This window comes from Sceloporus occidentalis, unplaced genomic scaffold (genome assembly GCF_023333645.1).
Source record: "Sceloporus occidentalis isolate IW3139 unplaced genomic scaffold, rSceOcc1.0.p SCAF_6, whole genome shotgun sequence".
Lineage (NCBI taxonomy): Eukaryota > Metazoa > Chordata > Lepidosauria > Squamata > Phrynosomatidae > Sceloporus > Sceloporus occidentalis.
Window position 1 is genome coordinate 88152306 of NW_028316986.1, and position 65697 is coordinate 88218002.

The 65697-nt window shown below is 40.9% G+C and overlaps 2 protein-coding genes across 2 annotated transcripts; both read left to right on the forward strand.

Moving 5' to 3' along the window:
- Positions 1-8781: 8781 nt before the first annotated feature.
- LOC149311057 (cbp/p300-interacting transactivator 2-like) lies at positions 8782-11809 on the forward strand. The gene is made up of 2 exons (XM_089530270.1): positions 8782-8991; positions 9745-11809. Exon 2 carries the CDS (start codon positions 9752-9754, stop codon positions 10469-10471), a length of 720 nt encoding a protein of 239 aa, XP_089386396.1. The 5' UTR covers positions 8782-8991; positions 9745-9751; the 3' UTR covers positions 10472-11809.
- An 11270-nt stretch (positions 11810-23079) lies between these two features.
- LOC149311058 (beta-taxilin-like) lies at positions 23080-59422 on the forward strand. Its single transcript, XM_089530271.1, has 10 exons — positions 23080-23187; positions 35942-36415; positions 37156-37247; positions 39730-39900; positions 44680-44874; positions 45816-45935; positions 51310-51384; positions 51911-52003; positions 53019-53114; positions 56227-59422. Exons 2-10 carry the CDS (start codon positions 35956-35958, stop codon positions 56818-56820), a joined length of 1896 nt encoding a protein of 631 aa, XP_089386397.1. The 5' UTR covers positions 23080-23187; positions 35942-35955; the 3' UTR covers positions 56821-59422.
- The last annotated feature ends 6275 nt before the right edge of the window (positions 59423-65697 follow it).

The window sequence follows — 65697 nt, forward strand, 5'->3', positions numbered from 1 at the left end:
AGCTCTGTGGTAAACTAGTGGGCTATAACTCTACTAGGATGAGAAAGGTGTCTGAAACTGATCGTGTTATCTATCCATTCCATCCTCAAATTCCCACTGCTGGAATGCGCATCCAAGATCCAAATTGGAACTTGGCCCCCAGGCCAAAAAAAACCCCTCTTTCTCACCTCTGCATTACTTCCAGATCACTACCGCCTACCTAGCACAAAATACCACATTATGGCTGTCCATGCCTGTGGAGCTTTGTATTATATATTTAGCTGTATGGTGAATTTAATCTCCTTGAGTCTCAATATTTGGACAAAGAAAGAAAGAATAACATCACCACTACCACTCTGCCTTTCTTCTAGAACTGGGATTCATAGCAGTTTACAAAAATTAAAGCAGATAAAGATTTTGAAAACCTAACCACACATGGTAAAACCATACATAAAGTTATTGTTGGAATACAATTAAACTATCTATAGAAGTAAGAATTTAAAATATGTCTGTTAAAAAATAAGAAACAAAATCAGAATATACAATACTAAAAATTCTTTTTTATAAACAATTCATAGAATCATAGAATCACAGAGTTGGAAAAGACTGCAAGGGCCATCCAGTCCAACCCCTCTGCCATGCAAGAAATCGAAATCAAAGCATCCCCGACAGATGGCCATCCAGCCTCTGTTTAAAGACCTCCAAGGAGGGAGATTCCACTACACTCTAAGGGAGTTTGTTCCACTGTCGAACAGCCCTTACTGTCAGGAAGTTCTTCCTAATGTTGAGGTGGAATTTCTTTTGCTGTAGCTTGCATCCATTGCTTTGGGTCCTGTTCTCTGGAGCAGCAAAAAACAAGCTTGCTCCATCCTTAATATGACATCCCTTCAAATATTTAAACAGGGCTATCATATCACCTCTTAATCTTCTTTTCTCCAGGCTAAATATCCCCAGCTCCCTAAGTCGTTCCTCATAGGACATGGTTTCCAGACCCTTCACCATTTTAGTCACCTCTTTTGGACACGCTCCAGTTTCTCAATGTCCTTTTTTAATTGTGGTGCCCAGAACGGGACACAATATTCCAGGTGAGGCCTGACCAAAGCAGAATACAGTGGCACATTACTTCTCTTGATCTAGACACTATACTTTTATTGATGCAGCCTAAAATTGCATTGGCCGTTTGAGCTGCCGCATTGCTCTGTTCACTCATGTTCAACTTGTGGTCTACTTGGACTCCAAGATCCCTTTCACATGTTGTCTCATTCAGCCAGGTGTCCCCCGTCCTATATCTGTTCATTTTATTTTTCTGCCATAAGTGCAGTACCTTACATTTCTCCATGTTGAATTTCATTTTGTTAGCTTTGGCCCAGCTTTCAAGTCTATTCAGGTCATTTTGAATTTTGATCTTGTCCTCTGGAGTATTAGCTGTTCCTCCTAATTTGGTGTCATCTGCAAATTTGATAAGTATGCTCCCAATTCTGTCATCCAGGTCATTAATAAAGATGTTGAATAACACTGGCCCCAGGACAGAGCCCTGTGGGACCCCACTGGTCACTTCTCTCCAGGCTGAAAAGGAGCCATTGTTGAGCACCCTTTGGGTTCGGCCGGTCAACCAATTACAAATCCATGTAACAGTTACTTTGTCTAGTCCACATTTTACAAGCTTGTTTGCAAGAATGTCATGAGAAACCTTGTCAAAGGCCTTACTGAAATCAAGATATATTATATCCACAGCATTCCCTTCATCTACCAAGCTGGTAATTTTATCAAAGAAAGAGATCAGATTTGTCTGGCATGTTGACTTTTTGTGATTATGGCATTGCTTTCTAGATGTTTACAGACTCTGTTTAATTATCTGCTCTAGAATCTTTCCTGGTATTGATGTCAGACTAACTGGACAATAATTGTTGGGATCCTCTTTTTTCCCCTTTTTGAAGATGGGGACGTTTGCCCTCCTCCAGTCTGCTGGGACTTCTCCTGTTCTCCAATTAGTTCACAAAGTCTCATGAACAAAACAAAAAGTCTACAGCTGCCAATAGAAGACCCACAGTGAGAGAGCCAGTCTAGCATCCTTTGGAAGATAATTCACTGTTTGGGAACAGCCCCTTAATATCAGGAATAAGCAAGACAGTGAGTTACTCTTTTAATAACAAGTAATGAGTTCATTTAAAAACAAACAAACCATGATTTACTTTTTGAAACCACCAGCAGGTGTAACTGGAAGAGAAAAACACACAATCATTTTACCATTTCTTTAAGATATGTGAGATATTGGCATCCAGATTAAATGACAGATGGCAGTTTTCCCCATTTATTAGCTAGCATAAGCAATCATACCACAAGCAAGATATCAATTAGCATTACTGACAATATCAATAACTATACACCTAATGCAAAGATAGGTGTAAATAAGGAACTCTTGCTTTCATTTACTGTCATGGTTGCTTCATATGTATCATTTTTCTCCTCATGGTGCATAAGAAAAAGTATACATCAGGTATCAGAGATGTCAGTAACTGTCTATAACTTTGATCCTGGGCAATTGCCCAAGTTAGATCAGTTAAACTTCAGTAATGATTTTAGCTAGCAGATGATAGCCTTGAGAGTATCAATGAGAGGAGATAAAATAACTCAATGGGAAGTAGGCAAGTCAATACTTGTGTGTTTTCTATGAATTCAGTGAGGCTAATTTAGTTGGGATTAACAGTTGGATTTTACCCACTGTCATTTCTGTTCTATTACTTACTAGGTGAGTGGAAAATAGTGGCCAGCTTCTTTATTTTAGCCAAGCAAGTGTTTCTTGTTATGAACATTGCTTAATGTCAACTGTCTTATTGCTTTTCAAGCTCACTTTAAGTGATATACAACAAATTACTTGCAATTACTTCACCTTTTCCATCATTAAAGCAGGTGTGAGAATTATGCAGTTCTCCAGATATTGTCAGACTGCAACTTCTAGCATTCACTTTTGGCTAAGTTTGTTAGAAGTTGCAGTCCAACACCAGGAGAGTCACTTATAATATATTATGATGTATGGACATAAGAGCCAAAAGATGAGGTGTGGTGCTGGAGAACAGTTCTACAGATACCATGGACTGGAAAAGAGAAAATCAAGCTTGAACTCTTCCCAGAAGTCAAAGTGACTAAATTGAGGCTGTTGTACTTTGGGTATATCATGAGAAGGAATGACTCATTAGAAAATACATTAATGTTAGGTAGAGTGCAGCAGAAAAAGAGCCCTGGTGGCACAGTGGTTAAATGCCTGTACTGCAACCATAAGGTTGCGAGTTCAATACCAACCAAGGGCACTCAAGCTCGACTCAGGCTTGTATTCTTCCAAGGTCGCTAAGTGAGGGAGTGCTTAAGTGCACTGATCAGCAGTATAGAAGTGTGCATGCTATTGCTACAAGAGAAAGGCCACATTACAGATTGATAGGCTCAATTAAGGAAGTCATGGCCATGGGTCTATAAGAACTGGACTTAGTTGTCAAGGACAGAGTGTCTGGGAAATGTCTTATTAATAGGATTACCATATATCAAGTTGGCTTGAAGGTAGCTAACAACAACAATAAGTATATTATGTTACAACTTTAACTTAATAAGGGACAACTTAAAATTGGGATATAACTACAGTGGACTCTTGCTATCCACTAGGTTTGGTTCCAGGACTTCCAATGGATAGCAAAATCTGTGGATGTTCAAATATCATTAAATACAACGGATACTAAAATGATATCAAATCACAAAATCACAGCTTGGTTTTTGGATTCAAACTGTGGATGCTTGAATTTATGGATAAAGAATCCCTGGACACAGAGAGCCAACTATATTTGTTATTTTTATCATTGTGTATCTTCAAAAGTTGAAGAAGGTTGAAGAATATTATTATATGGTTCAAGTACCAGCTTGTCCAGTGTCTTGAGATGTTAAATTGTGGTTTTTGAGGCAACAATGAGCTCTTTATCAATGACTTGGATGACAGAATTAAGATCATACTTATCAAATTTGCCGACGACACCAAATTGGGAGGAGTAGCTAACACCCAGAAGACAGGATCAAAATTCAAAATGACCTGAATAGATTAGAAAGCTGGGCCAAAGCTAACAAAATGAACTTCAACAGGGAGAAATGTAAGGTACTGCACTTAGGGCGGGAAAATGAAATGCACAGATATAGGATGGGGGACACCTGGCTGAACGAGTCTACTTGTGAAAGGATCTAGGAGTCCAAGGAGACCACAAGTTGAACATGAGTCAACAGTACGATGTGGCAACTAAAAAGGCCAATGTAATTTTAGGCTGCATCAATAAAAGTATAGTGTCTAGATCAAGAGAAGTAATTGTGCCACTGTATTCTGCTTTGGTCAGATCCCACCTGGAATATTGTGTCCAGTTCTGGGCACCACAATTCAAAAAGGATATTGAGAAACTGTCCAAAGGAGGGTGACTAAAATGGTGAAGGGTCTGGAAACCATGCCCTATGAGGAGAGACTCAGGGAGGTGGGGATGTTTAGTCTGGAGAAGAGAAGGTTAAGAGGTGATATGATAACTCTGTTTAAATACTTAAAGGGAGGCCATATTGAAGAGGGAGCAAGCTTGTTTTCTGCTGCTCCAAAGACTAGGACCCGTAACAATGGATGCAAGCTACAGCAAAAGAGATTCCACCTCAACATTAGGAGGAACCTCCTGATAGTAAGAGCTGTTTGACAGTGGAACACTTCCTCAGAGTGTAGGGGAGTCTCCTTCCTTGGAGGTCTTTAAGCAGAGGCTGGATGGCCATCTGTCGGGGATGCTTTGATTGTGATTTCCTGAATGGCAGAATGGGGTTGGACTGGATGGCCTTTGTGGTCTCTTCCAACTCTACGATTCTATGATTCATGAACAGTAACTAGTTAGTTTTAAAAGTAATTGCCCAGTACACTTGGCCCTCCATATCTACGTATATCCATGTATACATTCTTTATCCATGGATACAAGAATCCAAAGTCTGAAAAGCTTCCAAAAAATATAAATTACAAAAAGCAAATCTTGGTTTTACCATTTGATATAAGGGACACTATTTTACTATATATTATATTTAATGGGACTTGAACATCCACAGATTTGGTATCCACAGGGGAACCAACCCCTAGTGAATACCAAGGGTCCACTGTATCTGGTATTATAACACAGTTTTTTTCCAGCAGAATCTTCTAATTTTGCATTCCAGTAACAAAGTCAATGGCTGAGCTTGTACTCTTGACCTTGCTCATAAGATGCACAGTTTAATTGTGTCACATTCTAGATTTTTAACTTTTTAAGTTCCCAAAATAGCATAGATACTACACAAAGGTTTTAATAAGTTCCTTTTTTAAAATGAGGCACAAGAAAAGAAATCTTGGGAGAAAGGAGCCAAATGTTGTGCCAGCTGGGAGAACAGAAAGAACAAAAAGAGTTAAAGTACAATACAACCTCCTGTATTTACAGGGTTACCGTCCAATACTTCCCCACACACACACGGTAGATATCTGAAACAACGGATAATAGGGAATCCTATTATTTTCAATGATACAAAAGACTTCCAGCAGAAGTATACTATAGAATCACACTGGAGGATCTAGAAATGCCTAGAGAGAACAACTCTTTATGCATTTTGTCCTCCATCACGATTCTGTGGTATGCTTGTGCTGGATATTGACCACAGAATCTCTCTGGAGGACCTAGAAATGCTTAAATAGAACATATTTTTTTGAGACTCGGCAAGTGAAACCCAAGATGGGGATCATACTGTAAACAATCATTATTGTTAGAAGTTCAAAGTAATTTGACTAGCCTGAGAGACAGTGTGTGTAGTGGTTTGAGCACTGGACTATGACTCTGTCAATCAGAGTTCAACTTCCTGCTCAGCCATGGAAACCAAGTGGATGACCTTGAGTCAGTTACACACTCTCAGCCCCAGAAAACCCCATGATAAATCCACCTTAGAGTTTCCATAAGTCAGAAACAACTTGAAAGTGCACAACTACAAATTTGAGTAGAACAGAGCATGGAAACTGTCATGCAAGGGAGAAAAGATGAACTTTTGACACCTGAGGTATTAAGCCTTATGAACATATGGAGAAGGAGAGGAAGAACACCTAGAGAAGCCCTCCCCAAGGCCATGCTGAATAGGGATGGTGGGATTTGTGGTTCACCAGTGGCTAGTGAATTCCACATGGAGTGGGCAGACTCTGGTGTTTACTCAAAACTTTAAAGAAGTTACCTAGGGTGTCAAATTTATCACAAAAATAGATTCAGCAACATGGATATTCTTTCAAAGTTATGACTGAAACCCAGAGCAGATTCCCTTGCCACTCACATGGGAGCAACCTACTGTTGCTCAGCATATCTGGAGGACCTTAGTTTGGGAAACCTGGCCTATCAATGAATTGTTTGTTTAAATTATGTCTCAACTTTCTCCTAGCATGGGGCACAAGGTGGCCTACAGCCTATGACCCATGCTAAGCACCAAATTGGGAGAAAGTGCACCCACACCTTCTGCGGATGAGCTACAAGCAGAAGGACAGCCGAGGTGCACAAAGGACAAAGAGCAGTGCATTCAATTGTTTTCTAATAATGCTTATTGAAAAGACAACCAGTTCTGGCTTTTTCACACTATAGATATACCTCCGTTCATGAAGGAAAAGGGTCCCTTGGTATCCCTTCTTTAACTGAAAATGTGGTAGAAGTAACATGGAAAGAATAGGGATAAGTTCCTTTAAATGTTGTGGTTGTGTGCCTTCAAGTCATTTTTGACCTTTGGCAACCCTAAAGCAAACCTCTCATGGGGTTTTATTGGCAGGATTTGTTCAGAGGAGCCATTCACTGAGGCTGAGAGGGTGTGACTTGTCCATGGGTGTCCATGGCCCAGTCAGGACCTAAACCCTGGTCTCTAGTGTCACAGTCCAATACTCAAACCACACAGAGCAGCCCAACACGTTTCAAACTTTTTTTATATTCTAACGCTATGTGCATGTGAAATGAAAGAAGCCAGGTCTCTGGGGCTACAACCAACTACAATTCCCCAGAATGCCATAGTAGCATGGAGCAGTTAAAGCAGTGTCAAACCAGAGTATTTCTGCAGTGCGGGTGCACCCTCGAGAAACCAAGTAGGCTGAAGGAGATCAGGAGTTTATCCCGTGAAGATCCTGGAAAAATCACTTAAATATGTGTAACGATTTCACATAACATTGCACAAAAAACACCATTAAAGTGGACACAATGAAGCATTAACGTATCTTTTTACTTTGGAGATTTTAGTGACAATGCATTTTATGCAAATAAAATTGCACTTTATTTGTGCAATTGCATGTGATAATTATTCGTGCAATTACTCGCTATTTTCGCTTTATTCGTGGGATGCTTTATATGTGCTTTAATCTCTCTTTAATGCCGAAATCAGCCCCAGTGTGGTAAACTCCAGAGCAACGGCCCACCTTTTGCTTCGTCTTCCGTCTCTTCCTCTCTTTTTTACAGCCATGTATACCTGGCCATGGGTTGGGTGCAGCGGGTGCCTGGCTCTTTGCAAAACCTCCTCTTCCTCCTCCACTGCAGAAATATGAAAGCCCAGAGGCACACAGACACACAAAGAGGGTGCCTGGGTTTATGGGGGGGAATAAAAGTGTGTGAGGAGGAAGAGAAATGTCTCTCTGGAGAGAGGCTGCCTGAGTTTGTTTGCCAACTCGAGTCGAGAGGGAGGTGCCTCTGTGTGAATGCTCACAACAAGCTCAGCCTTGGAAGTCAATGCCAAATGTGCCACCTGGAAAGTGTGGATTGGATCTCCCGTGGGTCTCTTGTGCCCATGGGGGACAAAAATGGCCCAAGGTTTGGGACTAAGAAGCAGGAGTTTACATTTTGAGGAGTGTTTTGTGCTTTTTGTTGGCTCTGTCCTGTCCTCCACTGAAGGTCCTCCATTCTGAGCATGACTAAGAAGCATGAGTTTACATTTCGAGGAGTGTTTTGAGCTCAGGGTGACAGAGGTCCTCCTTTCTCCTTGACCTTCTGCCTAGGAAGAATTCCAAAACGCCCTCCATTTTGAAGTATGAATTTACCTTTCTAGCAAAGGAGTGTTTTTACCTCAGGGTGAGCAGAGGTGGTCTCCCCTTTCCCAGGGCCTGCCCTCCATTTTGACCTTCTGCCCAGGAGGAAGGCCCTCCCCTTGGAGCAGGACTGAGTTTCTGCTGGCTTCTGTCCTCCAGCCTTCCTTTGGGGGGCCTCCATTTTGGGGTGCCTTGTCCTCCTCCTCCTTCGTGGTGAGGACCTCTGGCCATTGTGGTGGTGATGATGATGATGATGATGATGGAGGAGGAGGAAGATCTGAGGCTGCTTTACAACCGTCCCTTCCCTCTCTTTTCTGCTTCTCTCAGAAGAAATGTAAATTCACGCTTCTTAGTCATGCTCAGAATGGAGGATATTCAGAGAAACAATGGAGGACATTGAGTTGGTATGTTTGTGCAGTGGACCCGTCCGCGCTGCAGAGTTAGCCCGGTTTGGGAGCGCTTCGAGGGGCAGGTCTCAGCTAACCACCATTCCCAGAATCCCATCCCATGGAGCCCTGCCCATTAAAGCGCTCCCAAACCGGGCTAACTCGGCAGCGCGGATGCAGCCTGACTCCTGAAACCTTGTCCCTTTGCCAAGCCAGCCCCTTCCTTCCAGTTCCTCCTGGGCTCGTTTTCCCTGCCTCCCTCCGTCCCTGGTTGGCTTACTCCAGGTTTTCCTTCTGCTTGCAAGTGCTGGCTTTCGCTCCTCCCTTTTGAAATCCTATATGAGCCGCGGCCAAAGGAGGCGAAGCAGCAGCAGCGGCGGCAGCTCATTGTTGGCGAAGGAGAGGAGGCTCTCCCGCAGGAGGAGCGGAGTGCTGCGCTGCAACCACCATCATCCCAGAGCAAGCCTTTCTCCTTCTGGCCCCAAGAGTTGTGCTCTATGCTGGGAGAGCGGCTGGGCTGACGGGTTGGGTCCCTTCTTTGGAGAGAAAGGAGAACAGAGAAGGCGTCAGGTGAGTGGCTCTGGGTCTGTATTTGTGTGAGAGAGTGACCCTTTCCTGGAGGGCAGGCAGTGGGCTGGGATTGGGATGGGGCTCACTTGGAAGGAGAGCTTTTCACCAAAGCCCCCCATCATCATCATCATCATCATCATCATCCATATGTTGTTTTCCTAGCCGCTCTTGCAGAGGCGTAATTCTGCAAAGTTGTTGACCAGGGGAGGGAGGGAGGGAGGGAAGGTCAGGCAGGTCTGGGGCATCTGGAGCCCTTATGTAAGGGTTTTTTAGGCTGAATTGAATTAATATTTTGAGATGCACATAGACAGCAAAAGGGAGCTGTTTTTATCCATGCCCTTGGGGAAGGGAACCGATTTGAAAGGGGGGGAGGTGTGTGTTGTTTTTTGCCTGCTGGTTTACTTCCTAGAGAGGGGTGTGTGTGTGTGTGTGTGCAGGAAGAAGTTGTGGTTGTTGGTTTCCTCCCCCTTTTTGCACGAGGGCGCCTTGCACAACCTGAGAGAAAGGGAGGAAGAAAAACAACAGCCACCTCCAACCTGCCTTTGCCGTGTCAGATCTCCCTGGAAAGGCAAAGAAGCAGCCAGGGTGGGTGGCACAACCTTTCACACACACACACACATACACACACTCATTGAACTATTTCAGATTGCCTCCTCAGGAAAGAAAGGGGCTTATTGGGTGCCTGTGGCTAAATAAATAAATAAATGTTTTATCTCTTTTCTTTCTCTCTCTGTAAACATTAACTTTGAAAAGGCTGGCAATGGCAGACCACATGATGGCCATGAATCACGGGCGCTTCCCCGACGGAGCCAATGGGATGCATCACCACCCAGCACATCGAATGGGAATGGGTCAGTTTCCAACCCACCACCACCAGCAGCAGCAGCAACACGCCTTCAGTGCCTTGATGAACGACCACATACACTACGGCGGTGGGAATATGAGTGCAAACGCTGGGATCAGGCACGCCATGGGGCCTGGGAATGTGAATGGCGGGCACCCACCGGGCACCCTGCCGCCCACGGCGAGGTTTAGCAATTCTCAGTTCATGGCGCCTACGGTTGCTCCTCAAGGTGGGCCTTTGACGGCCAGCATGCAGTTGCAAAAGCTCAACAACCAGTACTTCAGCCACCACCCCTACCCTCACAACCACTACATGCCGGACTTGCACCCTGCCAGCCACCAGCTCAATGGAGCGACCCAGCATTTTAGGGACTGCAACCCGAAGCACAGCACCAGCACCGGCAGCAGTACTGGCGGCGGCACTGTGCCTGCCTCGGTGCCCCACGTCCCTGCAGCAATGCTGCCGCCCAATGTCATAGACACTGACTTCATAGACGAGGAAGTCCTTATGTCCTTAGTCGTCGAAATGGGCTTGGATCGTATCAAGGAGCTGCCTGAGCTCTGGTTGGGACAGAATGAGTTTGATTTCATGACAGACTTCGTGTGCAAACAGCAATCCAGCAGAGTGAGCTGCTGACTTCTCACAAAAAACAGAACAGACACACAAAGAAGGACTTTTTTAATCTGTATGAATGAAAACATTCCCTCTCTAGACACAGTATTCCAAAGGCTTTTAAGGAGCTTGACTATCTGGGAAGCAGAGTAAACTATAAGCTTTTATAATTTTCCCCTCTTTTTAATTTGCTGCCATGTTTTAATTTTTATTTTAAGCCTGAGACACCCATTTCTGCCCTCCCTTCCTTGGAAATAATTTAAACTGATTGAGTCCTTAGCATTTTCTCTGCTTGTCTTTCTCTTTGCTGCCCGCCCTCTTTATGTGGTTAATTTTCTTCACTGGTAACTTACCAATAATTTCAGTTATTAGATATATTGGCAAAAATGCTTAAATCTTGTGGATTTTCTGTAGGCTATCATTTCAAGGGATTAGAACTGCAGTCAAATTCTGAGTTAAAGGACAAAAATACTACATTAGTTGCTTGCATGAACTTCAGGGTAGATTCCTGCACAAATACTGCCCTCTTGCTTTGTTTTTAACTATGCATTGCCGTGAAGCTATTTTTTTTTCTTTTTAGTCAGCTAACCTGAAAGCTTAACAAATGTGGCCAAACCCTTCCTGATTAAGAAAAATAATAGATACTTAAACTCTGCTGTCTGTTCCCAGACCCTCCCCCTCCCCTGCATTTGTACAGACAATAATATAGTGTGGATCGAATGGTCTCTAGTTGTTGGGAAAATACTTCACTGGTTCTTGTTTTCTTTTGATTCTGATCCGCTCTTCAGCATATTTTTATTTTGGCATTGTGCTTACATTTTTTTTAGTATATTGGGGGAGAAATTACTGTGTTGAGAGCTTTTTAGAAAATCTTGACAGTATTTTTGTACAAAATCATTTTTGAACATACTTGTTAATTTATTTTTATTTTAATTTGCCAACATCAATGAAGTTAAGAAATCTTTATTTTCTCCCCTAGATATTAATTATCTGGGATTTTTTTCCCCTGTTCTCCCCCCAACCACCTGCCCACACTCACAATATTTTAATACATTTGACCCATTTAACTTGTTGAACTGTTGGGTTGTGTGAAACATTCTGAAGGAAAATATACTTGACACCATTGTATGCTATATGTCACAATCAGTGCAGAAGGTAAAAAGGATTTAAGCCTAATTATGACATCAATCTCATAAGTAACATTGTAACATGCCTGTGTGATTTTATCAAAAAGTGGAAAAATGCCAAGAGGCAACAACTTTGTGATTTGCCAACTTACTTGCTTTTAAATGTAGTTGTCCAGAATTATGATGCATAAAGTATTTATTCTATTTATCTATTAAACTTTAATTTTATAAATACTCTCATTTATCTGTCTCTAAAACCTGCCTCATTATGTAAATGTTTTTTTCCAGGGAGACAGAAGGGTTCTGTAAATACAGAAACACTGCAGATTTTGTATCATCATTCTTGTGTACAGCATAAAAATGAGTTTAGCAAATTATAAAAACACTGCACTGAATTGAAATCCATGAGATTTTATTAGGGACGGTTGGGAGCAAAAAGATGGAAGGCAGAACTATGGTATTGGTGGGAAATATTTTGTTTGGCAATGTTGAACCAGTTTTATTATAGTTTAGAATATGAGTACTGACTCTTGAAAATGGATAATTTCCATCTTTTGGCTTGGGAAAGCAGAAAAATATTTACATTATAGAAGGAGTAGGGTTTATTTGATCTTGCTATCATTGGGGTGAAGTAATGTCATTTAAATACTAACATGAGTAAATCTGATCAAATGACATCTCAATCCCCGGTCTATTTTTGTGTATTTTGTAGTTGGAGACAGTTAAAAGTAGCCCTCTCTTTTGACAGAACTTCTTTGTGGGATAACATTATAGGAATACAAGTATTATTACTGTTAAATTTTATTATAGGAGCTTATATCAACAGGGAAAAGTTTGCTGGTTGAGACATCTAAAGGAAACTTCTCAAATCATTTCTAATCTGCATTCAGTGCACTTGCTATCAGGGCTGTGAACTTCAAAATATTTGTCTCTTAGCTGTTTGTCCATTTCTTATGTTGTGGTTGGGCTTACCTATGTTACTGAGCACCGTTTCTTTAAAATTTGGGTACCATGGCAAAGAAGTAGATAGATAAATTGGGACAAATTGCTACAGGGAGGAATGGATCAAGCAATGGACAGCTCTTCCTTGAAGGAGAAAACTGGACAAATCTTCAGTCTGCATAACATTAGAAAAGTTCCAAATGTTTATTTGGTGCACTTTAACAAAACAAAAGGAATATGGAGCTGACAAATGCATGGATATTGGCATAAGCGGGTAGTCAATATTTGAATTGTACATGCTCACTTATGAACAACAACTACTAACTGCCTCAACATTACATTAAAATGCAATATTCATATAGCATGCAGAGGAATATAAGTATGGCTTCACTATGTCTTGTGCCAGTTTATTTTAAGACTGTTTCAATCATCTATATTTCTGGTTTAGACATGACCAAACAAGTTTTGACCAGGATGGTTTGAAATTTTTTACTTGGAGGGTTTATATATCCAAAGATGGCTGGCAGACTGTAGTTCTGTAAACAACTGTTAGATTTGTAATCAATTTTTGTCATTCAACTTTATTTCAAAATCAAGCTTCTAGTAATAGAAATCAAATATTCTGCAGTAGGCTTTATGTAATAGTCTTCTGCTTCAGATGGAACATAATGTTTTATAACATTGTTGGGGGGAGTGTCATATGTCAAGTATTAACTTTTATCAGTAAATCCTTTTGTTCCTTAATAGGTGCTTTGTTGTTGTTGTAGGCCTTTAGGTTGTTTCCAACTTATGGTGACCCTATCATGGGGTATTCGTGGCAAGATTTGTTCAGAGATGATTTGTCATTGCCTTCTCCTGAGGCTGAGAGCATATGACTTGCCCAAGGTCAACCAGTGGGTTTCATGGCCAAGCTGGGAATTGAACCCTGGACTCCAGAGTCACACCCAAACACTCAAACCACTATGCCACACTGGCTTGGGGCCCATGCAAAATAACCACTTCTTGTCTACCTGCATCAAAGCTACATAACAAGTGGAAGTTGGTAACCATTCAGATATAAAACTCAGAAATGCAGTGACAAACAGAATAAAAATATCCATCTAGTTTAAAGATGTATTAAGCCCTTCAGAGGGAAGGCAGTTTTGCACAAACACACACACACAGAGAGAGAGAGAGAAGCCTAGATTTGCAAATGAATGTACATTGGCTTTTGTTCTTCAAACTTGCAAATGATAGCAAGTATTTATCTCATTCACACATTGCATTTCAAAAGTACCCCGCAGTGCAGTCCTATAGACATTTCCTTGGAAATAAGTCCCAGCCAGCTCAATGGGCCACTTCTTAATAACTGTGTTTAGAATGGCAACCTTAAAAGATCTTACTGTATTTAGCAGCTCTTAAGTTCTAGAGGAGATTAAACTATACTGAGGATCAGATTACTCAAGTATCTGTTCTGTAGAGGGATTCTGTAAAATCATAACATGATGTATTATTTTGACATTGCATAAAAAAGTAATAGTTAAGAACAACACATCAGTTTTTAAACTGGTTATTTTAACTGAAGTTGTGGAAGGTATCAAAGCTTGGATTCTTACCTTGTCGGGGTGAAAAAAAATTCCAATCTGCTACATATTAACCCCAAATGGTTTTTTTTTCCTTTCAAAAATGCTCAAGCACATATTTACATTTAGCCATAGTGTTTAATGATAATGTGGGCAGTGACCTACTTTACTAGCTATTGCCAGATTATTTTGCAAACTAGGCAGAGGTTGTGGTTGTGTTGTGTTCCTGTCTAAGTTGCTTATAGCACAGGAAACTTGACCTCTGTACTTTGGCGCTTTTTCAAAAAGTTCTAATATGGTACATGAGCTCTACTGTTGTTTAAGCCCCAGCCATAAATAGACACAGTGCTTTATTTGCAATAGAGATCAACGATAAGCCACTGTGTGCAGAAGCAACACAAAAGACACTTGCCAGGGGAAAGATGAGGTGCTGATTAATAAAGCAATGTCACTCTCTGGCGGCTGGAAAAAAAATGACTGGCGGCAGCCCTTTTCCTGGTGCCGAAAGAGGTTGTTGTATTGCTCTGATGGCTCTGGCAAGAACAGTGAGCTCCTCTCACAGCTGTTTATGAGGTGCTCAAGGGAGGCACACTCAGCATAAGTTGACATCTATTGTGCAGTTTATAGGCTGAATGACTTTTACAACTGCAAAAGCTTGCGTTTGCACATAAATTGATGTCAACAGTAAAGGCCAGATCCTTTAGAGCAAAATATTAATCCCCTAATCTGTTATGGGTGGCCAGTTTCAAAATGTAAACACACTTCATTCTTGAATATATTAGGTGTTGGTGCCACCTTGTGGAATAGGGATCAAAGGGAACAGCTTTCAAACATCCTCCCCCTACCTGACACACACACATAATATTGCCTTTGCTAGTTGAAAGGAGCCGGAGAGTGATACAAGGCAAAGGTGTAACTAAAGGTGTAATGGAATAATTCTGAGATGGACCTAAATTATGTCCTGAGAAACAAAAAAATATAATTGAACCCAATAAGATGCTGTTAATGTGCCTTCATGTTGATTGTAACTTGTGACAACTGTATCCTAGGGTTTCCTTGGTAAGATTTATTTAGAGGACATTTACCATTGCCTTCCTCTAAGGCTGAGAATGTGTGACTTGTTCAAGACTACGCAAGGGGGGAACCATGGTTGAGCGGTGTCCCAGAGTCATAATCCAGCACTCAAACCACTATGCAAAACTGTCTTAGTTCATTTAATGTATTCTTTGCAATCCACATTATGTTTGTTTGTTTGTTGTTTTAAGTACATGGTCAGTACTATATCTACTCAAGAATAAGCCCCACTGAGTTCCAGGAGTAAGTGAAGGATCCTAGGTTTAAAAACTTCTCAAAACCAAAAAAACTATATTTGTACAACTTTGTATAGATTTGAAAACGTTTTAACTACTAATATCAAGACTTTCCTAGTCTTCTAATGATTATGACATGCTTTTTTTCTTTCTGAAATAATTACCTCTCATTTTGATTGCTCTAAAAGCAAATTTCCAGCTGAATGCAGGTTAAGCAATACATCATGTGTCAGCAATTTTTTTAATCAAATGTTGAATTTCTTTAGAGGTTAATCTTTCTCCTTCCTTTCAGTGAAGGTGCAATGTGTAAGTAAAGCTGAAGGGCTTCTGTTCAGTTTAGTTTACATGCCTAGATTAATGCATTCTGGAAACAAGTTATTTTCAAGTGATTAAACTTGAAAAACAAGATCCTTTTCTTGTATTATTCCGAAACCAAAACTACCATAATGCATGCTAATAAGAGAAAGAGAAATGGCAGTGAGACTGAACCATTTTGTCTAAATGATCACAGAAAACTGGCCCAAATATGTGGAAAGAGATGAAAGAAATGTGCCCCACTGAGGTCAAGGTAGGTGTAAGAAAGAGGGTTACAATTAAGTGCTATATACCATTTCAGCACTCTCCTCAATGAAAGGTTCTCTCAAGCTTCTTAACTGATTGATGAAGCAGTTTGAAGGCCTATCTATTACATCAGACAAAGATAAGATGATCCTGAGTTGTTATGGTTTATTTAAGGAGATGCTCTCTCACACAAAGTTCCCTGTGCATTTATAGCACCAGTATTAAATGTAAGAGTACACATGCTGTTGACTCTGAAGACAGATGGAATGCTACAGCTAATGTAGGCCTCACAGCAATCACCTCTCCCATATGGCAGACCTGGGTTTTGGCCTAGTGTTGTCTAGATTTCAGAGGAAGGATCTGGCAAAACCACCTCTGCATATTCCTTGCCTAAGAAAATGCTGCCATGTGCTGCCATATGTCATGGGGTTGCTATAATAAGCCAACTTGAGCTGCCATAAGGCGACTTGAAGACACATACAGATATACAATATACAACAGAACTCTATACAGGATTACATGGAATGGCCTCCATGACAACCATATATTTGGTCCCACACATGTAGATTATAGGAGTTACCAGGTCTCAGGACACCAGCTGAAATCTTGGAGTTGCTTTTCTTCCCTGAGTCACCTGGGGAGTCAAACCGAGGGTGAATCATGCTGGAGAAGAGCAAAAATTTCTTTTATTGTAAAGTTCGTTTTAAAACCTAGATGCCCATCTCTTTCCCATTCACCACTGGCACCACAGCTCCCTAGCTCAGATTCAAGGGATTTGTAGGTATGTTGCACTTGAGTAAAACTAGTGAGGGCAATTAAAACTTTTGGAGGTGCAATGAAGGTTGTATGTTGGTTGTTACCTACAGGCAGGCCTAGCTTTGTCCTCCATAGTCTTGGTGCTGAAGAAGTAACTTCACAGTGGCATGCTTCTCCCTGGACAAGCACAAAAATCCATTCAAAGTGTAGTTGGCAACAGAAAATTTACTGTACCATCTAGGGCCCATGTGACAAGAAGATCTTTATATACTCCCATAAATATATGGGAGGATTCTGTAGATGAACTTTCACACATAGGGTTGTTAAAATAATTAGTAACAATAGCTAGGAAATTAATCTCTGATGCACAACTCTTCAGCTTCACTAAAATCAACATACATAAGTAGCATTCGCCTATACAGGACTAAGGGATTTTCTACACAGGTGGGGGGGGGGGGAAATGTACTCGCTTTGTTTCCAGTTTTGTTGGAACACACAATGTATAGCTGGTTTCACAGGAAAATAACTTCTTTTAGGCAAATTTTTAAAGTTTACTTTTTAGTTTTCCGTTTTAGGAAAAACTGGATTTTTTACACATGTGTCGGGATTGGGGTGAAATTGGGGTGGATGGGCTAATTGGAGGAAAGGACTTGTCTGGCAAGCTTGGTGTGTGTCTCCACTTGTTGTTGTTGTTGTTGTTGTTGTTGTTCAGGGCATAGTAACCAAGGGCTAATAGAGCTTCTGAAATGATGTCATATTTGCTCATGTGACTTTTTAGGGCCTCTCTAAGAAATCACTGGAATCTTAAGATTTAAGAACAGAACAAATCTTAAAAGTTACTATTTCGGATTACAATTCCCAGAACACCACAGCATTGCTCTTTCTTCATGGTGCTTGGGACATTTCTTGGACTTATAGTCCAACATGTAAGTTTTCCATGCTTTGAAGAAGAAAGGTTAGAAACTGTGCTTTCCAGGTTCACAAAAAAGAATCATTGCCTCGCTCCTCTGTAATTAAGAAAGGGACCAAGGACTTTAGGTGGGATTTAATGTACATCTTCATAGTAAGGTAGTAAGTGATACAATGTCTCTTTATTTAGATTAGAAACCAATGAAGTAATATGGAATCATTTCAGGAGGTACTGTGCAAGCATTAACAGTTTGAACATGGCTAGCCCTATTATGAGGTAAAGAAAAGCAACCATATTGGGCAGCAGTTTTGAGGTGTCATGAAAAGACAACAAGTTGTACATTATTTGCCTTTTTATTGTATTTTAATTGCCAAGGTTGGGGGAGAGAGTTTGTAGAATTGTCTGTCTTATGTATCAAAATAATTTGCCTGGCACTGGGCATCTTGGTTTGCACGATTCAGGACACCATATGCTGTTATGCCTCAGCCAGCAATATGTCCTGAGTGTGAACATTCCCCTGTACTTTTCAGCAGGAGGATTTGGTGGGAACTTGAAGTGCATTTTCGTCCTAGTTTCTTTAGATCCTTACCATTTTAAAACACAGCCTTTTGATCCATGGTGCTCATGAGGGAACACACAAAATAGTGGCAGAAGAGTGTTTGCTGGCAACAATCATAAAAATAAAGAAATAAAAAAATGCAAAACCCCAACAATTCAATAAAATACACAAACTTAAAACAGAAAAAAAGATGAAAAACTCTTTAGATCTCATACGAAACTTTGCTACATGCAAGGCATTCCTCACAGTAATGGAAACCAAGAACAGTATTGCTCAAGGGAAAAGAACAGAAAGCAGTCACTGAAGGTTAACCTTGTTTTCTTATCTTAGTAAGAAAAGTACTTTCATATTTTACCTGTATTAGAAGCTGAAAGCAAGCAAGTTTTTAGTAATTTATACATTTGGAGGCTGTGAAGAACATGGTGCCCCATTCTCATTAATGGTATATTTCCTTGGCATTCTTTAAAAATAAAATATACCATCTGATTTAAAAAAAAAATTAAATACATTTTTCTGCCTGCCTTTCTAGACTGCTTCTGTTCAGAATGAATTGGTTTTCGGTCTGCAACTTGCTGTTGTTACTCTTGATACAAGGAGGCACAACTTCTGGCCTTTTCACATGGGAACAGCAGGTCCTTCAGGATCTTTATCTGATCAGACGAGGACACAAATGATTCCTGTACTTTCACTGTGGTGAACTAGAGCCTGGCTAGATCTTGCAAGGGCTGTCATGAGAATTCTCCCTTTGGGATGCAATACATTAGGGGTGGGGGTGCAATCCAAGCTAGACAGGCCCCGGAGCTTCCTGGCTTTGCAAATCGGCCAGTTGAACTTGGATTCTAGTCACATATTACCCAGGATGCACCCACCTGGGAGCGGTGGTGCCAAAAATCCATGCAATAAAATCTGGATGTATCTTGAATTCGAATTGAAGTCGGCAGCAGTAAGTCACTTTTTTTAGCTGTGCACTGATCTCACTAGTCCAAAACCCAAACCACTACACTACTCTAATGGAGAGAGCTCCATAAAAGCAATTCCCAGTTCTTGCAAACAAGAATCTGAGATATCTTCAAAATTATTTTGTCTTCTAAATAAGAGTGGCTAATTTTAGCTCATATTTTAAAATAGGATTGAGTATTGTTCAGTCTTCTAAATGTTTTTGGACTGCAAATCCCAACAGCCCTACAGCATAGCCAAAGATGAAGAATGCTGGGAGCAGCAATTCAACAACTTCTGGAGGATTATGTGATTCTCACCTCTAGTCTCAATGATCATGCAAATTCATTAGTGATACTTAAGTGTGGAATGTGTTTAGATTCAGATTTCAGACCAAAAAGGAATAACTGGGCATAATAGATTGAAAGCCATAGTTATTCCTGTGGGAAATCTGCAATAACTTGCCTGCAGCCACTAGATGTAGCTGGCACTCTGTACAGTTTGGATATTTGGTTATAAACTCATTTATAGTATAATTTTATATCTCTACTTCAGTATTTTTCTTAGCCCAGTTTTCCATGTCCCATGGGGCCTCTTCCATTGATTCTTTAACTGAGGAGAAAAACATTGTATCCCAAGAGACTGACTCTGCCACTGTTGTGGTAATTGTTGTGTGCCTTCAAGTAATTTTTGACTTATATCAACCCTAAGATGAACCTATCACAGGGCTTTCTTGGCAAGATTTGTTCATAGGGGGATTGCCATTGCCTTCCTCTGATAGTGAGAAAGTATGATTTCCCTAAGGCCACTCAGTGAGTTTCCTTGGCCAAGCAGGAATTAAAACCCTGGTCCTCCATAGTCGTAGCCAAATGCTCAAACCACTACACTATACAGGCTACTATACCACCATCTAATTAAGATACTGAGGACTTTTCTGATTAAGAACATTAGACTGCCACATGCTGAGGGTCAAAAACAATAGAAAATGGTTTGATAATAGTTAAACATGAAGAAGCAAAGATGTGCAATATGACTACATAAGAGAAATCAATCTAAGACTGTCTCAAAAGCCTTCTTTGAGGTAACTAGTAAATATAAAGAACTTTGGGGAGAAAAGAGAAGAGGAAGAAATAGAAAGATTTTGTGCTGGAGTCTAGGGGGAAATAGGTCACACACCCAAACAGGACATGGTGATAATCATAGGTGATTTGAACATAAAAGTAGGAAACAGAGTGGAACCAAACCTTGTTGGAGAATTTGACCTAAGATCAAGAAATAAGACAGGAAAACTACTGACTTAATTTTGCAAGGCCAACAGTTTTTTCACTGTAATCACATTCTTCAGGCAACCAGAGAGATGACTGCATACATGGATATCACCTTATGGTCAATATAAAAATCAAATAGACTACATTATTGGAAGCAAAAGATTGAGAAATTTCATTCTCTCTGCAAAACAAGGGGGCTTGACAGACGGGCAGCTCCGTGCCGCTCGTCTTTGCCCCGCATTGTTGCTGCAGCAACCAAATGGCGCAGCAACAATGCACTCCCTCTTAGGAGCAAAAAGGCAGCTTCCTGGAAGGGGTGCGATAATGACGCACGTGTGTCATTATCACACCTCTTCTGGCCATAGATGTTTGGGCATGCATACTCCTGTGCATCATTGTCATGTGTCCTGTGTGGGCGGGATGCCGGAAAGATGGTGCACGGGCTCTCCTAAAAGGGCTGGGCGCATATGGACACCCAATCCCACGGAGCCCTTGTATCGGCCCCAGATGGGCATAAAGCGCCCATCTGTACTGGGCCAAGGCTAGGAGCATATTTTAGCACAGAGTAAAACTACAGACAAACACTAGCTCAATAATCATGCCAAATTCCAATATGAAGAACATTCCTATAGAATTTAAAGACTATGGTTGTATTTGTACTTCAGAAATAATAGTTTGACACCATTTTAACTACCATGGCTCTATGCTATGGAGTTGTGGGATTGGTAGTTTTGTGAAATATTTTGCCTTCTTTGTCAGACAGCCGATGCCACAACAACCTACAAATCCCAGAATTCCATAGCATTGAGCCATGGCTGTTAAAATGCTGTCAAACTGCATTATTTCTGCAGTGTGGGTGGAGCCTAAGTAAAACATAGGTATGTACTATTAAGCCTATTGATCAGGAGCCAGATGAACTCTGGAATAAAGCTAGGGAAACTGTCAAGGAAGAATGGGAAGGGGGGGGGACCACTGTCCAAAGCCAAAAAGGAACAGAAGCTTCATTGGATTACAGATGAAACTCTTCAAACAGTTAATTACATAAAGAGAAGCAAAAGCAGATAGAAGAGGGTCAGAATCCTGGAGTCAACCATTTCATGATTTGTGTGCAGGGACAAAGAGAACTACTATAATAATCACTGCAGAGAAATAGAAGACGACAATGAAAAAAAAAGGTAGAACAAGACACCTCTTCCACAAGATCTGAGAAATGAAAGGCCAATTTAAACCAAAAGTGGGGATGCTATAGGACCCACAGAGGAATACATTACATTATACAGAAGAAATAAAAAGATGATTGAAAGAATACATTGGAGAACTATATAAAGGGAATTAAATTATTGCAGATTCATTCAAGGAAAGAACTCTTGAAGATAATCCACAATTTTAGAAAGTGAAGTGGAAGCACTCAAAGCACTTGGGAGAAAAGTAATCAGGAACAGATAGCATATCAATAGAGATGTTTCAAGCTGAAGATTAAGCTTGAATTTTCAGAGCAGTATATGTAAAGAGCCTTGCATTTTATGCTGCCAAAATCTGTTGAGAAAAGTCTGTGAGGTATGATTGTTCAAATAGTAATGGGGTTAATACATACCATGAAATCATCTAACTTTTTATGAATGAGTGATCTGACCTCGCTTCCTTCATTTGACTCTCCCATACATGCAGAGAGAGTAAATATCCATGATAGCTAAATGGCCATTAATAGTTCCATCCTCCATGAATTTGTCCATTCCCCATTTCAAAGCTGTCAAAGTAGGCATCCATCACTATATCCTTTTGACCATAGTTGAAGTATCCATGCTGGCTAAACATGTCTGGGAGCCCTTGATAACTTAAGAAAGGTGGTAAAAGAACTGTAGATGAATCAAGTACATGAGTGAGCCCACATGCTTTAAATGAAAACCTTTTAAATATCTAAAGACTGTAACTGCAGAATTAGCATTATGCACTCCATTCCCTCCTGGCATTCAAAACAAATTCCTCTAGAGCAGCGGTTCTCAACCTGTGGGTCGCAACCCCTTTGGGGGGGTCAAATGACCCTTTCACAGGGGTCACCTAAGACCGTCAGAAAACCCATATTTCTGATGGTCTTAGAAACCAAGACACCACTCCTTTACGGTTGGGGGTCACCACAACATGAGGAACTGTATTAAAGGGTTGTGGCATTAGGAAGCTTGAGAATCACTGCTCTAGGGGCTCAGCCTTCACATAATGGATCACAATGCATGTGACTCTGCCCTTACTCAGGAAGGGGGAAGGGTGGCCGAAGTGGCAAACAGGAGAAAGAGTCTGTTGGCCCGCAAGCTGCCTATCCCTTGAAAGCCTGGCTTCTAAGAGAGGGTCACCACCATAGAACCAGGCAGTGCAGATTTTTCCAAGATGGTAAATCTGATAAGAAAATAGCTTGCCAGCCAGCAAGCCTCCTAATGTTCAAACAGCTTTGCATTTGGGAACACTGTCTGGACCATTAACCATATGCAAACAAGAGAAGGTTCTTTAACAGTTGGATAAAGGTGACATTTCAGTTCTTTAGCTTGCTGATAAGCTGCACCTGTCAAACTGCCTGTCTTTCTTTTGCACAGCTGTGGAAGGCTGAAGATCCTGGTCTCTTGTGTGTTTGGTCCTGGAAGCTCCTATTCAACCATGTGTTCTTGCTTGCTGTGTCATCCCCTCCTTTTCCTCCTCCCATCCCATCCCTCCCACCCCCTGTGGCAGGAACAGTGAGAAAGTGACCCACTGCTGTTGGCTTGCCTGCTCTTTCCACCCCTTATCTTTTTCTTCCCTTCTACTTCTTTGTTACCCCCAGGTAAGCAAGACTTTTCTTGCCACTCATACTTGGTAGCATGGCTCGGCGATATCAAAGTATTGCTGTTGTTTTAAATATTGGTGCCACTTGTTTCTTCCTAGAATGCTGATATGATTGTGTGACTGTGGGTGAAGGATTTTGGATTGCCAATCATGCTGGAGCTCCCATTAAAAGAGGCAAATGTAAAGTTGATATTTAAAGAAAAGGAGAGATGAAAAGACTGTAATGATTTTTTATTTTTTGGTTTTTGCCAAGCCAAATGGCTAACCATGATGAAGATAAAAATACAAGGCAGGAAGCCTATTCATGATAGTTTCTTTCCATTTGGGACTCAAATATTTTGAATTAATTATTAGCCTACACTTCGTTTTTGACAGTGTTAAAAATAAACTACACTATCTAAAGAGATGCACATATCATACATATGTATACAAAATAATCAGGATAGCATATTGGCAAAGCTGTTTTTCTTTTCCGAGCATGAAGTATAATAGAGGCCTACTGTATGTTTTTCACTGCAATTCTTACATTTTAATTAGTACTCGATGACTGATGGTGTCTTACTTGGGAAATAAGTCCAACAGAGCACAATTTCACTTGCTTCTAAGTAAATATGTATACAATTGTACTGAGAAATAGTCCTATTGTGAGAGTCACTGCTTATTTGTTTTGCAGATGCATATCAAGAATCAAGTCTGTATCTAAAGTAATTGTTATCATTTTTCTTTTGCTTTCTTCACTTGTTCTTTTCCCCTTTTCTGTTTTGTTTTTTCTGAGGAGTTTAAAATAACTGTGACTTCAGAGCAGGTGCTAGATTCATGGGTGGAAAGGGGAGGAGGAACTCAGAACTAAAAATAGCCATGTCCTGCAAACTCTTGAACTCTCCTGCTGAAAAAGAAGTCCTTGTGACAAGGAGAGTGACATTTTTCACAATTTATCCCACCAACAGAGAGGAAGAACCAAAACATATATATTTTTTAAAAACAGCAACCTCCTTTCAGAGCTGACAGGTTGTTTAAAACCTATAAGGAATCAGGCCACAAATTAGTAAAAGAAATTTAAATCAGACTTTGGAGGTAATGAGCTGCAGATGCCACAGTTGCCTGTGAGAGGAAGTTTGGTTTGTGTGTTTTCTAGTTTGTTAGTTTGTTTTTATAACCAGAACATAAGGAAGTTACATTTACAAAGTAACATAATGGACAGAAGCATTTTTAAAATTTTATTTTATTTTACTTTTAGTTATTTTTATATGTATTTTGAGGTCTTTTAAGTCTTGAGTGAAATTTTCCAGGCTTTATGGCTGTAGGGTTTTACTGATCTTAAAGGTTTTTTGAAAAGTGATTGCATTGCAACAAGCAATGCGTGACCCTTTAAAACTGGAATGACTTACTTTGAGGGATATTTAATGAACTGCATAATTAATTACTTTTCAAAAGTAACTGCTCAAGCTCTAGTTTATAGTACAAGCGCTTTACATTATGGCTAGAGAGGGAGAAGGTTACTGTCATAGAACAGTATTTAAAATGAGTATTTTAAATGCCTACTAAATTGTTAGTTGGACCCTGGTTTTGTTTATATGTTTAACTTCCTGGAAAGAATGTCATATACAGGTCCACAACACAGTTGTCCTAAAGAAGTGATCTGCACTGTTCCATATATGGTACAAGCTGTGATCACATTGATACGGTTGCATAAAATGAAGCTGAATGAAGCTATATGTATATATTGGTAAGTGATGACATGCACTCTATAATGGGCAGCCCTCAAAAGCTTCTTGGAATCTGCATCTGTTGTAGCACATGGTGGCCTGCCTTTTGCTCTCTAGTGATGTGAGGCTGACATGTCATTCCCTCTTTATGTCCTAATACCAATTTCTTTCGATTAGAAAGAGCACTTCCTTGTGGGTGTTCCCCTCTCCTCAAAAATAAAGTAGTGGTGGGGAGTTGGAAAACATATTATATAGCTTCCTTTAAAATCAAACATTATTGTCAGTCTTTGCTGGAACTACAAATGCAAACAATCTCCACAGCCCTTTGTATGTTTTTCCTTTTGCATTAGAACTCAAATTCAGTTGCATATACCAGAAGCCAAAGCAGGCAAAACCGCCAAAGGGGTGTGCCCATAGTCATCTGGGAAGGAATTGGAAGTTTGATCACATTTATGTATGCCAGTCATCATGCTATATATCTGCTCCTGCTCCTATCTCAGTCAATCTACACCACTGAGAGACCCAACTGCTTGACTATTCAAAGTATGCATTAAGATGCATCCATTTAACATGAGAAGAAGGATGGGAGCTTTCTCCCCAGTATTTCTTCAACTTATTTCTGGATATTTATATGTTTGAACTTTCCTGAAAACCATTTGGTGTGGAGTGGACTATAATGAATACAGATGTCATATCGTGCAAATACATCTTACCAAAAAACAAACAAACAAAAACAAAAACCTACATCTAAAGCAAGCTTCTCTATCCGTACAGAAGATGACAGTCTTACTTCATCTTCAGGAAGGAGGGTAACACCTTTTCTAACATTGTGGCTGTCACACAAGGTTCCAGTTGAAGCATTTCCTGGCTAAAAGGCATCACATTCTGCACTCTGGTGCAGCTATGAAGATTTTCAGACCCAGAATCATTCAGGGAGCAGCAATTTCCTATGAAATTTTAATGGCGTTTAACCAGCGCTTACCATAGGGTAAGTGCTGGTTAAATGCCACTAAAATTTCATAGGAAATTGCTGCTCCCCAAACAATTCAGGGACACTGGAGGGGAGCCAACAATTCCCTGACATTTAGGAAGCATGTCAGGCTTTCAGACACATGCACTTCCTAAACGTTTTAGCGGTAAGTGCTGGTCTGAAAATCTTCTATGTTACACAGTTAAGGTGAAGGTGACTGGGAAATATTATTGCTTGGGAATGGGTAGGATATCTGTATTTGGGTATCCTCTTTGGATGCTTCAAGGCTTCAAGGCACAGCTTTAATGGTTCAATTGTCTGACTCATTCATGACATTTTATATACTCTCCAATTCTCCCAATTTGACAGGGACAGTTCTGATTAATGCTCTTTCCCACTTTTTCAGTAGCATATTAAAGTGTGCCAATTTCTCTCACCTCCTCTCACTATTCCTCTTTGTCTTGGCTTGCTTCAGTTGCTGTAAACTGAGTCCAAACTGCAAGAGTAGTTAGTTCAATTAACTTAGCAATGGGGAGAAAGAGAGGAGGGGATCTTGTCCTTCCCAGTAGGCTCAGGGAAAAGCAAACTTATACAGCCTCTCTTAGCTTGTATGTTCATTCTCATTAATAACTTCTGCCATCTTGCCACATTCTGATGTTGGTTACCCACACATGTCCCAGTTGACATTTGTGAAAACGTTGAAGGATATGATTTTATTTGGTTAAGATAATACAGGCAGTAATATCTCTATTTGTAACCTTCCCAGATTTATCCATTCCTTCTTTTATTCTTATTGGGGAATAAATTGTTGAGGAAAAGATGAACAGCTTCACAGTGTCTTTATTTGGCAGATCTAAGACCTCTCCATCTCCCAAAAAAAGCCTTCTGCTATAGACAGAGACTCTTTAGAGGTGAACAGGGGTGGTGGGTGTTTCTGTCAGCCAGCATTCTAAGAATTTCTGTTCTAAACTGTTTTCATCCTTCACTGAAGAGGCTGCAGTCATAAGATGACAAAGACAGCTTCATCAATCTGCAATTTGTTGATTGTACAGAACTGCACAATATGAATTGGCAACTAAGGCCCCCTGCTAAATCCAGCTGAGCTTGCCAGTAGTAATTCAGAGTCAAGAGGAAAGATGTAAGCAAGCAAAATTCTTTCTTTCTGAATCCTCTTTTCTAATGTTGTTTTCTGCACTGTCTGAAATGTTTTTGGGTTTGGGACAGCTGCTTCATATGTTCAGGAATATGAGGAATAAGCTAGACATTCAGGGCCATATATTGGGAGGGGAAATCAAAGGGCTTTAACCTTTAACCTCCACTTTACTCCCTGTCCAGACTAGTATCCATTCCCTAACATTGCTTTATTATCAAAAAACTGAAACCAATAGATTACTTTTTGGCAATTAAAATTTCAGGGTCAAGGGACCCAGCCTGGATTAGGAACACCATTGATGGCAAGGAGTGAAAGCCTCCCCCATGCTAGGATCTTGATTCTTGCATCTACTCTAGAGGAAGCAAGAAAGAATGACCTAACTGCTAGCTACATTTTTAAAGTAATTTAGTAATTAAGTTGCATCTGTGACATATGAAAGCAATTTGCTAGGGAGAATCACCCATATAAGTGCCATATACTGCTAGTTTGTATTGGGACAGGTTCTTAGATAACTTAAGTTTCCCTTACTTACTTGCTAGTTTTCAATTACATTAAAAAGCTTATTTTTAAAAATGCTGTGCGTAGGAACAAGGTAGATTCCCCTTCTCCCTTGAATCTTCTTCTCAGTGTCATATCTGTCCCTAATTTACAGCCTGATTGTAACACAGAGATTTGAATTTACCACCTGGAGAAGATTTAGGATTATATTACACTATTGTATCTGAACTTCCTTTTCACTATACAGTTTGTGTATGCATGTGCCGTCAAGTCATCTATTGACTTAGGGCAGTGTTGGCGAACCTATGGCACGTGTGCCAGAGGTGGCACTCAGAGCCCTCTCTGTGGGCACACATGCTGTCGCCCTAGCACAGGGTTTGCCAGAGTTTCTTACTAGAAAGCCAGAAGGACATGGCACTTTGCAATAAATAAGTGGGTCTTGGGTTGCAGTTTGGGCACTCGGTCTGTAAAAGGTTCACCATCACTGACTTAGGGTAACTCAGGGGCTGTTCACACCAGCAGTTTGGGCGGAGTCAGGGCATAACGTATCTACAACACATGCCCTGGCTCCACCCCCAGTGTGGCGTGACACCACACACTACACTGCGCTGCATACATATGATGAAGCCGAAGGAGCACCGCCAAGCCACAGCAATGTGGCTATGGCACCCTTTCCAGAGTGCAAAAAGAAGCCACTTTTTGCAGCTCCTTTTTGCACCCTGGAAAGGCCAGATCAGGGCCGCAGTATATGCTTGCCATGGCCCTGATCTGGCTAAAATGGGCAGCTACATGCCACCCTTCAGGGCTGTCTGCACAGTCCTTCAATGCATTTCATAGGGTTTACTTAGGCAAGGAATACACAGAGATGGTTTTGCCAAGGAGTGTTAACAATATTTCTGATGTTGCATGTCTAAAGAACATACGATTATAGTTTATCTTGTTTGTGTTCACTGTCTGACAGATTTCCAGAGGGATACCCAAGTTCATCTATAGCAATAAAATCAGGTTGTGGTCCTAAGGCTAACAGGTTCATTATGGCACAAGCATAGAATCATAGAGTTGGAAGAGAACGCAAGGGCCATCCAGTCCAACTCCCTGCTATGCAGGAAATCTAAATCAAAGCATCCCCAACAGATGGCCATCCGCCCTCTGTCTGAAGATCTCTAAGGAAGGAGACTCCACTACACTCCAAAGGAATTTGTTCCACTGTCAAACAGCCCTTACTGTCAGGAAGTTCCTCCTAATGTTGAGGTGGACTCTCTTTTCCTGGAGCTTGCATTTTTAGACTAGTCTATCAACAGATGTCGTTTGCATAAGTGGATTGAAGCTGTTTTGCAGCCAGGAGGTTGTTCTGTTTTAGAGTCCCAAAACTTCATCCTAACTCACTGGGGCAGCCTTCCTCAACTATTTTACCATGGAGGAAACTTTTAAATAATGTTTATGTTTCAGGGAATCCCTGCTTATAAATTATTATATCTACAGCCCACCACCCCAAGGTTTTTTCCCTGAGATAATCTGCCATGAAACCCTAGGCTTCCAAGAACCTCTATATGAGAAACCCTGCCCTAGGTAAACTCTTTGTGTTCTAGTTTTCAGTGACCTGAGTCATTCAACAAAAGTCTTGGAGAACTGTGCTCTCTTATTGCTACAGTAAGATGCTATGTGTGAAAAGAAAAAGGCAAGGCAGACATCCTAAGATCTGGCATGATGTCGTAGTCTGAGTGTTGGCCTAGGACTCTGGAAGACCAGAGGTTGAATCCCTGCTTCACCATGGAAAGTCTATGGGTGACTTTGGCCAATTCACACTTTCTCTGCCTGAGAGGAAAGCAAAGGCAAGCCCCTTCTAAACAAATGTAGGTGGGATACAGACCACCCAAAAAGGGCAGTCTGTCGCCGCCTCCATTTCCGCTGGCGGGAAGCCTCAGCTGCCAAACAGCGAGGCTTCCCGGCAGCAGAAAAAGAACCCACAAAAAGCGGGTTCTTTTTGTGTTGCGCTTGCAATGCCCGAGTGCGCAAATGGCACACTCATGACGTCGCAAGTGCAACGGGACGTGCAGACGCTATGCATCTGTCACATCAAAATGGCAGCACTAGGGGTGCTAGGGGTGAGGCCAGTATGGATGGTGCGTCCTCGGCCAACCCCTAGCACATGATGGGGGCGGCGCAAAGGCCCATCTAAATTGGGCCATTGCCAATAAAACCCCATGATAAGTTCACTTTAGGGTCTCCATATGCTGTAAATTTGAAGGCACACACCAACAATAGCCATCCTTGCATTCAAATAATCTATAAAAAGTTCAAAATGTTTTTCTTTACTTGTGCAGCACTTACCTGACTGGGTTGTTTCATTTCACATGTGGATATCTAAAAGACTTCTAGTACATGTTGAATTGCTGTTCCTTTTTTGTGGTGTAGGAACCTATCCGTGTCATTTCCATGTTATTTCTGCCTAAATGTTCTGTTAAAACAGTAATGTCCAGGAACACATCTACTTCATTAACAGCTATATTCATGTAACTTGTTGAATCCTGAAGGACATGCTGGAGAAGAGGGCTCCTAGAAAAGTGATCCGCTTTCCATTCCTGATTCCCAAGACTGCAAATGAGAAAGTCAGCCACAGGCGACAGCATAGGTTACACAGTCTTCTAAAGACTGACACCTTCTGGATGTTCTGGCCTTCATCTTCCATCAGCACTGACCAGCATAGGAAATGATCAGCTATGAAGAGAATTAGTGAGAACACCTAGAGAGCAGCAGGTTTGGGAATGCTAAGAAAGATGGATCAATAGTTAGATTTGGTATAAGTCCATTACTTTTGCTCATATATAACTAAACCCTGAAGTTGGAAAAGAAATGTAAAGATGCTTCAAATAACAATTTTTTTAAAATTTAAATTAAATGTGGAGGAAAAGTCGCTTTGTTGTTTTTTCTAGTTGCTCAAGTTCTTCTATGCTTGATTATTTTGGAGTACTTTGCCCCAGTGAATAAGTAAACACTTAACAATGAGGGAAGGCTATATAAGTTGCCAATGATGACTCAAACACAGTCAAAAATATTCTTTGATGTCTGCCCAGTATATCTTATCGAGCTCTCATTTCATCCGTAAAGAGGCCACAGATAGAGATTAGAGATGAACAAGAAGGCTGATATAGATAAGCAGGTTGGGGCACATTGGTAAGTAAGGGATGGGATGTGGCATTGTTTTTAATTGTGAATTTTATCCTTATGATATTTTATTGTTATACTTCTGTTGTAATCTGCTTTGATTCCCCAGGGAAAAGGCAGAATATAAAATTGTTGTTGTTGTTGTTGTTGTTATTGGCCTTTTCACACTACACACTTATAGCATTATGGTTCCATTTTAACTGTCATGGCAACATTCTATGGAATCCTGGGGCTGGCACTTGAGGGAGGGGCATTTAGCATTCTCAGCCAGAGAGCTCCTCTAGTATCTCATCAAACTACAAACCTCAGGATTCATAGGAGGCAACCATAGTGGTTAAAGTGGAATCATAGCATGTAGTGTAAAGGGGCCCCATGTTAGCTAATAGTTGACTTAATGCCATTCTGGTATCTCTAATATATCAAGTACAGCTTTTTCTTTACATACAGCTGAGACATCTGTTATAATTCTTGGTCATGTCAAAACATTTCTTTGGTGTTCCTTCATTATCAACTGCAGTGGCATCCATATGAACAAGGAAAATTCCATGTTTTGTCGTCCCATCACATGCATCTTCCAGGTTCTTAGCACACCACAGTTTACCACTGTGTATCAGTTTTATGACAAACTACACTGCCCTAATTTGTCTGAAAATCAGGATCACACTTCACGTTTTGCTATGACATCATGCCGGGTCTTAGGTTGTCTGCCTTACCTTTTTCTTATCAAACATAGCATTTAGATCAAGGATACTTGCATTCCTCTAGAATCTGCTTTTAGACTACAACTCCAGTCAGCCAAAGCCAGCTTGCCCAATGTTGAAGGATGATGTGAGTTGCAATCCAACAACATCTGGAGGGCCACAAGTTCCCCACTTTCAAAGTAGATTTTCAGTATGCTAGCTGAGAAAGAATCTGATTTTCCCAGTAACACAAAACTAGGTTATCATTAATGGCACAGCATAATGCCTCAGTAATATTAGTATACATAACAGGAATGCTGACACCCCTTTCAATTTTCCACTCCTTGTACAATTTATTTTTAAAAAAATCACAAACCACCTTAGATTGATCACTTGGTTCAGCATAAATGATCACTTGATAAATTGATCACTTGGTTCAGCATAAATGATCACTTGATAAATTTATCACTTGGTTCAGCATAAATGATCACTTGATAAATTGATCACTTGGTTCAGCATAAATAAATGAGAATCTTGTTCAGATAAATTTATCAGTGCTAAAAGGGAGGATTTGGTTTAAGTAGTTTCTTGCTTTTAAAAAGGAAGACTAAAGTCCAGTGCTATTAGGAAAACCTCTGATATAGAAGATGGCTGACCCATTTAGGAGATGAGCTCTCCTTTGTCACATGCCACAATAGGTTTGCAAGAGAGAAACACATGATAACAAATACTACTGGGCAAAATGCCCAATGCAACCACCAACATAAACTAAACTTTACAAATGTGCAAACAGACTTATACAGCATTTTGAAGCATATTGCAAAAGTGTGTCAGAGAAAAGCATAGAGCAGTTTCAGTTTAAAAGTATATCTTGCAGTGATTCAGTGCATAGATAAAGGAAAGACATTAACAGTTATGAAAATGTTGACAGATATTTAGGCTGAATCTATTAACAGTCAATCAAGGGTTTGGGTTTTTCTGCTGTCTTGTGGATGGTCAGAAGACACAGTGCTCATAAGCTAATAATCACACTCCAGATTTCAGTTTTAACTAAAGGTTAAATCTCTTGAAATAAGAAAGTGGGCCAAGCCTCAAGGTCACAAGTACAGCAGAAAGAATAATTGTATTTCAACAATTTTACAAAGGTTGCTTCCTCATTCAAATACCCTACAGGCTAAGTTCTTGAAAGAAAGAAAAAAACATCTTCCCCCTGTGTAATGATCTTCCACTCTATGGAGATTATTGCATATCGTTCTCAGAATGTTCCGTGTCGTAACGTGATGAGAACGTTCCTGGAACGGATATTACCGCATTAGCAAACTAGAACGTGATCAGAACATGATGCGAACACATTTTACCGCACAGCACTTCCTTTTTCTTGAAACCGTTCCCAGAACATATTCCACCGAGGTCCATTCAAGCCGAGAGAAATCCATTCTCTCATTCCTCCGTCTCCTGATTGGCTGAAAGAATGACAGGCAGGGAGGCAGGCAGGCGAGCGACTGCAGTGAGGGAAGGTGTGTGTGTGAGAGAGAGAGGGGGGAAAGAAGGAGGGAGGGAAGGGAGAGAGGGAAGAAGGAGGAGCTCCATGCAGGTCTCTTCAAGCCGAAGGAAAGCAAGTTGCCAGGGAGGGGACTGGGCCAAGGGCAGAGCCCCAGCAGCCATAGCAGCTCTTTAAACCGGTTAGAAAAGAAGAGTCCTCTGCTGTCATCCCAATTCCCCTTTTTGGCAGCTTGTCACCCTTTTGCCTCCTGTGTGTGTGCACATGTAATGTGTGCCTTCATAGAATCATAGAGTTGGAAGAGACCACAAGGGCCATCCAGTCCAACCCCCTGCCATGCAGGAAATCACAATCAAAGCATCCCCGACAGATGGCCATCCACCCTCCGTTTGAAGACCTCCAAGGAAGGAGACTCCACTACATTCAAGGGGAGTTTGTTCCACTGTCGAACAGCCTTTACTGTCAGGAAGTTCCTCCTAATGTTGAGGTGGAATCTCTTTTCCTGGAGCTTGCATCCATTGCTCCGGGTCCTAGTCTCTGGAGCAGCAGAAAACAAGCTTGCTCCCTCCTCAATATGACATCCCTTCAAATATTTAAACAGGGCTATCATATCACCTCTTAATCTTCTCTTCTCCAGGCTAAACATCCCCAGCTCCCTCAGTTGTTCCTCATAGGGCATGGTTTCCAGACCTTTCACCATTTTAGTCGCCCTCCTTTGGACACGCTCCAGTTTCTCAATGTCCTTTTTGAATTGTGGTGCCCAGAACTGGACACAATATTCCAGGTGGGGCCTGTGAGCTTCCCTCCCCGCTTTAATTCTTGTCTGGCTCTTTGTACACCGCTTTGATCGTTGGAAAAGCGGTTAATAAATGAACAATTTTTTTTTTATTATTATTATTATTATTATTATTGCTATGGAACTCTGGGAGTTGCTTGCTTGCTTTTGTGTGGTGCTCCAAACAGAGCTTTTGTGGGTTCCTTCCTGGAGGGAAGGAGGAGAAGGTCCTGGGCATCCCTGCCTCCTGCAGGCTGCCAGCACAGGAGCCCCGCTGGACATGACACCAGAGCCCCCCCCCCCCCCGGCAGAAGCAGCCAGACCCTCTCCCTCTTGCTCTCTGCCCTGGCCCTCTGTTTCCCTCTCTGTTTCTCTCTATTTCCCTCCTTTCCTCTTCTCTCCCTTGTCCCAACTTCCCTCCCTTCCCTCCCTCCTTCTTTCCCCCCCTCACACACACACACACACACACACACACACACACACACACACCCCTTCCCTCACTGCAGTCGCTCGCCTGCCTGCCTCCCTGCCTGTCATTCTTTCAGCCAATCAGGAGACGGAGGAATGAGAGAACGGATAAGAATACCGCACAGACCTCTGTTGGAACGTTCTCATCACGTTACAGCTCGCTGGGAACACATTCAATCCGTCCCCTCCTGGAACACATGTATAACACATTTAGAATGTTATGAGAACCCGATTGGAACACATACGTGTTCCGTTCTCATCACGTTCTCAGAACATTCTCAGAACTAAGTGCGGTATTCTTCTATGTGTTTATTAGTGTTGAGAGAGGGATCTCATTATGTTTGTATTGTTTTGCAACAAAATGTTTAACTAAGGGGGCACTCATGCTGATCATACAGCATGCTTACATGCTCTTCTGTTCTCACTCAAAAAATCCAGTCTAGTGCTTCTTAAATTATCTGATATTATTGTTACTGTTATCATTTATTTATATATAATACCATCACTAGAGATGGTGCTTCACCTGTAAAGAAAAATAAAATAGTTCCCTGCCCTCAGGCATGGTGGGATGGGGTGTTGTGTGTCTACACAAATCATTTCTGACTTATGAAGACAAGGTTTTCTTGGCATGATTTGTTCAGAAGAAGTTTGCCATTGCCTTCCTCTAAGGCTGAGAGAGTGTGACTTGCCCAAGATCACCCAGTGGGTTTCCATGGCCGAGCAGGGATTTGAACCCTGGCCTCTAGAGTCATAGTCCAACTCTCAAAATCACTAAGCCATGCTTGCTCAAGCTTACACTTAAGAAATGACACAAAAGAAAAAGGGGATGGGAGTATGGGAGGGGATTAAGATTAGAAGATACTGCCTCTTCTTCTTTCCATTTGCATCCAGGGCAGTGACAGTGGAGTGTCAGGCTTTCCTATCTAATAATAAGTAGAAGAGGCTCCTCTTTTGAGGAAATAGTAAAGCAGAGCATTCAAGGGTATTAGCCTTATGCATGACTTAAATCTACAATCTGCATGGGTAGTGTGTGTTGCTGCCAGACTTGTGTACTATAGTCTTCAATCTCATCCTGATGGCAAGAACAATGACATTTGACCCTCTGGAAGTGGCTAAATGGAAGATCATTATTCAAGCAGTTGGGATTACAATTATCAAATCTTTAAAAGCTATTTTTAATCTGTTGAATGTTTATATCAGGGTGGGGCTGCAGGGTTGGTAAATTCATGCCTAGAAAATAGTTCTGTTGATCACAACAGAGTCTCAAATTTCAGAATATCAATCCTTGAAGTTAACCCATTATTCATTGGAGAGTCAGCTTTGTGCTGAAGCAAAGCTACCTTCCATCATTCCATAAACACCTGTGTCCCGGCTGGCATTACCAAGACTCAGATCTCAGAGACAGCAACAACAACATGCTGCTCATCTCTTAACTGCCTCCCCACCTGAGAAGTAGGACAGTAAACACTACCAGCCATGTGGGAAGGAGATCTACATCTTCCACCATCCCAAAGTAATCCTTCCTTGACAGCATCACAGTACAAGAAGGCATGTGTGCTGTATTAGCGTGGGGCCTCTCAGCAGTGAGGACCCAGGAGCACTTGTTCCAATTACACCCTAGAAAATTCAACTTGGAAGTTGACCAGCTCTGATGTAAAGTGAAGGTGCAGACTATGCTTTGAGAGATTTCATTTAAGTGAAAACCAGTATTAAAAAACTATGCTAAATTAATAAAATGTATGTGCTAATATTAGCAACAGCAGCTTTTGCTGCCTGTTTTCATTAACTCTTGATCATATGTGTTTCTGTTCAAAATGTAACTTTGTTTCCTGCCAGGTAATATCCCAAGGATGGAGGATAACCAAATTATCAAGGCCTTCAGTGAGGATGCCGATCATCAACCTGAAGACCAGCCACCACCTCCCATAAATAGTCCTGAAATGCTTCCTTCTCAGAATGGATTAGAGAAACAAAGTGAAAAATCACCTCCCAGGCCTCTGTCCCCTGAGAATGCAGCTCATTCCCAGCCTGAAATAAAGCTCTGTGATATATCTGAAGAGCTGAGCCGACAGCTGGAGGACATTATTAAAACCTACGGGTCAGCTGCCAGTCTGGTGGAGGACAGAAGCCCTAAAGTAACAGACAAACCTGAGAAGGGAGAATCATTTAATAATGAAGATGGTGAATATGAAGATGCCCATGAGGAGGCTGAGAGAGAACACATCGCTTCTGGGGATGCCTCTGGATCAAAGGAGTCCAGCACTATTCATAAAGAACAAAAACTGGAAAAGAAAATCCTGAGGGGACTAGGCAAGTAGTTACGTGTGTAAATGGAATGCAGGACATAATGTGACTCATTGGCTATATCAGGAAAGGCGCCACAGCAGCCTCTATAGTTTTACTACTTAATACTGGAAACTGATAGCACACGTTTTCATCTCCTCGTAAGGGAAAAAAGGTTGAGTTTCCTTCAGTCCTCCTTCTAATTAGTTATTATTTAAAACAAGTGAGAATAATAATAAGTATCAGGTGGTACTAATGGCAGCTGATAAAAGAAGGACAATTCTATATATCACACCCCAATTGTATTATTGGGTGTAAAACACACAGTGCAGTATTTGAGGCTACAAACAGTGAATCTGGATGCAAAGGGGTCTTGTAGCACCTTTGAGACTAACTGAAGGAAAGAAGTTATTAGCACAAGCTTTCGTAGACTTCAGCCTACTTCCTCAGATCCATCTAAAGTGTGTCTTCCTGCAGTAGTGCAGATAATATTAATAACCACTTTTGCATTTTCATAAAAGAAGTGAGAATAGAACCACTGCAGCAATATACAATAGGAGACCATCCCAAATCTTAATTCATTAGTACCTGGAATAGTTTTGAACAGAAATATGCCATACAGCATGCTTGCAAAATGTAGAAGCAAAAACAATTAAAATGAAACTTTTACATCACCAATATTTGTACACTCCCATACAGATCTTAACTGGTTTGAAATATACACTCTGAAAATCAGCTTTATATGAATTTTGTATTGCTCCCTTTAGGGAAAGAAGCTACCCTGCTGATGCAACATTTGAACAAGCTGAATACTCCTGAAGAGAAGCTGGACATTTTATTTAAGAAGTATGCAGAGCTGGTTAGTATTGCAGTTGTGAGGTGTGGGATAAAACACTGCTTACAAATATGCTCTGTATATTTATTTAATTATTTATTTAGGTATTTATATGATCCATTGTCCATCATAGAACATTATACTTTGGCTTTAAAATGCTAAAGTATAGTATAGACTTCTCCTGCCTTTTTGAAAGAGATAGCTATGTTTGTTCCAATATAAAAAGAAAGTTCTTCTTCAGAAGAACTTGCTGCAGTATTAAATACCTATAGCTTTAACACCACTCCATTAGTACATCTGAAGAAGTGGATTGATATCCACAAAAGTCTCAAACATGCTGCTAGAAACTTTTTCCCCTCCACCTCCCCCAACCCTTTTCTCCTGCCTGTTTTTCCTAGCTTTCTCGCTAGCTCTTCAGCACTACTAAGCATGCAGACATCAGAATAGTATACACACTACACAACTACCATAGCTCAATCTTATGGAATCCTGGGATTTGCAGTTTGTTGAGTTTCTTAGAGCTTTCTGCTAGCAAGCTCCTTTGCCATAGTTCAGGACAGTTGACTAAAGTGCTCCCACAAAGAATTCTGTATGCCTTGGAGCCATGGTGGTGCAGTGGTTAAATGACTGTACTGCAGCCACAAGTTTGTAAATTCAATCCCAGGCAGGGCTCTAAGGTCCATTCCTTCCTTCTTTTCATAGGTCAGGTAAAATGAGTACCCAGCTTGTTGGGGGCAATTGGCTTACACATTGTAAACCACTTAGAGAGTGCTAGTTCACTGATAAATGGTATAGTAAAGTATTTGCTATTGCTACCTTGTCAGACTTCAAATCCCAGGATTCCAAAGAATGAAATCAGCAGTATCAAACTGTTGTAATCATATATGTGTGATTTTATTTCCATGAAAACTCACCTTCAGATCAGCATGTGATAGCTTGAGAAATCGTACTGGTGTTTAGACCACAGTGCTGAGTTAAGATGGCCGTTGGAGGTGAGAGGTTTGGATAAAGGAATCAATGAGGTTTATGAGTTAAGTGGATATAAGATTTCATTCTCAATCCTGAATCCTATTGCTAGTCCTGACTAGATCAGACTCAATGAATCAATGGGACTGACATATGTATTGGTTCACCATTCAAGAATTGATTTAATGGCTCTACTTTAGTTGGAACTATCAAAAGGAAAGGCTGCATTAAGGTATTTGGGAGTCCTGGAGCAGTTCTAAAAGTGGTCTGTCCCTTGCATGCATATCTGAGCTGTTCTGGAAATGAGAGCATAGAAACTCAATGAATAAATAATATGGAAATCACCATAGACAGCAGAAGATAGATCTTCATGTGTGAACTTGTTTTCAGCCCTTCAAATTCTAAGTGTGACTAAAAGCCTGATCACAGCTAGTTTATTCGGTTTCTCAAGCACAAAAAATATTGTTGAAAGTGGAAATATTGGGAAATTCTGGAAGCAACAGGCTGGGCATGACAGGGGCCCTAGTGAAGGACCTGAAGCAATTAAACTGGCTGAATCTGTCCAATCCTACCAATAGGATTTTTGGCCTCAGTGGCCATTTTACAAATGACTTTTCAAGACTGCTTGCTAGCATACCTTCCAACATTTCACAAATGGAAACCAGGATGTGTGTGGCCATGCAACATCAGATGTGTGGTCAAGATAGCGAATTTATGAATGGCAAAGAAACACAGACTAGGAGAGGCTGCAGCAGTTTGCTTTCGTCTAAATCCCCTGGAATTTAGACAAAAATTCTGCCCCCACACCCTCCCTGTCCTTTCCTTGTGCTGAGTTGAATACAGACTATTTTAGCACTTTCAACTCAGTCTGCAGCAATTGAAGTAAGCTGAGAGCAAAGAGGGAAAGTGGGAAGAGGATAAAAAAACTGACATTTTAAAACCAGGTGAAAAGTAGGAGGATACAGGATTAATCAGGATTGGACAGTTAAAGGCTATATGCTAGGGCAACACCATCTAGTTGGATGGATGGAAAGCTCATGGTCAATTTGCAGGGTTGTTTTTGAAAGGCCCTAGTTAACCCTGATTGGCCAAACATCTGAAACCATGTGAATCTTTTCAAAAAGATTGGAAATGCAATATATCATTTATTCATTATACATCCTGTTTCTCTGCCAAATATAGCAATCGAGTTGGCTAACTGTGGTCAAAATTCATATAAAAACAGTAAATTAAAACATAAAAACAGAATAAAAACAAGAAAAATATAGAGAAATAATACTTAATCAGTTAAAACCCCTTTAAGTAGTAGTCCGCATTAAACGTATATGACCCATATGAAAAAAAGGTCAAAAATTTCTACATGAAACATTTTTACCAACTATGTCAGCAACTGTACAAGTTTAAAATCAAAGTGAAACCATTTTAGCTATTTCAAGCCAGTCCTGAAAGAGTGATTTAAGTTTTGTAAGTGACAAAAATATATTGTAGAGAAAATATTCTTGCTGCTTTGCCTCTTTATATTTTTCTCTATGTCTTTCAGTTGGAGGAACACCGTACTGAGCAGAAAAAGTTAAAATGTCTGCAGAAAAGGCAGGCACAGCTGATAAAAGAGAAGGACCAGTTGCAGAGCGAACATAGCCGAGCCATCCTTGCCCGAAGCAAATTGGAAAGTCTCTGCAGGGAGCTCCAAAGACACAACAAAACCCTGAAGGTGAGACTGATATTTTTTAAAAAAGTATGTTCACAGTCCTAACCTCTTGAATAAATTGCCCTGGTTCTTTATCCAGGAAGTCTGGCAACCATGGTCCTGCAAAGGAAGCAGCTAAGCATCTTTAACAAAAGCTTCTAAACATTCTCCAGAGATGACAGTTCAGTGGTCTTTGGAATAAGCCATTACACTATTTCAAGCCAGTTTAACTCTGTTGCGTTTTGCTGATGGCCAAGTACTCCTTTCTTAAGTACATTAACATAGAAATTTTCATGTTGGATATAATGTGAAAGCTGCACAGTGAAAAAAGCAGACAAGAATAAAATGCACTCAACCCTCCACTTTCATGGTGGTAAGGGTGCAAGACCCCCATGAATGTGGAAAACCCATGAATAACTCTCCCCCCACGGAAACCAGTTAAAGGGAGGGGTGGGTGGGGGAAGAGAAGCAGGCGTGCACACTAATCTTTTCCTCCGTCTTCCAGTCCCTTAACTGGCTCCCTGTGCCTTTCTGAGCAGATGGGTGCCTGCCTCCTCCAGGCTCCCACCCTCCTGGTAAAGAGGCTTGGAGGGGGTGGATCCATCCCCTCCACTTTCCTGGGAAGCTCAGTGCCTGCCTTCCCTAGGGACCAATCTACCTGGGGAAGGGGAGGAAATGGGTTCATCCTCTCCAAGCTTCTTTCCTGGGTGGATGGGTACCTGCCTTCCCCAGGCACTGTTCCACCCAGGAAAGGGAACAGGATGGATCTTTCCCCTCCCTTTTCCTGGGCAGATTGGTGCCTGGGGAAGGGGTGGGGTTGGCACGTGCACCCTTCTCAGCTGCTCCCTCCTGGAAAGGAGGAGTGCACACACACCCAGCCTTGACCTCGCAAATAACCAAAACCACAAGTGTCAAAACCGTGGAGGGCCAAGTGTCAACTCATTTGAGATATAGTGTTGGAGAAGATATGCTGAGGATACCACGGACAGCCCAAAAAACAAACAAATGGGTCCTTGAAGGGGGTCAAACCTGAATTCCCCCCGGAAGCCAAAATGATCAAATTGAGGCTGTTGTATTTTGGCTACATCATGAGAAGGCATGACACATTAGAAAAGACAATAATGCTAGGATTGGTGAAGGAAGCAGAGGGAAACCACATACTAGATGGATAGACTTTATAATTGAGGTCACAAATATGAATTTGCAAAACCTGAGCAGAGCAGTGGAAGAAATGGGGGCTTGGAGATGTCTGAAACATAGGGTTGCCATGAATTGGGGTCTATTCAAAGGCAGTTAACAACAAATAATTAGAGAAGGGAATAGAAAATGTTCTTGCTATATGTCTTATGGCTTTTCTAATTGAGGCAGGGAAAATATGGTTCACATTCCAATTTATGAAGGGTCTTATGAGGCACGTTCTAGCAAAGCTAAGGGGCTCAGAGCAAGGACAAAGCAAATTGAGCAGGCTCAGACAAAAAATTTTCTCAATTTGAATATTACCTCACTAATCAGCCATACATGGACAGTTCAGTTCAAAGTGTGCCTACCCAGAAGTGAAATCCATGCAAACCCTGCCTGCAAACAAGTGTTCAAATCTATACAATCTTCCTGGGCTGCATACCCAGGCTCAGTTCTCCAGAACCCAGTTGCTGGGCCTTAAACAGATTGAATAAATGTGACAGCAAAAGAATCTGTGAGCCACTGGGACCTCTTGTGGGTCAACAATTTAGACACATCAGATAAGGGGGAAAGAAAAATGCCAGTGTTTAGACACAGGTCACAGTATGCCCTCTTTTCCTCAATATTTCCCCTCCACATTTCCAGTGGTATTCTAAAACTACTTGAACCCAAAACACAGGGATTATGGTCTGTGGTATATCAAGTGATTGTGTGTGGAAATGGGTGCCATCTTGGAGTGCTTTCATTTGCACCTGAGCAGAATGTGGAAAAGTTACTTCTTTGGATGACAGCTCCCAAAATTCCATAGCCAGCGCAGCCAGCCATATCTGATACAGCAAGTTAATTGAGCAGGTTTAGTTAGAGTGGGCAGTTGCACCAGTGTTTTGCAGAGTATTTTTAAGCACCCACTGATTGGCTCTGAAACTGGAAGTCATGTGACTTCACCCCCAGTTTCATTTTCACCTGCACTTGGAGGGTTGGGAGGTAGGATGACCAAAGCCTTTACCTTTTGCAGTAGTTTGAGCTTCTTTTTCAATTTTAGACCGAAAAATGCCCCTGCAAAAAAAAAAAAAAAAAGCAATTTTCAGGAGGTATGGGACTTGCAGGAGTTGTACAGGGCGAATCAAGGTGGCAGAAAAGGTGGTTGCAGCCACATTTTCTTGCTCTCGGTTTAGGTCTTTGAGGGGTGCTAATGGGAACTTCTAATCTATGGTTTCAATCCATGTATTGTGCTTTGGAGTTTCAAGGCCTGATGGCACATGGACAATATGAGTCTCTGGTTTGATTGTTTTTCCCCACACCTGGCTGAATCCTGTGGGAGCTATCCCAACTATGGCATTGGTAGCAGCTGAATGTTATAGCAGGACTGTGGAATGAACAAATAGAAGAGCTGTTCCCCTGATGCTGCTAGAAAGCCATAGCCTGGGGCCTTGAGAGGTATTGTGAAATGAGGAAAAGAGGGTTTTGCAATAATTAAACTCAGACTGACAGACAAAGGATCTCATGGCTATCTTAGAAGGATGGGCTCAACTTGAAGTTGAGAAGGATCAACTGCTCCCCTTCTCTCTGTCTGGGACAAATTTAGCCTTTACTCCCCCAGTCAAGTTATGACATGATACTGGAGAGAGAGAGCTTATAAAGGTGTGAAAAGATTCATGAGATTTTTTAAAAAAAATATTTTGTATTTTTTTCTTTCCATTAGGCTTAAACCATAGAGAACAATCAACAGAACTTTTCAGTGCCTGGAGCTCTGAGAGCAAGTACTGTAGTTGTGCAAGTGTTACTGAGAGAAGGTGGGGGTGGGGTGAGAGAGAGCTTGGATTAGGCTATAGACCACGGGAATGCTAGTAAAATGTCACATAGACATTCAGCATAGCATGTACTTAACTTGTCTTTACCAGGGTTCAGAAAAGTTGCCACTGCTGCTGCTACTTGTTTTTACATATACAAGAATCCCCCCCACCCCACCCCCCAGCTAGCAGGGCCATGGATGCTAGGAGTTACCAAATTATAGAAAACATTGGTTTTTTCCTGGCCTCTGGACTTTGTCTGTTTAAAGTCATAAGATGTCATTGCAAACTAACAGAAATGAGGGGTAACCGCACAAGCAGGGCATGAGGAATATAGTTGCTTTCCTGCCTTTCTTATTCAGAGGCATGCTGCCAGTACCAGTGGTGGTTAGTGCCTCCAGGGGCAGTCAGGCAATGAATGGATTTTAATCTGATAAAGACATCTTGGATAGCTACTTTGCAGTTTGGACTGAAATCCAGAGCAAAAACCCAGAGTAGACTTCAGTGACCTCCTACTGACATTGAAGCCACTGGCAGCCTGATCCTGGAGGTATTGCATAGCCTTAAGAACAAGTAGCCGAAATTGATAGCCTTATTTTCTGTAGATGTTTCATTAGTTCTTTCATGTTTGTATGTGTTTAAATATATTTAGCATACCTTTTAACCTTAATCCTCCTCAAGGGGGTTTATAACCTTTGACACAGTCACCATACAATAATTCAAGTGCTAAAAAGCAGCCACCCAAACAATACCATAACAACAGTGTGTATGCTTTTACTGAACAGTAAGCCCTACTGTGTTCAGTCAGATTTTCTCCCTAGTAAGGGTGTGCAGGATTTTTACGTCTAACAACTGAAACAGATGATGAGCAGCACTAGGAAATTAAAATATAAGAAAACCTTGCCTGCCATAAGCTGAATTTTTCCCAGCTACACTTGGTGTGTCTCTGTTTGGTTTGATTTAATTGCTGTTACACATCCCAAGCGCTTGAGTGAGAGCAAGAGACACAAGGGGTTTTTGCAGCTCAGATCCGGAGTCACTGCGGGTCCAGCCATGCGTATTCATGTTATAATGTGATGTATTATCAAACATGATTGCTTTCTATGGAGGGTCATTCCGAGGCGGATCCACAGCCAGTTTGGAGTGACTCCTCATTTCTGTGAATTCGGTAACAAGCGAATTCACAAAAATTGTTTCCAAGCTCACTTCGATTTCACTTCGAATTGGTCTGGTGTGGAAGATCACCCTGATCTCACCCCCAGTGACCCCCTGCGACCTGTCCCATCATCCCCTGCTTCCTCCTTCACCCCGATGAAGGATGACAGCTAAGGAGGGGGCAGGGAAGGATGACAGCGTCCAGAGCCCCACTGAGCATGTGCAAGGGTGCCAATTCGAATCATTGAATCCCTCTGGTGTGGTAATACAATGTTCACTCACTCCGCTTTGCCCAAGTAGAGACCACAATTTCAGTTCTCAGGTATGATAATACATCATGTGAATTCCCTTGGATCTGAAATGACTCTGCTACCCCCTCGCTTCAAATTGGAGCTCTTGTTTCATGTGTAATAAGGCCCACAGATGAATACATAAACAGCTCTTCCTATCTATGTCCTGAGAGCTAGCCTGCCTAGCCCAGGAGCCATGACCATTAAAAAAAATCAGCAGCAACCTCCTTCTCCATGCTTCTATTACAGACAGTATGGAATCTAAAATTCACCAAGTGTGACACCAGCGTTCCCTGATAAGGCTGCATCTAACCCTGGTCCAGTGAATGCTAATTGCATTGTATCTAGGGAAAGGAAACCATTATAATTGATTAAATGTTTCATTACAGGAGGAGACCCTCCAGCGGGCAAGAGAAGAAGAGGAAAAAAGGAAGGAGATCACGAATCATTTCCAGGGCACACTGAATGATATCCAAGCCCAGATTGAGCAACAAAGTGAGAGGAACATGAAGTTGTGCCAGGAAAACACTGACCTGGCAGAAAAATTGAAAAGCATCATCGATCAGTATGAAATCAGAGAGGAGGTGAGAGAACCATGTGATTGCCCTGCAACCCAACTTCATCCCAAAGAGAAAGGGAAGTGAGGAGAATGCCCAAGACTAATGAAATTGTCTCAAGAGAACCAGCATGGTGTAGTAGTTTCAGTGCTTAGATTAAAACTCTACGAGACCCAAGTTTGAATCCCTGTTCAGCCATAGAAGCCCACTGTGTAACCTTAGGCAAATCACCCCCCTCAGCCTTAGAGCAAAACAATGGTAAACATCATCTGGAGCCAATGTGACATAAGGGTTTGAGTGTTGGACTATGGCTCTAGAGACCAGGGTTCAAATCCCAGCATGGCCATGAAACGTACTGGGTGATCTTGGGCAAGTCACATGCTCTGGTGATTCTCCTCTGAACAAATCTTGCCAAGAAAACCCCATGATATAGTCACCATATGTTTGAGTCGATTTGAAGGCACATAACAACAAAATGTTGCTCAGATCAGTCACTGCTATCTTTAGTTTTTTCATTGCATTTATAGGCAACCCTTTAAAGTAGAAAGCAGCAAAGATACATGTTGTACTTTCTGAACAACCCTTTTCCATTCATTACAAATAAATGTCAAAAGCAAGGATAAAGGAACAAAAAGGTGTAAACCAAAAATCCTCTTCACCTTATGTGCTTGTTTTTAGACCACAAATGTGTAGGGCATTAATCTGATTATTTTTTATTGAGGATATAATCAGTATATGTATCCAATTAAATACCAATTTCAAACAAGTATATTAACATCAGAGTCCTATACATATTTTCTTAAAAATAAGTCCCATGGTATTTCAGGCTTACTCCCATGCAGTGTTGCATAAGCATTGCAACCTTAATCAAATATTGCAGCCATTTTTTCCCATTTACTTCACTGTATCTGAACTGAGAATCACTGTGTCTAAAAATAACATAATCCTTCTTTTACACCCCCTTTCAGCACCTTGATAAGATATTCAAGCACAGGGAACTTCAGCAAAAACTGGTGGATGCCAAGCTGGAACAATCACAAGAGGTGATGAAAGAAGCAGAGGAGCGGCATCAGCGAGAGAAGGAATATGTACTTATCATTTTACTTTTTTTATATGTAAGCCAAGATCACCTCTAAAATATTACCTCCATATTTTAATTAGGCTGCCTTGATCTAAACTGAGACTCATGAATTCTTAGTGGTTTCCCATCCCAACAATGGTTACTTGATGGCCATCCTATTTTCACTATAATAATATGGAAGCATATGACATTCCCACACAAAACTATGTTTCTTTTTCTCAATGATACCCCATTTTTCCTCCAGGAAAATCAAGGGATACATGTGGCTTTTTTCTGACAAAAGCTTTGAGAGATAGCAACTGGTGTGTAATCACCCAGTGAGTTCACAAATTATGAGACATAATGTGAACCCAGATCTGTTGGAGAATGTGAGAAATAGTAGTCTATCTCACAGCCAGGTAAATTAGCATTTGCAAGAAGGTGAGCATCAGCCAGTCCCACCCCAGCACTCACAGAGAAATAAATCAGGCTTAGTCTTCTTTGTAAAAAAAAAAAAAAGGGGGGGGGCAAAAGTGATGTATGCTTACTTACCAAAAACAAAAGGCTTCATAACATCTAATGGAGGCAGGTTCTTTATGTGTTCTTCAGACATGGAAAAGGGAGAGGAAACGTCAGACAACAAAATACACCACAACACAACAGAAGAAGAGACCAACAAACAAGAAATATCATGAATGCTTGCTAGGTCTCAATTCTTAGAAAGACATGCAATCTAGTGATTACTGGGTGCTGTCTCTAACAGGATCTCTCTAGTTTGGCCTAATCATTCTTACTCACTATAAGCACAATTTGGAAAAGTTCTGGACTCCAATTCCCAGAATACCCTAGCCAGCATGCTAGCTGAAGTGTTCTGTGAGACATGTTTCAAAGAGAAGTAATTTTTGTCAAAGCACTGACCCTACTGAACTGGCTTATGTTATATCTCTGCATGCTGGGACACTCAGAAATTACAGCCATCACATCATGAATCTTCCAAAAGCCAGCAAACACTGGACTGTTTGAATGCTTCTAATTCCATAAAGTACTTGCCAGTTCTTACTCTTAGGTGTTCTCTGTGGTTCTAGTACACTCCCCTTCAAGGGTTTTCTGGATGCCTGGGTTGGCCAGGATGAAGGAGAGGATCCATTAATAGTGGTACAGGTGCAAATACTGGACCAGGGATTTTTGGGAGCCAAGAAATGCTTAAATAATTCTTTATAATTCCTGCAGCACTTTGGTTTTTTACATAACTCTAATGAGAAGTGTTTTGCTTTATTTCAAAAGGCATTTTTTTTAGCTCTTGAACAACTAAAGCAAGGTCTCTGTCTCTATTCAGCTTTTTGCATCTGTAACAGAATAGCTCTGCTGCCTCCCAGTGGCCTTGGAGAAGCTTTTCTTTTGCTTCCTTTTGAGACATGACAACACCAGTTTGTTTACTGGTTCTTGTTGGCACTAAACAGTATAACTGAGAAAATAGTGGTGGTGGTCGTATTACAAAAAGATAACATTCAGTGTATTCCATATTATCCTTACAACATGTTATAATGTGCTTTTCCAGTAACAATCATACCTTTTGCCAATGCCCCCGCCCCCCCAGGATTTCTAGCAAAAATAATAGTCTTGTGACACTCTATCTGATTGATAGGAGTAACACACATACACACACACACATTTCAAGAGCCCGATACCTTCTGTTATCAAATATAACTTAATATCTCAGTTATCGAGGCAGAGATATACCCGCATCAAGATCTACCAATATTTACCTTTCCCTGTTTCATTAATCAAAGATTCCAAAGTCTTTCATTTAATGCTTTTTGTTTTATTATTAATTTTTATCCATCATTACCACATTATCATGATCAAACAGATCTTTAGCCATAGCTCCCTAACATACCTAGCTCTGACCTGCTATCCTCTTGTCTCGTCTGTCAGCCTTTTAGGCTTGCCAGGTCATCAGCATCCCTTTCCCCGATATTTCAAGGCCAAAATGAGGTGGCAGATCCTTTTGTGGCATCATGAGATGTGGGTTCTCCTGACATCACAGAGGGTTGAGTAGACAAAATTTAAGAGGTGGACTAACTTGGGGCCAGCTAGTTGTAGAAATGAGCAAAAGAGTCTGGAAATGGGATAAAACCTGGCTTAACAAATAATAAGACAATCCAGATAGAAAGAAGCCCCTGGCATTTTTTTTACCATCCAGACAGATTACAAAATAGGCTCACTGGCTATAGCATTTGATGCTATTCCTGCAAGGTTTGCATCCCATGTGCTCTTACCTACAACTTACACTGTGAGTTCTTCCAGGCCCTCTGCTGCTTCAGCAGTTTGTGGAAAGCTCATTGCCAGTCAATAGAAAGCCTTTTTCCCCAGACTGCAACTCACAAGGCTTCCACAACAACAAAAAACCTCAATAGTCACAACACTTTTTACATCATACCCTCCAACAGCTCCAATCTGGCAAGGATAGTCCCAATTAATCCTCTACCATTCCATTTTTCAGCTGCTTTTAAAATGTCCCAGTCTCTCTCTCTCTCTCTGTGTGTGTGTGTGTGTGTGTGTGTGTGTGTGTGTGTGTGTGTGTGCCACACTTTCCTCTTTTGTCTTCTACTTACATAAATTGCTGCAAACTGGGTGTTTTCCACGTATGCAATGTCTTTGGATCAAAACATCAGGAGTGAGAGGAAGCAATTTGGAAAAGAGAACAGTGGACTTGGGGGGCTATCATGCCATTTAGAGAAAGAGATGTAGAGGAACCACCACCACTCCACATTTCACAGATGAAAACCAGGTCATATGTGGCCAAGCAGCGTCAGAATGTAGTCAAGATGGTAAAAGATATTAATGAGGAAGAACTACTAGGAGAGGTTGCAGTACTTTGCTTTTGCCAGAGCCTACAGGGATCCTGCTCCTCTCCTGTCCCTGCTGCTGAGGTAATTAAATGTGAACTGCTTTGGCTCTTGGAACTCAGTTTGCAGGAATTGAAATAAAGTGAGAACAAAGGGGGAAGTGGGCAGAATAGAGAGAAACTTGGACATTTAAAAAGCAGCTGAAAAAACGGGACAATAGAGGATTAATTGGAATTGTCCTTGCCAAATCGGGACAGTTGGAGGGTATTCTTAAGTTCTAGGCTCAGATTCAGGTTTTACAAACTAGTACATACACACACCCACAAAGGTACCGTTGCCACTAGTCCAGCTGCCAGACTAGCTTTGTTCTTCAGGAAGCAGATTCTAGTATCATTTTTCTGCTGTTTATCACTTTAAAAAAAAAGTACTAGGAAGAAGTTCAGTTTTCACTTACGCCGAACCTTTATGCCAACACACTTTGTCTTCACAACCCTGGGATTTGGGGAAACTAAGCAAGGAGGGTGGATAAGACAGCAGCACAGGGCCCAACGTGAAAGACGTATGTGCCATAGAGTTAATGTAGAAGCAGGCAGTTCTATTATTCACATGGCTGCAATGACCTCATGATAGCTTGGTTGTTTTCATGAGTCACAGTACAGCTGACTTCCTAAACAATGAAATGCGAGATTCATTTCATGTGTACTTGCCTTCTGAATATCACACATCAGATTGCTTTCAAAAACTAGAGCCCCTAGTGAAGTTAGCCTTCCATCTTGTCAAAGTGGTACAATTCACCCCATATCCAGACATCTTTATCTGGTGACATCACCACAGGAGAAGTGCCCTGTAAAACAATGTCAAGATGCAGAAATTGTTATATTTACCACATGAGATAAAGGAAGGGATTGTGACACTGCATTTCTATTTTCAGTAGTAGCCCTATGTTCATCATAATGTGTAATTCTGACCTGAGGCCTCCAATGGGCTTAGTAATTTCCTCAGTTACATGTTTAGAACCTTTTGAGTTGTCTTCCTGCAGCAGCATCTACTGTCACATACCCTCCAACATTTCACAGAGTGTGGGCAAGCAATATCAGAGTGTGGTCATGATAGCAAAAGTTGTTAATAAGGAAAATAGACAAAATAGAAGAGGCTGTAGCAATTTGCTTTTGCCTTAATCTACAGAGAAAAACAAAATTCTACCCCTCTCCTCCTCTCCCTCCTTTTTAATTAATTGAGTAGAAACTACTTTCCCACTTTTAACCCAGTTTGAAGCAATAATAGCAAGCTGAGCACAAAGGGGGTAAGAGGGAGGAGAAGAGAGAAATTGAGAAATTTTAAAAGCAACTAAAAAACTGGGATGACAGCAGATTAATTGGAACTGTCCCTGCCAAATCAGCACATTTGGAGGTGTGCTCTCAACACCAATGGCACCGAAAATGCAGGTAGTCTTTGGGCCGCTGTAACTGGCATCTTGCCTTGATCTGAGTTCGGAGAATTTACATATTTGAAAATGACCTCAGAGGGCCGTTCTCCAGCAATGAAAAATGTTGCTTGTAGATGTAAAATGTTGGTTCTAAATGGACTATTCCCCCCTCCCAAAAAAAGAAGTTACTTCCTACATCTTGTCTTTAATTAGAGTACAAAGTTTGGATAGGGAAGCTCGCCGAAAGGGGGACAATCCCCCTGAGGCTATTTGAAGCCTTGCTCAAGCAGCTCAATCTAACAAGATTCTTTGGACATTTCAGTAATTCTAAGAGAAAATAAGAGTGACCTGTTTATTTTAAAACCACCTCCAATAGTGGTGTAATCTTTATGAATTTAGTACTTCATATTTTATTAATAAAATCCCAGCATTGGCATGTGGATAACCCATTTTCAGTCTGAAATTTATCCTAGAATGTATATTCATGTTTTGAGTTTATTTTAGAGTTACTAATTAAAAACACTACTTTGAGCCATTGCTTCTATTATAGGGTATCTCCTGCAAATGCATAAAAAACTTTAAAACTGTATTAGACACATCCATTACAGGTCATCAGTAAGAGTGGAGAAGGAAAACATTTGTAAGCCACAACTACCTGCAAATGGCCTTATCCATTTGTTTTGTTACTGGCTTTTTTCCTGTCATATGACTAACATAGCATCCTAGCTGAAATATGTGACAATATAGCCCTGATGAAATATTAAACAGTGTCAAAGAAAAGACAGTTTGCAGGATTAATGGCTAGCCTGAAGCCTGACTTGGCCCTCAGGCTATTCAACCCTTTTGTTTCACAGTGGTGAACACAACCAATCTGTAGTTTCTCCCAAAGGTTTTTATTTTAATCCTTGGTTTTTTGCCTTCAGTAAAGGAAGAGTATTCGTTAAAAGCACATTGCATTTCTAAAACCATGGGGAAAGCCCTTGTGCTTACCTGCTGTGGAATTTCCACTGGGTATTTCAGATGATACCATGCCATATAAAAATTTCTATAAGTAGTAGAAAATGATTATTTTGAAATAAAGTGCAATTTTAATATTGTGGATTGTTGCTGTTCAATTCCAAACACAGCTACTCAACCAAGCTGCAGAGTGGAAACTTCAGGCAAAAATGTTGAAGGAACAAGAGACAGTTCTTCAGGCCCAGGTAAAGTATATATTTTTCATTTGCTAATGTTTCCTGTAATAGACACATAAACATAGAAGACATTTAGGTAATCCTATATAATTGTGTTTCACAATTCATCACAGCATACCGTCTGCAGCCATACATAAGAAAAGTGTTAAGTATTCAAGAAATATTTGCATGAAGCAATTCACAACGTATGTAGAATCTTAACAAACACTTGAGTTAACACATTTGAAAAACTGGTGACAATTATAATTGCATTACTCTGCTGTTATTTTTCTTATTTCCCTTCCACTAGTAAGAATTTACCAGATTCATTTACCACAGCCTTCTCCAGTGTAGTGTCCTTCAGCTCACATCATCCAATCACCATTGGATGGCAGGAGTTGTATCCTTAACACATCTATAAGGAAGGCTGCTTATATAGTTTCTTCCATCTTACTGTCTTCCTGAAATCATTTGAAGGTTTGGAGGTACACTGTTAATAATAATATAATAAAACTATTAACATGGGACTAATCCAAATTTCTTCTTGTTAATGCAGCTTACTCTTTATTCTGAGAGATTTGAGGAATTTCAGAAAACGCTGACAAAAAGCAATGAAGTGTTTGCCAGCTTTAAGCAAGAGATGGATAAGGTGAGTTTTAAGGTCTATTTTTGAGGCTCTCCATGTGGACAGAGGAGACTGTTGGATTTCCTTCAGATTCTTTTAGCTTTGATTTCAAGACTTTTATACTATGGAACTAGCTATCAAAACTATCCATCATTTTCTTGTGAGATTTGACAGGCTATCTTAGAGCCAAACTCAGAAAATATATCCTATTGAGATCTCATGTCTTTCCAATCCCTGTTCATTTAGAAAAAAACTGAATAGTTTTTGCTCAAGACCTCTTCTTCCTTCTAACCATTCAAGGATCAGATGATCTACTTGATTATAAGCTGGTGAATTCTTTCAAGTTTGCAGAGCCTTTCTAAATTATGCCAATTCACTTTTTTTTAAAAAAAAATGAAGACTGTAGATTAAAATGTTTATCCTCCCATTTTTCCTCATTCTCATTTTCCTTTCCCTGGAGCTGAGACCAGTTGCAACTTCATCCTTTTAGTTGTCTCATTTCTCTCTCCATTCCCCACCAGTAAGTAGCAGACCCAGTGCCCTCTGACTGAGCAAAACAGCTCCCTGGAGAGGTTTTGGACTGGACGCAAAGGGCTACAAAATAGTTTCCTGTGCCTTATTCAAAATGAGGCATGCACATGCCTAAGCCATACTTACATATGCATATGTCACTAACACGATGCCAGTTATTACCATGTTTTTGTTAAATACCTAGTAAAGAGTTCCCGTATCTTGGATCAAACATTGATTAGAATGGAGACTGCAGCCAAAAAAAATCAGAAGGCTAGGAATGGGAAGGGCAGCTAAGAAAGAACTAGACAAGGTTTTAAAGCACAGAGATATACAATGGAACATTAAAGTTAGAATCATCCATACCATTGTATTCCCCAATCACCATGTATGGATGGATGCACAAGCTGGACAGTGAAAAAGAAGAAAATCAGCTCATTTCAGATGTGCTGGAGAAGAGTGCTGAGAATACTTTTAAATCTTTTCCAGTTTAATGTGCCTCTTTAAGACATTTCTCTTGCTTCTATAGATGACAAAGAAAATGAAAAAGCTGGAAAAGGACACCGCTACCTGGAAAGCAAGATTTGAGAACTGCAATAAAGCTTTATTGGATATGATTGAAGAGGTGAGAAGTCTGTACAACTGTCGCTGAACAATTTTTCAGTTATTAAATCTGAAAGATATACTCCTATAAAGGTAGCTTTAAATGTGTTTACTAAAACGCTCTGGTGAAACCACTACGATTAGAATTATAGAGGATGGAAATGTTACTTTTGGGGCTACAAGTTCCATATACTGTCATTTTGCATGGCCAGTAGCTATATTGGCTCAGAGATTCTGGGAACTGTAGTCCTATAAAGGACCAATATTAAACTCTGATTGTAGAGTTTTCACAGAATAAGAATGTGTTTACATATTTTCTCCACCTTCTTATCCATCCATTCAGAGTGATTTTAAGAATGGCAAGATGATGATAAGTGCCTATTTTTACAACATGTCTTGGGGAGAATAAATTGTAAAGCTACCTTGATTGATTGATTGATTGACAGCATCTACTAAATGGAGGAGCAGAGCAAGGAAGAATAGTATTTTATGGCATGTGAGGAATTAACTGATAAGAACACAAACTGAAGAACCAGTACTGAAGGGGCTCATTCCCACTTGCAGTATAACACAATTTCCGATTCACCCTTGCTCCGTGTTGGAAGTCAGTTACAAAAGGTCCTTCATTCTCACTATGAAGCCGGATCTTTTCCTTGCCCCAGTGTAATTGCTTCTTTTTTGGCATGATTGTCATCCCCACTAGTAGCACTGCTTCAAAATCCCCTGTCAATCATCTGTGATGTAAGCAACAGCCCAGGCTCAAGGGGGGAGGACACTGGCAGGCACCTTTTGATAAGCCTGTGCGGAGGGGGGGGGAAGAGGAGGAGGAGGATGACGAGGACGGGGCTGTGAAGGCAAGGCATGGGGGGGGCAAAAGGAGGATGAGGACAGGGCTGTGCGATGCTTTTTTTAAAAAAAATTAATCGATCAAAGAATCAATTTGTTGGTCTAGCAAGTAATGAATCGATTCTTCTCTTTAGGAGGGATGGAGGGAGGGATCATGGGACCTGGGAGGAGGAGGAAGGAAGGGACCTTGGGTCCTGGGAGGAAGAAGGGAGGGATGAAAGAAAGAAGGAAGGAAGGGACCCTGGAGGAGGAAGAGGAGGAGGGAGGAAGGGACTCTGGGACAAGGAAGGAAGGAAGGAAGGAACCAACCAACCAACCAACCAACCAACCAACCCACCCACCCTGGGACTCGGGAGGAGGAAGAAGGAAGGAAGGAAGGAGGAGGACAGGGGGGCATAGCATGTTTTGCTTTTTGAAAAAATAAAATTAATCAATGAGTCGATTTAATGGTCTAGCAAAACTATTTAATGGTCTTGCTAAACCATTCTATCCATTCATCAATTAATTTTATTTATTTATTTTGAAAAAAGACCCATAGGTCACACCAGAAAGGCAGCACTTTGGCAGTGTGACACCTTCAAAAAGCTGGGGAGGGATGGTAATCACCCCTCTGCCATTAGTCCCTACCCCTCCAGAATGATGTGGTTCTGATCTGTCATTCCCATTTATTGAACACTCTTCGGAATCGATTCTTTTCAAAAGAACCTCTTTCAAACTACTGTCAGGAAAATCCGGGTCTTTTGAGTTTGCTCTGCTTTATCGCAACAGAATTCAATCGAATAAGGATCAGAACTGGTTTCAAGTGGGAATGACAGCCATATACCCTAATCAGTAATTTGCTGTAAATTGTAGTGGGAACGAGCCCAAGGAAACAGATAAAGCCAGAGTTTAGAAAGTATTTTTTTGGACTACAACATGCAGAATCTCCCAACCAGGAAAACCAGGACCATGTTAGTTGGCCAGTTCTGAGACTTGTCCAGAACAGTAACTTTTCCAAGCCTCTAGTGAGTCTAAGATAAAACAGCATAGCCACCAGTTTAAAATGGCATATATTTAGAGTATTTTGAAGCCACAAAGACATGGTAGTGGAATACAAAACAAAAAGATGATCATTTGCATAGATGATTTTGTGTTTAAGTATTTTATTTTATTTTATTTTATTTTATTTTATTTTATTTTATTAGAACTGGAATCAGATATAGACACTTGCAGTTTTGCTGGAAGCTAAGCAGGGTAGGTCGTGGTCATACAGATGAGAGACTGCCAATGCATATCATATGCTGTAGGCTATATTTCAAAGGAAGGAACTGACAAAGCCATTAATGAGTATTGCTTGCCAAAGAAAATCCAATGAAATCCATGGGGTCACCCACAGGTCAACAGATGACTTTGCTGGTGGGAGTACATTCTCCACCCTCTCCTCCCTGGCAGCCCCTCCAAACTCTGAAAATCCAACACAGAGGTTAGATCTTTGACCCAATTCATAATACTTTCGTTGAGAAAGGTAGCACCAGGCTGAAGGGAATAATCAATTATTGTAAATGTAATCCTGGTTAAAGAACATTGATAGCTTCACACATATCTGGCAGTATATATTATGTGCTATGATTTTTTCATTCCCTTCCCCATGAGCACATCTTGCACCACGTCAGTAAATACTAGTCTTTATCAAATTGCTAGTTCCTGCTAGAGGAGATCCATTGACTCAACAACAGAATGGTAAACCAACACTTACATAAATCCCATAGACTAAAAGGCCTGTTCCAATTGGGGCTAGCAATGAGATTTAGAACACGACTACAGCAAAATGTGACTAGCTCCCTAGATGTATGGTTGCAAATAAAGACTTCAGGTCATTGGACACTCGGGTCCAGTCACACTATAGAATTATAGCACTATTATTCCACTTTAAATGCCATGGTTCTAGCCTATCAAATCCTAGAATCTTGTAGTGTAAAGAAGGGTCCTTTTAACATTCTCAGCCACAGGGCTCTTCTAATGCCTCTGACCAAATTACAAATTCCAGTATTCCATAGGATGCAACTGTGGCAATAAAAATGGAATCAGACTGCTATAACTACATGGTGTAAACAGGCTCCAAATACCTGTGATATCTACAATGCTTTGTACAAATAGCCAAGCCAATGGCATTCTCCTCAGGCCACTTTTCAAAAAGTGCTCTTTTAAAAAAAGGCAAAAATAGAGGAATAATGTGGCCCCTGAGATTTTTTGTGTCACATATCATCTTTTCAGCCTTCACACAATTTCCTTTTTTTTTTTCCACACAGAAAGCCATGAGGGCCAAGGAATACGAATGCTTCGTAGTAAAAATTCAGAGGTTAGAGAATCTCTGCAGAGCTCTGCAGGATGAAAGGAATATATTGTACAAAAAAATAAAAGATGCACAGTTCCCTGAAGAAAAAAAGGAGGAAGAGGAGGAGGAGGAAGAAGGAGAAGGAGAAGGGGAAGGGGAAGGAGAAGGAGAAAAAATACAGAGTGGCACAGAACCCAGCTTCAAAAAGGAGGCTGCCGCAAGCTGCTGTGCAACAGACACAGTGGCTGCTGAGCTATCTGCCACTAATGGGAATATCCTGAAAGATCTGGCTGCAGCCTTCATGGTGACCCATCATGGGGAAATACCCATAGTAACCTCTGACAAAGATATAGCTGAAGAACCACAAGATCTGCAAACATGCAGCCCAGTTTGTCCCTCAGAGCCCATTCTCCCTTCTCATGTGGCTCAAGATACTGGGAATTGTTCCATACAGCCAGAAACATCCATGCCTAAAGCAAAGGAACACGAAGTGGACACAACAGAACAACAAGCTCAAGATCATACAATGTTAAAGTTACTAGATGCTGACATGGAAGGAGTTGATTAGTGAAGGATGTAGTAAAGTAAGGGCATGTTTCTTTCAATATGGCATTATCTTGTTCTTTCTTTTTAAAGCAATTATGTGGCTTGAACAATCTTCACAGATTTGCTCTGCAGGCTCATGAAGTCCATCTTGCCTCTGTGTATTGTCTCATAACATTTAAGATAGAATTTCAGTGTATATTTTTGTTCCCCATCTCATCAAATCCAAACATTTTCCTTCTGTGTAAGAAAGAGGCAAGGCCTCCACACTGACCTCAAAAGCACATTCAAAAAATTAATATTCCTACTTTAAGAGCGATTTTAATTCAGTCTGCACTCGAAAGCACAAGCTGCTCGTACTTGTTTAACAGCAAAAAATCATTTTAAATACAGGACAAAATACTGTGGGAGAAGAGGGACCCCTATGTCTTTGTGGAAACAGAAGCTGAAAAGCCATGACAGAACAGTTTAAGTCTAATAAAAGTAGAGGCAAGGGAAATAAGGCACAGTGTGACAAAAACAGGCAGTCGAAATTGCTCTGTATGTGCATAAAGAATAATTCTGCTAGGGTTATCATTTTTGTCTCTGAACTTTCAGACTTGCTCACCTGACTTCAATCAGTAACATGTATATCTCTGAGGCACTGATCCTTTTGAATTCCACCCAACACCAATCCAGTACCCTTTTTCTTACAAAGAAGAATCTTTGTTTAACCTAAGTTAATCAAGTGTGTTAGTCCCAAAGAGTGAGATACCAAAACAAACAAAATAAGTAAAGATGATGGCTGGAAGCCTATATGTTCTTTATGTATTCGGCTTATCGCACGGCACTCGGAGGAACGGGAACAGAATGGGGGGGAAACGTGTGTTACTGCACGGGAGAACACTGCCAATGCCGCCGGGAGCCCCCAAACTGTTCCCCAATCATTTCATGGCAGCTGATTTTGAAGGACAATTTTGAACCGTTCTTCAAAATCGGCTGCTGTGGAACAGCTGGGAAACTCCTGGTGGCATCGGTGGCATTCTCCCATGCAGTAGCACACGTTTCCTCCCCTTCCTTTCCATTCCCTTCCATTCCATTCTGTTCCCGTTCCTCCGAGTGCCGTGCGATAACCTTATATATGTAAGCCCCGTAATTAACAGTGAATTTCACCTCCACCGTCTTCCCAAATTTCCACTTACTGGGAAGCAGCTGCCATGGTTGATGGAGGTCTGTATTCCAGGCACTCAGGTTGTCACTAGCTGCCATTTTCACCCGCTCTCATGAGATCTCCATTGTGACAGGCAAGGTACTTGTCAAAATTTCCTCTCATGCCAGGGATTGCTCGCATAGGGATGGGATTGGGAACAGCAGCCAGCTGCTTCCTGGTTGACAGGGGAACAGACCTCCATTGATTGTGGCCGCTGCTTCCTACTAACTGGAAATTTAGGAGACTTTCATGGTCCCTACATAGCCCCTAAACCTAGGGACTCTGTACAGATCGGGAACACGTAGCTGTCACAAAAGTGTAAATGCAGGTTACAGATTTGTAACTGCCCTATAGGAGTCCAGCCAAATGCTATTTATTGCCCTGTTCCTGATGCAAAAGTGCATGTTAACCAGTGAGTTAGCACCAAACTGAAAAGTTTGCTACATTTTTGAGAAAAAAGAAATATACTGATTTTACTATGCAAGTTACTAAGGATGGAATAGCTAAGTACACACATTTGAAATATGGTTGAATTGAAATCAAGGGAACTCCTTCTCACCTAACTTTTGAGGACTGTGGAGTTAATTACTTCAAACAGGAGACTATTCACAACTTCTTTAGCATTTCAAACAGAGAACACATTGACCTGACAGGAGCTGCAGCTAGTGATTTTTTCCAGTGGTTCCTCAGGTTGTGTTTGAAAATGCTCCTGCTTATCTAAAACAAATCCTAACGCCTATATCAGCTTTACACATGAGAAGTGTTTTTGAGGTGAGAATGGCTTTCAAATAAATTATCCTTCACAGGCTTTTAGAGGTGGTACTGACCCAAGAGGATGGGCCCTGGCAGTTCTTTTCTAAGAGTTTGTATTCTGCTCTTAAGATCAAACCACAAGTCAAAGAACACATTATGTAAAATTGTTGAAAGTGAAAATCATTGGACTTCCCAAGATCTAGGGCTTAAAACAAAATATGAGAACAGGCAATTCTCAAAATGGCTGCACTATTTAATCTTTTGCTTTGTAGTATAATGGGTATTTTTTTTCCAAGAAGGACACTAATTGTTAAAATCCTTTATGCAAAAATAGAACACCTGTGCTTGTATTTCCTGTCTTTGTGTTCCAGGTCTTGTATTATACTATAAAGACATTCTTCTAGCATACTTACTGATGTGCCTTGTTTTCAATATTTTACCTTGTTTGTACTATAATTATTTAAACATTTTTAGTTTCAGTCCAACACATTATTTTGTCATTAAGATCTACTGAATCAAAGTTGGAATGGGACACTGAATGGGCTGCTTAAGTATACTCGTATCTATTGAACTTACTTTTAGAAGTGAATGTATTGCAGCTACAAAATTACAGCCTGAATTGGATCATTACATTTTTGTTTATTGCCTTATTAATATTTTGAATATTGAGTTAATACAGATTCTATAGCTGCTACTTTTGTTGATTTCTTGGTCTCTTTCTTTTATTAGATAATAGGTCTGAGTTTTAATGGGAGTTCTGGATAGAAATTTCCTCTAGGGTTAAAAATAATCAGCTTTAATGAAGCTTTGTAGAATAGTCGAAATAGCAAACCATATGTGATTTCAGTAATGAGGACAATCAACCAATAAAATGGGCTGAGATTATTTTTCTATGTTAGATTCAGATTAATGGCTTGCCAAAGGTCATCTGCTTAGGTCTTAGCTGAAGAGATCTGAACCATCAACGCCCTCAGGTCACAGTTCTCATGATCTCTCACCCCTTAAATAATATCAATTGTCCTTGATTAATTCTCTGTACAGCTGGACTTGTTCCAGTTCTTCCAGTTTTTTTTCAAGAAGGACAGTTGAACCAGTTTGAGGACACATCTACTAGATAGGAGCAAACAGGAATAGACTTGCTCTTAATATTAAGCAACAGGCAATTAATCTGAAACTCTAAACAAATATATCCTGATTTATGTCAGAGAACATTACTGGGTGTGAAAGAGCTGGTGGTTATCCAAAGTCATTTACAAAGCAAGAGTGCAATGGTGTAGGGAAATGTGCTACACGGTGACGTAAATGAACTCTTTTCTCTCTTGTTTTGTTCATATTCCCATCCACCACAATATCCAGGTAGAATCCATCTGACAAGCCAAGTGTATGATTGATGGACCGCAAGTCTGTACCAGAGGTCTGTGATTCAGTGAACACATCTGCAATGCAGAAATGAAAGGGAAACAGCAGTAGCAAACATACAGTCATGGTGGAAATAATCTACTTACAGAGGTTTTGACAACTGAGTACGGTTCCAGAAAAATAGATGCTCTTGTTCAGAGTCACCAGCAAAATCCATGGTGGATTGTGCTAGGTACCAGAATGTCAATATTCCAAAGGGGAGGGATTCTTTTGATGTCAAACTTATTTGTCTTTGCAACTATCCAAGAAGGATGCACTACCCTTGAACCCTACAGAGATATTTATGTATACAGTTGGCCCTCCTTATACACTGATTTTTTTATCAACGGATTCAAGCATCCATGGCTTGAAAATATTCTAAGAAAGGATAACTACCAAATAGCAAACCATTTTACTATGCCATTGTATTTAATGGGACTTGAGCACCTACTGATTTTGTTATCCACGGGGGGGGGGGGGGGGGAGTCTTGGAACCAAACCCCAGTGGATAACAAGGGACCACTGTATGTCCATTCAAAATAATGCATTTCTTTTGAAAAATCTTGTATGGAGGGAGTAGGATGGACACAGCCATCAAACAGTAGTACAGTGGGCTTTGGTATCCACTGGGGTTTGGTTCCAGAACCCCCTGTTGATGCCAAAATGTGTGGGTGCTCAAGTCTCATTATATACAATGACGTAGTAAAATGGCAAAATCAAGCTTTGCCTTTTGGATTTATATATTTTGATTGTTTTCAGGCTGTGTATGGTTGAATCCATGGATGTAGAATCCATGGATTTGGAGGGCTGACTGTCTTCCTTGGCTAGTTGGCTAGTTCCTATCATGACCCCCTCCCTCTTTTTAACCAGTGTGACCTTCCTTCCTTTCTCCAAGCATCATGTAGGATGCATGTGCACACATGTAAGCACTATTATTGAAAAGGTAACTCCTTACTGTGTAAAGTAAACCCTAACCTGTGAAGGTAACACCCTTCACAATCCAGTACATGTGCAGACTGGATTCCTACTTCAGGTATGCCATATTATGCTATACTTTTGATTGCCTTATGAATAAAGAAATGACTGACAGAAGTAGGATGGGACATACACAATGCAATTCTATTCACACCCTCTCTCACTGTTTGAATTAATGTTCCTCCCTTGTATTTAGCCAATGAAAATTCCTTTCCTTCTGTGTCTATACTGCAGTATTGTACATGAAGTATCAGGAATTAACAACTATAAATCTATAGGTGTGATTACACCACTAGATATTGGAGGAACATCAGGTTCAATTGTCCCCCAAATGCACCACCCACGGCTGAAGAAAAAAAGGAGAAAGACTGTAAAACAGAATGTATAAAACATTTCCACTAGTATCTACAAGACCGAAAGAGAGAGGGAAGGAGGTGGTGATGTTGAAAGAGATGCAAATAAAGAAGGAAGGAAATTACGAAGCACATGTGTGCTAAAGGCAAATAATTTTTGTTATTCTGCACACTATTTCCAGATTTTTTTTCTTGCAAAGACTGAGCTACAGACCACTAGGCATGTATATCCTTAACTATTTTGGCTACATGTGGAAGAACAAATAACTGCTGTAATTTTCTTCCCACTGAGTGAGAAAATAAATATTACTCTATAATATTTTTCCTGGATTTGAACATTCCAAAGTGCTGTGGAGGCATTTATCGTGGGGAGAAAAATACATGGCATTTAGTGCAAAAAATACGTTTCTTTCACACAAAAATGCCATATGTTTTTCTCCTCACCATAATTCTTCCACAACACTTACCAGCATGTTTGAATACTGGGGAAAAACTGCACAAAAATCTTGCTACTCTAGTATTCTTGTTGGCATTTTCCATCAGTAAACCTATTTAAACCTGGAAATGAATGATTGTGAATATTATTTCAAAGCAAAAAGCATTTGGATCAGGATCAAGAGTTCAACACACACTAACCAGTATATCGCACTGGCTCCCATGTAAGACGAATGCGTGAGTTCTGACTTAAACTCAGAGCTGAAGGACCGAAGAACCAAGGAATTGTGCTTTAAACAAAGCTAAAGTACCAAACAAGATGGTTCCGCGCAAAGCATTGATGTGACGAAGGTATTTGGCAACCGAGGCGAGGAAAGTCTGAAAACTTGGAAGCTGAAGCGGGGTGCCGTCCAGGTGTGACGAACTATGACCGGGAGGAACCTTATCTCCTGAGTCGCCATGATGAGGAACTGACAGGACAATGGAGAGCTTTGAACAGAACGAGTTGCTTTGAACACGGACTGATCTGAACAACCTGTCTGTCCTCCCAAAAGAGGAAGTTGAGTAATGGGCTGCAATATTGCAAGACTTCAGCAGCCAAGAGCCAGAGAGAAGAAAAAGTATAAAGACCCTGGACTTTCATCTCCATTTTGTTGGCACCATCCGCGGCAACGGTGTCATCCCCAGCCTTTGAGAACAACTGATCAATGTTCGGCGGAAGGAAAGTGTGTGTGAGTATTGTATGAATGTGTGAGTGAAAGAGCTCTTGATAATCAATGTTTGCGTTACTTGTGTGATTTAATAAATGTTACATGCATGGTGTTTAAAACCAAATTTGGTGTCTCAATGTCTTTCTCAGCCTTGCTGTGAATAGGTCCACGGAGGGAGAGGTTTTCATTACACGCTCTCAGGATAAACAGGTTGCCCTTACAATCTTGGGCATAACACCCAAACAAGAGTTGTTCTGCTAGTGTGCTGTACTAAAAGCATGGAATAAAGTATGATGACACAAGTGTTCCTATTAGTGTTGCCAGATTTTCAAAATAGCTATAAGGGACGGTCAACACTCATGACATGCAGCCTTGACAATCAGGAAGCAGCTATTAACAAGGTTGTGTTCACCCTAAATATCAAGTGACAGTATTAGTTTCAGTTCACTTAGCCATGTGTTTCTCTGTAAAAATAGCATATTGTGTACATTAATTATATGATGCACAGATTTATGACTTTATGATGGGCCCACACACCCCAAAATGTGGTGGTGATGGTTGTGTTGGTGGTTGTGCTTGTGGTTGTGCTTGTTGTTGTTATTTGGCTGTTGTTGTTATTATTATTAGCATCTTGTTCAGTCTATATAAAAAAAAGCTTTCCAACCCTCACTTAAGAGGCATTTCTCATAATAATGGCCACTTGCAAGGAGTGTAAGGGACAAGATTTCCAACTCTCACCTAAAGAACATTCTTTAGATGACCACCCTAAGGACACCTGACAACCCTAGTTCCTATGTATGTACTGTTCCTATGATCAAGCTGTGCAGGGAAATAGTTGCTTCGCCTCCCCCCATCCCAGAATCTCGGGTGATAAGGCTACATGACACATGGTCCTATTCTCCCAGATTCAAGGTATCTTACCTTATTATAATGTGTTTACACTCTGATGTTTTCTCCAGTGTTTGCCCTAACAGGCGCCACCATTTAAATGTCCAGGACAGATCCTGGACCCAAACAGTGAGGATTTTTCCTCCTTACTTGGCACCACCAGCTTGCAGCCACTTGTTTTTAAGGTGAGACAAGATGCCCAGATCTCAAGCTGGGCACATCATTTGCCTCAGAGTAGTGGGTGTGCTAGCCATGGCAGTTCTGCCAAGGAAGGAAGGGGCAGGGGGGAACCTCACCGTTCAAACTGGAAAATGGCCTTGACATTAAGGTGGTAATAATAATAATAATAATAATAATAATAATAATATTTATTTGTATCCCGCCTCTCCCTGTATTGGATTGAGGCAGGTAGCAACAAACAAAAACAATAAAATCAAACATGACTATCAATAGATAAAAGCATAACAGGTCATATTAGATCCTAGTTCCCCAATCTCCCTCCCACCCTAAAATACTATTAAAAACAATTCCCAATAAAATGGTTAATAAAATAAATTGAGATCAAAGTCTGGTGGGTACAGCTAAACAAATGGAGAGTGAAAAATTCTGAGGAGGTCAGTTTGGGAAGGCCTGGCGGAAGAGATCCATTTTTATTGCCTTCTTTAAGGCCTCCAAAGATGCTATATGGCGGATCTCATCCGGCAGGTCATTCCAGATTTTTGGAGTGGCAACAGAGAACGTCCTCTGGGAAGTCATCTTCAATCTAGTTCTCTAACTGCGGTAGGTTCTTCCCAGAGGACCTGAGAGTGCAGGAAGGATTGTATGGGAGGAGGCGTTCCCTCAGGTAAGGTGGGCCTAAGCGATGTAATGCTTTATAAGTAATAAACAACACCTTATACTGTGCCCAGAAGCTAATGGGCAGCCAGTGTAGGGATTTTAAGATAGGTGTAATAGAATCAAATTTGGAACTCCCTGTCACCAATCTGGCTGCCATATTTTGGACCAATTGCAGCTTCCGAATGTGGCATGAGTGTTGCCCCATGTAGAGTGCATTGCAGAAATCAAGACGAGAGGTTACCAGTAAATGTAAATCCGTTTCTAGGTTTTCCTTCCCTAGTTTCTAATCTGGGTTCCATAGACAGGAGCTAATTCCTTGTCTTGTAGAGACATCCTCAGTACAGCATTACAGAAATATAAGCAAACTCTTGAAATAGTATTTCACATGGAAGTATAACTGGGAACTGTAGTGTGGCCAAAGTGCTGCTGCACCTTATGGAAAGTCTCTCACAGAGCTCCAAACCCCATCTTGACTAGAAAAAGGGAATGGCTGTTATACCAGTTTTAAGTCTATGGTACTATAGCTCCTATTGGCTTGCAGTGGCTTAGTGGTTAAGATGCCAATTTTGATTATCAGAAGTTAGGAAGGTTGGCAGTTTGAGGCCCAAGTGCTGCATGATAGGGTGAGCATCTGTCACTAGTCCCAGCTTCTGCCAATGTAGCAGTTCAACAGCATGCAAATGCAAGTAAACACAGTAGGTACCACTTCAGTGGGAAGGTACAGTCATGCTGGCCACATGACCACCAGAGTAGTCTTTGGACAATGCTGGTTCTTCAGATATAGGAACAGCCCCCTACAGTTGGTTGCTTGACATTTATGTCAAGGGACTACCTTTACCTTTATCATAGCTCCATCACCAGTCTAGTTCCCTGTCAGCATTTTTGTTGCTGTTGTTGTGTGTCTCCAAGTCATTTTTTATTTATGGTGATCCTAAGGTGACTCTATCATAAGGTTTTCTTTGCCAGTTTCTTCAGAGGGTTTTGTCATTGCCATCCTCTGAAGCTGAGAGAGTATGATTTGCCCAAAGTCACCCAGTTACTACCATGTTCTGAGCAGGCAAGGTGGTGTGAAATTTTGTATCTAAAGAAGAAAGCAATAACCTATGCCTGTATTAATGAAGATGAGGCTGGAAAGCTATCTTTGTTCAAGACCAGTCTGAATACCATTTTGAATCCTTGACCTGGCAACAAAGCCAGCTGACTTCCCTGTATTGAAAACACTTGTGGTCAAGTGCCAATGATCCAAATGCACATCTCCTGCCCTTTACACTTAAATAGCTTACCTTGTCTAAAGGAGGAAACATCAGTAGAAATGACTCTTATATCTTGAGCTCAGCAGTCAAGTGATTAATGCTCTTGATCTC

What these genes read in the sequence shown, in the direction of transcription:
- LOC149311057 (XM_089530270.1), top strand. Translation starts at nt 9,752, where the DNA reads ATGGCAGACCACATGATGGCCATGAATCACGGGCGCTTCCCCGACGGA.
- LOC149311058 (XM_089530271.1), top strand. Translation starts at nt 35,956, where the DNA reads ATGGAGGATAACCAAATTATCAAGGCCTTCAGTGAGGATGCCGATCAT. An exon ending in AGTATGAAATCAGAGAGGAG is followed by an intron (nt 44,875 to 45,815) that starts GTGAGAGAACCA and finishes ACCCCCTTTCAG; the next exon opens with CACCTTGATAAGATATTCAA. An exon ending in TTAAGCAAGAGATGGATAAG is followed by an intron (nt 52,004 to 53,018) that starts GTGAGTTTTAAG and finishes TTGCTTCTATAG; the next exon opens with ATGACAAAGAAAATGAAAAA.